Raw genomic sequence first — 72,089 nt, 5'->3', positions numbered from 1 at the left:
GTTAAAAACGAAGTCAGAAGTGGCGCACGGGCGTGGTAGGGAGGCCGTGTGGAGTTGCAGCGGCTAGGGTTAGGGTTTTTGAATGGGGAAGAAAGTGAATAGTGTAGGGTATTTATAGATTTTGGGCCACACGACTAGGGCACACGTCCGTGTCCCCCAATTTTAGCTCGTGTGATTCGCGAATTTGAAATTTGGGCACGTCTGACATTTAGTACACGCCCATATTTCTCGGGCGTGTAGGTTCACATGGCCGTGTCTAGCTTCTTTCGCTTCTCTCACGCCCGTGTGTGAAAGCCCCATGCCCATGTTAATTTAATAGGTTCGACCACGGTTCTTCCACACGGGCGTGTCGCACACCCGTGTTGTTTTGGCAAGCTCGACCATGGCCATATCCACAGCTGTGGCGTTTAATCGTAGCCCGTGTTGGGGAAATCTTTTGCCCTATTTTCACACGGCCTTAAGCACGCCCGTGTGCTTGGCTGTGTCTCTATGGAGACACTTGTATTCAAAATTTCTATTAGTAAGTTAGGAGTTAAATAGCAAAATTTAAAGAAATTAATATTGTTAGTGCTCGAATTTTCCTCCCGAAAAGTGCTTATTTATAGTCTAAGATCGACTTACCTCTCCAGTGAATGGTCATGGTGGTTTGAAGAGTTTATACTCCTCATTCCTGCTATCAATCGCATCAAAATAAGGTTTTAATCGGGTGTTGTTTACCTTAAAAGTGCCGAACTTGGGATGACTCACCTCCACCGTGCCGAATGGAAAAATATTGAGTCCCATAAGAGGGATTTCCTCATTCGATGTGGTAGTGACAATGTGGGGATCTGCGGCATCTAATAAGACCTTATCACCAACCTTAAGTTGATTTGGAGAGGTATCAGGCTTGTTTTGGTGTAGTTTCGGTTTGTCGGGTGTTCTTTGTTTGTGCGTCCTCCATTCATCGAGTTCCTCAATTTGTAATCTTCGATCTTCTTGAACAGGTCCTCTACTATTGCTTAAGAACGACTCATGTGCTTCCTTCAGACTCATTTTCTGTAAAGTAGGTTTCACCATATTGTTAGGTTTAGTATAATGGTTTAAATGATCAACTTCAATTCCTGATGTGTTGCCAGAATTGCGAGCTTGAAGGGTGATTGTTTCGTCTCCCACCCGGATTGTGAGTTCACCTGTGCCAACATTAATGATGGTTTTAGCAGTTGCTAAAAAGGGCCTTCCTATAATTAAGGGAGTGTTGCTATCCTCTTCTATGTATGGAACAATAAAGTTAATGGGAAATATAAATTTATCGATTTTAACTAGCACATCTTCAATAATACCTCTTGGGAATCTTATATTTTTATCTGCTAATTGAATGCTCATTCTAGTCTGTTTGGGTTTCTCGAGACCTAGTTGCTTAAACATTTTGTACGGCATGACATTGATACTAGTCCCTAGATCGGCTAATGCATTATTAACATCTAAACTACCAATTAAGCAAGGAATAGTAAAGCTCCCTAGGTCTTTTAGTTTGTTGGGTAGTTTATTTTGGAGAATGGTCGAGCAAATTGTGTTCAGCTCCACATGTGACATCTCGTCCAACTTCCACTTATTTGCTAAAAGCTCCTTTAAAAATTTCATTGCATTTGGCATCTGTGATAGAGCTTCAATAAACGGTAAGTTAATATGTAATTTTTTTAAGAGTTTAAGGAATTTACCAAATTGTTTATTTGAGCGGTCTTGCCTTGTCGCGTTGGGGTATGGCACACGAGGTTTGTATTCGACAGTCACTAGTTTGTTTGTATTTTGATCTACCTCACATTGACCTTTGCTTACCACAATTTCTTGCCTCGATTCTGGTTCAGGCTCAACGACTCCATCATCTTGAAAATTAATTGCGTTGAGTTGTTCCCTTGGGTTAGGTTCGGTATTGCTTGGAAAACTACCTTGTGGTCATTTGGAGATTAGTTTGGAAAGCTGGCCTATCTAAGTTTTGAACCCTTAGATCGACGCTTGTTGATTTTTAAGTGCTGTCTCGGTGTTCTAAAAATGGGTTTCTGACACTGATATAAAATTTGAGGGCATCCTTCAAGGTTTGGCTTCTTTTCCTATTGGTAGGGTGGTTGTTGGTAGCCCGGAAGATGTTGTGGTCTTTGATTTCCTTGACCACCCCACGAGAAATGGGGGTGGTTCCTCCAACCTACATTATAAGTGTTATTATATGGATTGTTTTGAGGTCGAGGATTATTACCCATGTAGTTTAATTGCTCGTTATCCATGATGTGGCCATAAGGTTGGTATTCCGAATGGTTTGTTCCACCTCCACTTGCTTTACACTGCATTACTGGGTGAACCTGTGAAGAATTAAGAAAACCATCAATCTATTTATTTAAGAGTTCTACCTAATTAGAGAGTATGGTGACCGAATCGACGTTACAAACGCTGGCTATTTTCGTTGGCTTTGTCCTCATGACTTGCCTCTGATAGTTTTCAGTGACATCTCCTCTATAAACTCATAGGCATCTTCCGGTGCTTTATTGTTGATGATTTTGCCAGTAGCTACGTCAACCATTTGCCGAGTCGAAGGATTTAGACCATTGTGAAATGTTTGTACTTGGAGCCAAAGCAGTAATGTGACACCCCGAACCCGAGACCATCGCCGGTGTCGGACACGAGGGGTTAGCAAGCCAAGTTCACTTGTTTTGCCCATCCATTTGACATTTCCAGTCAGGCTGGAAAACTGCGTCACCGTCGCCTTAAAAATCATATCTCGAGTTTCAAAACTCAGAAACTGGTTTCGTAAATTTTCCCTAAATTTAGACTCATATATCCATCCATGGATTTATTTCTAGAATTTTTGGTTGGCCCAATTGGTACAGTTTATTAGTTAAAGTCACCCATGTTACAGGGATCGACTGCTCTGACCTTTGCGTGGTATAACTTGAATATCTCTCTGTACAGGGCTTTAATGCTGGTGCCGTTTGTTTCTAATGAAACTAGACTCAAAATGGAATCTGTACATATAAGGTATGTCTCCTAATTATTTTGGATAATTTATAGTAAATTTTAAAGTTGCAACAGGGAGCCCAGAAACCATTCTGGCCCTGTCTCACAATAGCTTTAATATCTTTTAACATGTAACTCCTATGACCATTTCGTTTCTTCCATATGAAAATAGACTCATCAAGGTTCATTTAAATAGCTTATTCACTATTTAATTCCATTCCTACGAATTTTGGTGATTTTTCAATCTCATCTCACTGCTGCTGTCTGCAACAGTTACTGCAGAGACTATGCCAATTTCATGAATTTTTCCTTGGCCTTAATCATCCATCATACATGACACAAATTATGGCCACCTTATCAAAATTTGAGTTTCTAAGACTCGTGGCTATAGGTTCTAGTATCCCACTCGACGACCACATAGGCCATTTTCACATGGCTTAAAGTTTACAACCCACAATTCGACAAAATATAATAGCCTATACATGCCAAATGTTCTTCAACAACAAAAACAATACCACAAGATTTCAGCCGGTGTGATGACTTCAACGACGGTTCCGAGCACGCAACAATACGAGTCCAAGAGACCTAAAATGGGTGACAAGAAAACACCGAGTGAGTTTACAACTCAGTAAGTCATAAGCATTCATCAATCCACTGATAAAGTTACTACTACATGTACAACAAATGAGGCTAGGTACTCGTCCATATCGAATCTATACCATAATACCTCGGACCTTTCGGTCCAATCTCGTACCAATTCATACATCCACATTTCATATTCTACACAACAAGATAATCAAGCATTTTTACACATTAACTCATTTTCCAGCACAACCATACAATTTCAATCATCACATAGATTTAAGGCTTACCAAATTCAACCCCAAGCATGAACGTATTCTCTATTCGTCATGAGCTCGAGGTACTTACCCGATCCGCTGTCCATACTCAATTCAATGGAGACACACCGTCCATATATATAGCGACGCACACACAATTGCTTACTACTCGATTTCGCACACTTAGTGCCACGCAATTTAAGCCCGCACACATAGTGCCATACCCTCGAGCTCGCACACCCAGTGCCGTATTTTTCCAGCATGCACTTTTAGTGCCATATATTTCCAGCACGCACACTTAGTGCCATATATTTCCAGCACGCACACTTAGTGCCAATCTCGTCACCATACACACGTATTGCCCGCACACATAGTGCCGAAAGCAAACTTTCTACACATTCCACTATTTCTTTTACATTCAACAATTATCCTCATTCCATACACATACGATTTCATTTATACATATATATAGCATTCCTTTAAACACAATTGCATAGATTTTCCAATCATTTAAGCAATATCAAACATATGTGCTTAATGACTTACCTCGTGTTGGGTAAAATAGTTCCAAGTCGGCTACTCGATGACCTTCGTCTTTCCCTTGCTTGATTCTCCTTCTTTAACTCCTTGAGCTTAATCAATAAATCACTAGTTTAACCATCTTGCTAAACATTCATAATTCAACTACACATGCATATGTATGCTTGTATATTCGGCAACCATTCTTACTAATCGCCCATTTGGTCGATTATACACCTAACCGAATATGCACCAAAACTTGATTCAACATTACCTTCATACTCACTTTAATGGTCAATATATATATATATGTACAATGTCAACTAACATCTTTTAATCACCTAATTTCATCTCATGAACATTTAATCAAATTTTCCCAATCTAGCATATATTTTCACATCCATTTGTAACATCATGTACAAACACATATACACATATATCAAAACACAAATTTTTACCTATCATGCAACAAGCATAAATCGCACTTATGAGCATGCCATGGCGAATACATCCCACACCATCCCCTTTCAATTTTTGGTCATGGTTAAACAAAGAAAACTCCATGTCTTACTCAAGAATGCTAAAAGAAATTTCAAGAGTAGTCAATCCATCATTACATGTATCATCAACAAGCTTCACATTTAGCATGCAATGGCTTTAACACAATATCAACCTTGGCCAAATACCATTTCCATGGCATAACAAGGATTTGAACCATGGGCTAACATGAACATCAAGTTAGCAACTAAAACATGCATGAATCTCATGACACAACCTCAAACATACCTTAATCTTGATGCAAACTTAGCCAAATCTCCTTCTAGATCTCTTCCAAACCAAGCATGAAGCAAAATCCTCCTTCTTCCTTAGTTTTGGCTCAAAGAAAGGATGAACAAATTTTTTCTTTCCTTCTCTACAACTCACGGCAATGGGGGATTACCATACTCACACACATTTTTTTTTCATTTTTTATCACCCATACACCTTTGTTTATTATTTCACCCTAATGCACCAACAAAACATGTTTCATGACATGTTTAGCCCATCCTCCCTTGTCATGGCCGCCACCACCTATAAAAGGGGAATTTGACATGCAAGTCCATTATTTTGCATGCATGCTTTAATTAGTCATCACACATTTCCTATCATACTTTCAAAGTTCATTACTAAGTCCTTTCTTGTGGAATTCACCCTTATAACACTAAATAAATCATCATAAAATGTCATACATGAGCACACACATATTATAGGCATCAAAATAAATTTTTAATTATTTTTATGCCTCGGTTTTGTGGTCCCGAGACCACCTTCCGACTAGGGTCAATTTTGGGCTGTCACAACTCTCCCCACTTAAGAAATTTTCGTCCCGAAAATCTTACCGTAAATAGGTTTGGATATCGCTCTTTCATAGAGTTCTCGGTCTCCCAAGTAGCTTCTTCTATCCCGTGCTTGAGCCATAACACTTTTACTAGCGGAACCCGCTTGTTTCACAACTCTTTCACTTCTCGTGATAGGATACGAATCGGTTCTTCCTCATAACTCATATTAGCTTGAATTTCAAATTCTGATGGACTAATCACGTGCGATGGATCGGATCTATAGCGTCGAAGCATCGAAACGTGAAAGACATCGTGAACCTTTTCAAGTTCAGGGGGCAAAATCAAACGATATGCCACTAGATCGACTCGCTCGGATATCTCATATGGCCCAACGAACCTCGGGCTCAACTTGCCCTTACGGCCGAATCTGAGTATCTTTTTCCAAGGCGATACCTTGAGAAACACTTTATCACCCACGATACTCGATATCCTTACGCTTCAGTCCGCGTCGACTTTCGACGATCGGAGGCTATCTTGAGACTTTCACGGATTACTTTCACTTTCATTCAGCATCCCTAATCAAATCCACCCGAAAATCTTGCTTTCACCGAGCTCGGTCCAAAACAATGGTGTACGGCATTTACGACCGTACAAGGCCTCGTAGGGTGCCATCTTAATACTTGATTGAAAGTTTGTTGTTGTAAGCGAATTCAATCAACGGCAAATACCGTTCCCATAAACCACTAAACTCGAGGACGCAACATCTTAACATATCCTCAAGTATCTGAATTATCCGCTCGGATTGACCATCGGTTTGGAGGTGAAAGGTGGTGCTGAAATGCAACTTGGTACCCAAAGCTTCTTGCAACTTTTTCCAAAATCGCGAGGTAAATCTCGGATCTCTATCCGACACGATGGAAATAGGCACCCCGTGTAATCTCACAATCTGAGAAACGTACAATTCAGCTAATTTGTCAATTGAAAAATCCATACGTACGGGGACAAAGTGGGCCGACTTAGTCAATCGATCTACCACGACCCAAACCGCATCCTTCTTACTTGCTGACAATGGCAGTCCGGATACAAAGTCCATTGTGACTCGATCCCATTTCCACTCGGGTATCGTGATTGGCTGAAGTAATCCTGAAGGCACCTGATGTTCCGCTTTCACTTGTTGACATATTAAACATCTCAAAACAAAGTCGGAGATGTCTCGCTTCATACCATGCCACCAAAACCGACGTTTCAAATCATTGTACATCTTCGTACTCCCCGGGTGGATTGCCATTCGGCTACAATGGGCTTCATTCAGAATTATCGAAATGAGTTCCGAATTCTTTGGAACACACAGATGACTTTTGAACCTCAAACAATCGTCATCATCGATTTGAAACTCGAATCCTTGTTCGAACACACTCGGCCCGTTTTGCGTACCAACTCGTCGTCGACTTTCTCGAGCTTCTCGAATTTGATGTATCAATAGTGGTTTGGCTTTCAATTCAGCTACTAACACACTATCGGATCGAACAGACAAGTGCACGTTCATCGCTCGTAAGGCGAATAATGATTTACGACTCAAGGCATCCGCAACCACATTCGCCTTTCCCGGGTGATAGTCGATGACCAGCTCGTAATCCTTTAACAGCTCGAGCCAACGTCTTTGCCGCAGATTTAAGTCTCTTTGGATCATCAAATATTTGAGACTTTTGTGATCCGAGTATACATGGCACCTTTCACCAAATAAGTAATGTCGCCAAATCTTTAAGGCGAATACGATGGCGGCCAATTCGAGATCATGAGTCGGATAATTTTTCTCATGTGACTTTAATTGCCTCGACGCATAGGCCACAACTCGACCTTCTTGCATTAATACGCAACCTAACCCAAGTAGGGATGCGTCACTATAAATGACAAACTCTTTGCCCGATTCGGGTTGCACTAAAATTGGGGCTTCAGTCAAATAAGCTTTCAGTTGATCGAAACTTTTCTAACATTTCTCCGTCCATTCGAACTTAACATCCTTTTGGAGTAGCTTCGTCATTGGCGTGGCTATCGTCGAGAAACCTTTTACAAATCGTCGGTAATAACCGGCAAGCCCCAAAAAGCTCCTAACTTCGGTAACATTCCTTGGTGGTTTCCAATCGACTATGGCCAGAATTTTGTTCGGGTCCACCCGACACCGATCGCGGACACCACGTGCCCCAAAAGCTAACCTCTTTCAACCAAAATTCACATTTACTGAACTTTGCGTATAACTGCTTATCTCGTAAGATTTGCAACACTAGCCTCAGGTGTTCAGCATGTTCAGTTTCATCTCTCGAATAGACCAAAATGTCATCGATAAATACAACTACGAACCGATCCAAGTATGGCCTGAAAATTCTATTCATTAAATCCATAAACACCGCAAGGGCATTAGTGAGCCCAAACGGCATCACCAAGAATTCGTAGTGACCGTACCTCGTTCTAAAAGCGGTTTTGGGTATGTCCGATTCTCGGACCCTCAACTGATAGTACCCCGACCTCAATCTATCTTTGAAAACACTGAGGCTCCCTTTAATTGTTCAAACAAATCGTCAATTCGTGGCAATGGATATTTATTCTTTATCGTCACTTTATTGAGTTGATGATAGTCGATGCACAACCTCATGGTTCCGTCCTTCTTCTTCACAAACAATACAGGTGCGCCCCATGGAGAAAAACTCGGTCGAGCGAAACCTCTATCCGTTAATTCTTGCAATTGAACCTTCAATTCCTTTAATTCCGTTAATGCCATACGACACGGGGCTATTGAAATCGGCGTAGTACCGGTACAACCGATGCGAATTCCACTTCTCGAACCGTGGCAATCCGGTAACTCCTCGGAAAAACATCGAATACTCACAAACCACTGGTACCGATTCGAGTTTCCTTTCCGTCTCTTTACTTCCAAACACATACGCAAGCTATGTTTCACACCCTTTTCACATACCTCCGAGCGGTCATAGAAGATATTATCATTGGCGCTCCTTTTAAATCGAAGAGACTCGACTCGGACTACCTCATTATTTGCACTCCTCAAATCAATGGTTTTCCTTTTGCGATCCACCATTGCATCATGTACGGCCACCAATCCATACCAAGAATAACATCAATTCATGAAATGGTAGAAGCATCGATCGGTAGGAAAACAGATTCTCGAATTATTAGGGGCATCTCTTGCACACTTTATCAACAAGCACGTATTGACCCAAAGGGTTTGACACTCGAATTACGAACTCAGTAGACTCAACAGGTAGAGTCTTACTGGATGCTAAGGTTTCACATACATATGAGTGAGTAGAGCCGGGGTCAATCAATGCAATCACAATAGTATCAAAGAGAGTAAAAGTACCAGTGATAACGTCAGGGGAGGATGCCTCCTCTCGTGCGCGGATGGCATATGCTCTAGCAGGAGCACGGGTCTCGGATCGGACGGCCGTATTAGAGGCTCCTCTCTGATTACCAACCCTACCTCCAGAGATTCTCGGGGGCCTACCTCCAGCCGTCGTTCCACTAGGTCTTGCACCTTGCGTCTTATTCCTCTCATCTAGCTCCGTGCAATCTCTAATGAAGTGGTCCTTCGAACCGCATCCATAACAGGCCCTATTAACAGACTTACCCCAACATTCACCTAGGTGTCGTCTTCCACATTGGGGGCATTCAGGTCTCTCTTGATGACTATTGCCCACACTAGCTACTGAAGTAGCTCGGGGGTCCGTCAATGGTCGGGCTCTAGTGGAAATTCCCGCAGTCGTCCTCGACTTACTGGTGTCCTCCCTGAACCTCTTTACAGCCGAGAACGGAGCTTTACTCGTCGATCTTTTACGGTAATCTCTTGCTTCAAATTCAGCCTTCTTCTTCTCCTTCCCAAGTTCTTCCGCCTTGCAAGCTCGTTCGACTAGTGTCACGAACTCCTTTATCTCCAAAATTCCCACTAGTAACTTTAACTCTTTATTCAATCCTTCTTCAAATCTTTTGCACATCGCAACCTCATCAGCCACACACTCCCGAGCATACCGACTAAGTCTTACGAACTCATGTTCAGATTCGATATCTGATCATCCGGCCTTGCTTGAGTTCCAAGAATTCCTTACGCTTCTGATCGATGAACCGTTGACTAATGTATTTCTTTCAAAATTCGGATTGAAAGAAATCCCAAGTAACTCGTTCATTTGGGACTATGGAAATTAAAGTCCTCCACCAATAGTAAGTCGAGTCTCATAACAAGGATATAGCACACTTAAGACATTCATCGGTGTGCATAGCAGTTCATCTAACACTCTAATGGTGTTATCGAGCGAACTCGGCCTTTTCGGCATCATCAAGAACTATGGCCTTGAACTCCTCGGCCCCGCTTCCTAATCAAGTCCACAGGTGGTTTACTCAGCCTCACGGGATCAATAATCGGAGGCATTGCGGGCTCTTGGGTGGAGTATTTAAATTCGGGAATGGTTGGACAGCCGGGTTGGTTCGGGCATATTGCGCGACCCACTCATTCATCATAGTGAAGAAGGCTTGTTTCGCCTTCATTTTGATTATTCGCGGATGATGAGGCTCAACAGGCGGTGTCCCTTGCGGAGCAGCCGCTACACTTTCAACGTCATCCGCCAAGGGTCTCTCTACCGGGTTCCATTTACTAATCAAAACAAAAATTTCAACCGTCAGAAGTCATCACATTTTTAAGCACTAACAATTTGGCATGTATAGCTAGACTCACACGCGCTATGATAGTCCTAGAATCGACTAAACCATAGCTCTGATACCAATAAAATTGTGACACCCCGAACCCGAGACCATCGCCGGTGTCGGACACGAGGGGTTAGCAAGCCAAGTTCACTTGTTTTGCCCATCCATTTGACATTTCCAGTCAGGCTGGAAAACTGCGTCACCGTCGCCTTAAAAATCATATCTCGAGTTTCAAAACTCAGAAACTGGTTTCGTAAATTTTCCCTAAATTTAGACTCATATATCCATCCATGGATTTATTTCTAGAATTTTTGGTTGGCCCAATTGGTACAGTTTATTAGTTAAAGTCACCCATGTTACAGGGATCGACTGCTCTGACCTTTGCGTGGTATAACTTGAATATCTCTCTGTACAGGGCTTTAATGCTGGTGCCGTTTGTTTCTAATGAAACTAGACTCAAAATGGAATCTGTACATATAAGGTATGTCTCCTAATTATTTTTGGATAATTTATAGTAAATTTTTAAAGTTGCAACAGGGAGCCCAGAAACCATTCTGGCCCTGTCTCACAATAGCTTTAATATCTTTTAACATGTAACTCCTATGACCATTTCGTTTCTTCCATATGAAAATAGACTCATCAAGGTTCATTTAAATAGCTTATTCACTATTTAATTCCATTCCTACGAATTTTGGTGATTTTTCAATCTCATCTCACTGCTGCTGTCTGCAACAGTTACTGCAGTGAGACTATGCCAATTTCATGAATTTTTCCTTGGCCTTAATCATCCATCATACATGACACAAATTATGGCCACCTTATCAAAATTTGAGTTTCTAAGACTCGTGGCTATAGGTTCTAGTATCCCACTCGACGACCACATAGGCCATTTTCACATGGCTTAAAGTTTACAACCCACAATTCGACAAAATATAATAGCCTATACATGCCAAATGTTCTTCAACAACAAAAACAATACCACAAGATTTCAGCCGGTGTGATGACTTCAACGACGGTTCGAAGCACGCAACAATACGAGTCCAAGAGACCTAAAATGGGTGACAAGAAAACACCGAGTGAGTTTACAACTCAGTAAGTCATAAGCATTCATCAATCCACGATAAAGTTACTACTACATGTACAACAAATGAGGCTAGGTACTCGTCCATATCGAATCTATACCATAATACCTCGGACCTTTCGGTCCAATCTCGTACCAATTCATACATCCACATTTCATATTCTACACAACAAGATAATCGAAGCATTTTTACACATTAACTCATTTTCCAGCACAACCATACAATTTCAATCATCACATAGATTTAAGGCTTACCAAATTCAACCCCAAGCATGAACGTATTCTCTATTCGTCATGAGCTCGAGGTACTTACCGATCCGCTGTCCATACTCAATTCAATGGAGACACACCGTCCATATATATAGCGTACGCACACACAGTGCTTACTACTCGATTTCGCACACTTAGTGCCACGCAATTTAAGCCCGCACACATAGTGCCATACCCTTCGAGCTCGCACACCCAGTGCCGTATTTTTCCAGCATGCACTTTTAGTGCCATATATTTCCAGCACGCACACTTAGTGCCATATATTTCCAGCACGCACACTTAGTGCCAATCTCGTCACCATACACACGTATTGCCCGCACACATAGTGCCGAAAGCAAACTTTCTACACATTCCACTATTTCTTTTACATTCAACAATTATCCTCATTCCATACACATACGATTTCATTTATACATATATATAGCATTCCTTTAAACACAATTGCATAGATTTTCCAATCATTTAAGCAATATCAAACATATGTGCTTAATGACTTACCTCGTGTTGGGTAAAATAGTTCCAAGTCGGCTACTCGATGACCTTCGTCTTTCCCTTGCTTGATTCTCCTTCTTTAACTCCTTGAGCTTAATCAATAAATCACTAGTTTAACCATCTTGCTAAACATTCATAATTCAACTACACATGCATATGTATGCTTGTATATTCGGCAACCATTCTTACTAATCGCCCATTTGGTCGATTATACACCTAACCGAATATGCACCAAAACTTGATTCAACATTACCTTCATACTCACTTTAATGGCGAATATATATATATATGTACAATGTCAACTAACATCTTTTAATCACCTAATTTCATCTCATGAACATTTAATCAAATTTTCCCAATCTAGCATATATTTTCACATCCATTTGTAACATCATGTACAAACACATATACACATATATCAAAACACAAATTTTACCTATCATGCAACAAGCATAAATCGCACTTATGAGCATGCCATGGCGAATACATCCCACACCATCCCCTTTCAATTTTTGGTCATGGTTAAACAAAGAAAACTCCATGTCTTACTCAAGAATGCTAAAAGAAATTTCAAGAGTAGTCAATCCATCATTACATGTATCATCAACAAGCTTCACATTTAGCATGCAATGGCTTTAACACAATATCAACCTTGGCCAAATACCATTTCCATGGCATAACAAGGATTTGAACCATGGGCTAACATGAACATCAAGTTAGCAACTAAAACATGCATGAATCTCATGACACAACCTCAAACATACCTTAATCTTGATGCAAACTTAGCCAAATCTCCTTCTAGATCTCTTCCAAACCAAGCATGAAGCAAAAATCCTCCTTCTTCCTTAGTTTTGGCTCAAAGAAAGGATGAACAAATTTTTTCTTTCCTTCTCTACAACTCACGGCAATGGGGGATTACCATACTCACACACATTTTTTTTCATTTTTTATCACCCATACACCTTTGTTTATTATTTCACCCTAATGCACCAACAAAACATGTTTCATGACATGTTTAGCCCATCCTCCTTGTCATGGCCGCCACCACCTATAAAAGGGGAATTTGACATGCAAGTCCATTATTTTGCATGCATGCTTTAATTAGTCATCACACATTTCCCTATCATACTTTCAAAGTTCATTACTAAGTCCTTTCTTGTGGAATTCACCCTTATAACACTAAATAAATCATCATAAAATGTCATACATGAGCACACACATATTATAGGCATCAAAATAAATTTTTAATTATTTTTATGCCTCGGTTTTGTGGTCCCGAGACCACCTTCCGACTAGGGTCAATTTTGGGCTGTCACAAGTAACCTATGGTGAGGCACCTTGTCAGAAGGTCCTTGTATCTCTCCCATGCATCATAGAGTGTTTCTAAATCCATCCGCACAAAAGAAGAGATATCATTACATAATTTAGTTGTTTTAGCTGGCGGAAAATATTTTAGTAAAAATTTTTTGGTCATTTGTTTCCAAGTAGTAATTGACCCTCGTGGTAACGTGTTCAACCACTGTTTAGCTTTGTTCCTCAATGAAAAAGGAAACAACCGAAGACATATGGCATCATCAGAAATGCCATTAATTTTAAATGTATCGCATAGTTCTAAGAAGTTGGCTAAATGAGCTTTGGGATCCTTATCCTACAAACCATCAAACTAAACAAATTGTTGTATCATTTGAATAGTGTTAGGTTTTAATTCAAAAGTATTTGCAGCTACAGCAGGTCTAACTATGCTTGATTCAGTTCCTGTTAAAGAAGGTTTAGCATAATCATACATAGTGTGTGGAGCAGATTTTGATTAATCGCAATTGCGAGGAGGTAGGCGATTGCCTTGGTTTTCACCATCTCTTGATTGGGGTTGAGTATTGTCTTTTTTCTCGTTCTCCGTGTATCTTAAGCTGCGCCTTATTTCTCTTTGGTTTCTATGAACTGTACCATCGATTTCTTCGTCAAAAAGTAATGGTCCCGATGGTTTTCTTCTAGTCAAAAACTATAAAAACCTGCCAAGAGAAAGAAGTCAAAAACTATAAAAACCTGCCAAGAGAAAGAAAAAGTAAGTTAATAAATAATAATAATAAAATTAAATTAAATTGCAAGAAAAATAAGTGGCTAAAGTAATAAAAATTGAGTGTTACTAATATCTTAGTTCCCCGACAGCGGCGCCAAAAACTTGATCGCGTGGTTTCGTGATAGGTTTTAAATATTTATAATTACTCATTCTTAAACTAACTATTATCGCGATGTAGGCAAGTGTACCTATCGAACAGTAGTATAGTTTTAGCAAGACTGGATTTTCGAACCCAAAGGAACTAAAAGTACTAGTAATGACTGTCTTTTTATTATCTAGCCTAAGAATAAAGAGGTTTTTGTTTTAACTAACTAATTATCTAAACGAGAAATGCATAGAGAAAAGAATTAAGGAATTGCTTTTGGGAAAAATCGATTGACTTAAGACAATACCTAAGGAAAAATCAACCTAGACTTTACTTGTTATTCTGGCTCCGAATCGGACGATTTATTCATTCAAGTTGTTCCGCAGAGATCCCTAAGTTATGTTATTATCCCTATTCAAGACTAATAACGTCTAATCCCTAGATTGAATAACCCAGACTTTTCTCTAATTAACACTCTAGGGTTGCATTAACTCGATCTATGGATCCCCTTATTAGGTTTCACCCTAATTCGGCAAAATCTTGTCACCCTATGTCTAGGAGCCCAATCAACTCCGATTAATTATGAAAAATGTACTTTTAGACAGGGTTTATTCCTCCTCTGAATAAGAGCATGTCTTGAATCAGTATCTTGGGATATCAAAATAAGAATTAAGAATACATAATTAATAACAAGTTAAAATTTATCATAGGATTCAGAAAATAATAACAAGATTCGTCTTAGGTTTCATTCCCCTTAGGTATTTAGGGGTTTTAGTTCATAACTAAATAAGAAAATATCTTAGAAGAATAAAGAATACAAAACATAAAGAAAACCCAAAACTCCTGAAGGGAAATTGAGAAGAGATCTTCAGTCTTGATGATAAATCCAGCTTCTGAGAAGGATCAATCGGCTTCCTTGGAGTAATTCCTTGCTCCCCCTTCTCCGTCTCCCTTTTCTTCATTCTCTAGGGTGTATTTATAAGCTTTGTAATGCCCAAAAACCCTCAAAATTAGCCTTTTCCGAATTGGACTCAACTTGGGCTCGACAGGGACACGCCCGTGGCGCACGCCCGTGTTCGATTACTTCAAGCCATGTTCGAGCCTGCCAAATTGACACGGCTGTATGGTATGCCTGTGTGAGGAGGTCTAGGCCGTGTTGATTTCGTACTTTGGCCCATTTTCTCCATTTTTGGCCCGTTTCTCATTCCTTTCGCTGTTCTATGCTCTCATAAGTATAAAACATGAAATTAAAGCATTAGGAGCATCGAATTCAGCAATTCTAATGAGAAATCATCCATAAAATGCATTAAACATGGGGTAAAAATATGTATAATTTATGGTTTATCAAAGCTATTATTTTATGCAAATTCAATCAATGGCAAGTATCGCTCCCACGTACCTTCAAACTCAAGAATACAACATCTCAACATATCCTCGAGTATCTGAATAATTGCTCGGATTGAGCATTCGTCTGTGGGTGAAAAGCAGTACTGAAATGTAGCTTCATACCCAATGCATATTGCAGTTTCTTCCAAAATCGTTATGTGAATCTCGAATCTCTATATGAAACAATGGAAATAGGTACCCCGTGTAATCTCAAAACCTCAAAGATATATAACTCATTTAACTTATCAAGTGAGAAATCCATACGCACAGGAATGAGATGAGCCGATTTTGTCAACCTGTCAACTACAACCCATATTGTGTCTTTTCTACTCAGAGATAGGGTAAACCCGAAACAAAATCCATAGTTACTTTATCCCATTTCCACTTAGGAATCATAATAGTCTGTAATAAACTAGATGACATTTAATGTTCAATTTTGACTTGATGACAAATCAAACATTTAGAAATGAACTCTGAAATATCCCGTTTCATACCATGCCACCAATAAAGTTGTTTCAAATTATTATACATTTTTGTACTTCCCGGATGAACTGATAAACTACTATTATGTGCTTCATTCAAAATCTTCTGAATCAACTCTGAAATTCTTGGAACACATATTCGGCCTTTGAATCTTAAACAATCATCAGAATCAACTTGGAACTCTAAATTAGGGTTCGAATCACATTGAACTCTTTTAGCTAAATTTCATTATCAACTTTTTTATCTTTATAAATCTACTGTAAAAACAACGATCTCACTTTCAACTCAGCTACAATTGATCCGTCATCAGGTAGAGCCAACTGAGCATTCATTGCACATAAAACAAACAAATATTTTCAACTTAATGAATGTAACACCCTGATTTTAGGCCTAGAAGTAATGGGCCTTGAGTATGGGATCGGTTAGAAGGCTGCTTGAATAAAAGAAAGGTGTTTAAATATTTTATAATTGTGTGTTTAGTTTAATTGTTAAATTATTTAGGAAGGGTTGGTAGTGTGGAAAAAGTCCTCGGATCGATCCAGGGCTTTAGAAAAATTTTGCATTTTTTTCTAAAGGACCTTAAGCATCAGGTGGAAGGCTTATTAATAGGGCCTGGTAAAATCTGACACAAGGAAATGCTTGGCCTAGTGGCAAAAGGCATTGGTAGCAAGTAGGAAGTCCAGGGTTCGAGTCCTAGCCTTGGCAAAGAATTTTATTGCGCATAAGATAAGTAGGGAAGCTAGGTTTAGGCTTTATAAATATGTTAGGTGGGAATTCGACACAAGGATGCACTTGGCCCAGTGGCATGATGGCATTAGGAGTAAGGAGAGGTGCTGGGTTCAAGTCGCAGCATGAGAAAAAGTTGTGGGTTATTTTTTTTAGAAAACTTGGAGGTCGGTAGAAAGAGTTTATAATTAATTGAGGAGGGGAAACGACACAAAAGAGCTTGTGGCTTGGTGGAAAGGGACGAATAGCGCAGCCAAGAGATTAGGGGTTCAAATTTGAATGGTAGAAAATATTTTTAGAATAATCAGGTTGCGAGTTAATAGGCCTTAAAATGTAGTTAGGGATGGAATATGGCACAAGAGTACCTGCGGTGCAGTGGCGTGAAGCATGCTATGGTTATGAGAGGGAGCAGGTTCGAGTCCCAAGGCTGGCAAAGTTTAAATTTTTATTCTTTAAGAAAAATGAGGCTTAGGAATATAAGCCTTATAATTAATTGTGACCGAATGGTAGTGTAAGAAAGGATGCGGTGCAGTGGCCAGCAGCGTGTGGGGAGGTAGAGTAGCCTTGCGGTTTGGAGTTCAAGTGGAGGCGCGCGCAAAGGGAGAATTTAATTTTGCTACTCAAGTGTTGTATGGTGGAAGCAATTTGAATGCAATTCAAATTGGAATTTTTGGCTAAAATCAAGGGGATTAGGATGAGGATTAAAGGTAGATATGATGGTGATAAAATTGGAGAATTTGAAGCGAAATTATCTTGACGAGTAGATGTATTATTTATTTATTTATTTTTAGTATAAATATGTGTGTCGTATGGGCGAGTAAGGGCATTTGTTGTTTTTGTGTGCTTCAGTCGCATATCACCTCCTCTTTTCTTTAAGCCAAATTCTTGATCTTTTCTTCCTTATTTTAATGGAATCAATCTCTTCCCTCTTCAACTTAGCTGACTGTTTCTTTTTAATTTAAAAGCCGATTCATACACTTTGGGGATTTGATTTCTTATTGGCAAGCAATCTCGCAATCGGTAAGTGAGTTAGACCTTCTTCGGCTTTTGTTAAATATTTCTAAGTTCTTTCTTTTCTACACTCTTAAAAGCCTATTCTTCTTTAGTCTTTCAAAAACTTTCGTTAACTTACAGTTTCTCCATTTATTTCTCTTTTTCCCTCTCATTCAAGAGTGTGATCGCTAATGGAAAAAAAGGGTTCTAGCAGAGAGGTTGGGATAGAGGCTTCCAAGTTTAAGTGACATAAGGTGTCAGTCGTAGGGACTTTCTTCCTGGATGCAAAAGGGGGACTACGTCAGATTTCGAGTTACATAGGCAAATCGCAATCAATCAATCTACTCAAGGCAAGTATAGGTGGTTCTTCGGTAAGAAGTGGATTTATTTTGAATTAATGGAATGCGACTAATGGAATATAACATTGAATATAGGTTTGGGAGATTATGAATACTTAGTACTCCAGGTGATAAAGTGTGATCTTCTACCCTATGATAACTTGATATAAAGCTGAAGGTGTGTACACACACTACATACATAAGTAGATCGACAAAAGCTGAAATGCCGAAAAGCCGAAAGTTTGACTACGACAATATTGCGAGTGCGCGAACACTCATGAGATGGAAATCAATAGGTTGTCTAAGGCCCCATGAGCGATTCCACGGGCTTGGGCTGTGAATTGGCTAACCGGGCCAAACTAGGCTTAATGGCCCCGATGGGTTGTTGGGCCCATAATAGGTAAAAATTGATAATTGATGCTATATGATGAAAAATCATATGTAAGTATGACTATAAATGTGAATTGGGCCTGATGGGCCTAATGGGTGATATAAATGTGATTGGGCCTAGTGGGCCATATACAGGTATGTGAACTTGACTGGGAATTGTAAGGGGTTTTGGGCCTAGTATATGATGACTACATAAAACATAATTAATATATTGCGACGGTGGACAAGTCATAGCGCTAAGGTGTGGCAACGGGTATACGTATGTCTAGGATTGGATCTGGGGAGAGCTTGGTACTTAAGCGGTCTTAATGACTCACCTCCTCTTCTCTGGATCCTACCTGGTGCATAGTATTCGTTCATCTTAGCTCACGGGATTTTTTAACAGGCCAAGGTAAATGAAAACAGTAATAAAAGGAAAAATTATTGAAATGCCCCTAAGGATGAAAATGACCAAAATACCCCTAGGTGTTAAATGTAAGTTTTATGTATGTGACATGCATATCTGCTGCATACATATGATATTCTGCTTAGGTCATATTCCCGATACTAATAAAATGTAACATCCCTAACCCGTATTCTTTTCTGGAATAAGATTACGAGGCATTACCAATCAATCAAAACATAATTCATACATATACACATTCATAATCAAAATGCATTCATACCAAACACATTGTCCCTTATAAGGCTCTACGTGTAACATCCTAAATTAGGGCCTAGTCAGAATAGTAGTTTCGAGACCACAAATCCAAAGTAAGAAAGTTTTTTTTTTTATATTTGTATGGTCTGCAATTTCACGGAATTATTTCCTAAAAATCTTGCTCGAAAATTTTGACGTTTGGGCACTTAATTTAGTCAGAAGGACTAAATTGTAAAAAGTGCGAAAGCTGAGTTCTACATGTTAGAGGTGTCTAATTGTTATGAAATTTTAAATTTGAGGTCCTTAAATGGTAATTAGACCATTAGTTAATTTTTGGATAGAAATAGACATGAAATGGGTGAAATAGAATATTTTTAAGTTAGGGGCATTTTGGTAATCTAATAATTAAAAGAATTAAAAAGTGAAAATAATCCAAAATTTTCCATCTTCTTCTTGTCCAGCCAAATCTACCATGGAAGCCATGACAAGGGTTTGGTTCAAGCTTCCAAGCTCATTTGTAAGTGATCCCAAGCCCCGTTTTTAATGTTTACATTTTTAAAGTTCCAGTAACTCGATTTACCTATTTCTACCGTTATTTTGAGCTAGGGCTCATGTTTAAAATTTAACCATGACTGATATGCATTTGTTTTGATGTCTAATGGTAGAAAATGAATGTTGGGTGTTAAATAAACGACTTTTGCTAAGTGATTTTCGATGAAAATGCTTAAAAGGACCATTTTGTAAAAGTTATTTAAACTTTGTCATAAAAGCTAATTTAGTGGAAACTGGGAGCTACTATGGTTATGCAAATGATTGGACTAGGTCAAAATGCAAGGCAATTGAATAAAAATCATTTTACGAGCCTAGGGGCCAAAGTGTAAATAAGTGAAAGTTTTGGGGTAAAAATGAAAATTTGTAAAAGTATAATTTTTGGATCAATTTGAATAATTTGAATAATAAATGAGTACTTTTTGAAATGTTAGATCAAGAAAATTGAGATTCGGGCTTAAATCGGGAAAGTTTGAGATTATGGACTAAATTGGAATAGTTGGCTATAATTGCTTTTGAGATAAGTTCGTGTGATAATAATAATGCAATGTTATACTTGAATTGTAATGTTAAATTACTATTACATGAGTTGTACGAATTGCTACACGGTTGTACCAGACAAGGATTCGACAAGTAAGTTCGTGTAACTTGAATGTATACTTTTAATATTTAAAATGCATGCTCTTTGATGTTATGAAATTTTGATATTCATGGTATAATAATTCATGTTATATGAATGTAATGATGAAAAGAGGATTAAAAGTCCCAGTTGAATGAAAAGGATGTCCGATGGATTTTCCTAAAAAGAAATTGACGGTAATTTAGATCTGAACTCATTAGAGTAATTGTCGTTGCAGGGGATTTAGCCTAGACTGGTAATCCTAACATTACACTACGAGTTTATACTACCGGGGATTTAGCTTGGACTGGTAATCCCACCGTAAGGATTGAGGCTCGCGGGAATGCATTCGTTGAAAAGGTCACTAGCATGAATTGACGATAAATGATTTAGTACGCTATAAGTGTACTAAGGAATATCCATCGAGAATCCAAGGAATTATACGGATTAATATGAGAAATGGAATTGGAATGCTTGTAATGATGAGATTATCTATGACCATTATTATCATGTATTGTTATGTGACTAACTTGTATGATTGAGTATGCCATGAGAATTAACAATGTTTATATTAAGCTCTATTGTGTAATCGAGTATGGGATCCATGAAATGGTGAGTTCATGATTAGTTGAAAATGATCTTATGGAAGTGATCATTATATTACACTAAAATATTTTTGGACAGCAGCAGTCTTCCGACTTTGAAAATCCACCATAAATGGTGGAAATCGAATTAGAGAACGAACAATATGAAATTAAATCTTATTGAGTCTAGTTTCACATAAAGGAAACGGTGTAAGCAAAAGAATTTCATATTATGAGTTATTTGAATTTTTATGAGACAGGGTTAGAGTGATTCCGATCTCCCCTGTCTTAAATTTGTAAAATCACTAAAAAATTTTCAAAAATAATTATCGATTAGAATTCATATGACCAAATTATTAATGAGTCTATCTTTAATAGAAACAGACGGGAACATTATCTGAATACCGTACTAAGAGATAAATAAATTTTAGTAAGGAAAGGTCGAAGCTGTCAAGCAACAGAACATGGGTAAAGTTAAAGAATAAATTGTACTTATTGGCTAGACTAAATATTCTAAAAATTTTATGGTAAGAAGGTATTTGAGTCTAGTTTCAGGTAAAATTAGTTGCTCTTAATTTGAAATTCCGTAGCTCCAGATATAAATAATTTGGTAACTATGACTCGAGAAAATAACATGACCAGAATATAAGTAAAAGTGTAATTATGGTTGTATTACCTTGAGAAGCATGTTGGCATATTGCTTATTATTTTCATATGGACGTAGTAAGCTTTAAGCTTACTCCCTCCTCTCCATTTCTTTAGTGTTGTCAGGTCGGCTCGGTGTAACAGCCTGATTTTGGGCCTAGTCAGAATAATGGTTTTGGGATGACCAATCCAAGGTCAGAGAGAGTATTTTATTATTATTTTGGAGTTAAAACATGTTTATTATTGTGCATGAAAAATTTTGTGAATTAATTTTAGCATTTTAGAGCTTAATCGCGAAAAAAGGACTAAATCGCATAAAGTTCAAAAGTCTTGAATTGATATCTAAGGGTGTTAAATTGCCATGAAACTTAAATTACGGGTCTTTAAAGGGCAAATAGACCCTTGGATTTTAGCTTGGCAGACCATCAGACAAAGAAATTAAATGGTAAAAGTGTTAGGTATTTGATGACCTAATATGTGATAAAATAATACTCAAAAAGCTTAGACTTCATCTCTTTCCTCCATCCTTTCTTCTTGACCGAAAATATCAACCGTTAGAAGAGATTTTGAAGTTTGAAATTTTAGCCACTTAGTCTCTCTACAAGTAAGTGATTTTGAGGGCTTTTCTTCAATATTTTTATACTTTTGATGTCCTTGTATCTTGAGCTTTATAACAAGGAGACTATTTTGCAAAATGGTTGAAAGTCTAGGGTTTTTCCATGATAATAGACATGTTGTTTTCTAAAATTTTATGGAATAAAATAAATTATGGTTGTGAAATAAAGAAGTTTTGTGAAGAAATTTCTTATGAAAACCCTAGAAAGGACCATTTTGCATAAGTTGTAAAATAGGTGATAAATGTGTGAAATATTGAGAATTTTGGATTGCTTCTAGTATAAAAAGTAATCAGCTAGGCTTGATTAGTGAGAAAACATGTTAAAAATTGATTTTTAAACTTAGGGGTGAAATGGTCATTTTGTGAAAATCTAGGGGTAAAATGGTCGTTTTGCCCAATTATGAATTTTCGGGTGTCTATAGTAATATGCTGATGAGATGAATAAATTTCTATAATTTTTTATCAAAAATTACAAAATCTGGGCCTAGACCGGGGAAAAGCGAAGCAAGTTGACTAAGCCGAGCTAGTCGTTTATAGTTTGTAATCTTAGGTAAGTTGTATGTAAATAATACAACTACATTGTTATTATATGTATTGAATTGATATAGCATAAATTGGTTGTTTGTTAAAATGATCATGTATGTTGAATATTGAGATCGTAGAATTCCCGTTTGAACCTTAAGAAATAAATCAAATATTCATGCCATGACATTCGAGTTATTTGTGTGCTATTGTAAGACCATGTCTGGGACATGGCATCGGTATTGAGACAAGAGCTAGTGTAAGACCATGTTTGGGACTTGGCATCGGCATTGAGATAAGAGCTAGTGTAAGACATGTCTGGGACATGCGTCGGCTACGAGATGTGTCAATGTAAGACCATGTCTAGGACATAGCATCGGCACGGATATGTGAGAGCTAGTGTAAGACCATGTCTGAGACATGGTGTCAGCCTCGATTTCGATAGTCAATGTAAGACCATGTTTGGGATATGGCATCGACTAGATAAATGAGCCAATGTAAGACCATGTCCTGGACATGGTATCGACATCTTATCCCATGTTTGAGGCTTAATGAATATCTGATAACATTTCAAATGGTTCAACGGTGAGTGTTATAGTTTAAGTTAAACGAGAAAAGTATAACCATGTTGTGAGTGGTACAGGTACATATATGAAATAAATGTATGCTATGTGAATTGTATTGGATAGTGACGAGTAAGTTGTACTTATGCCTACTTTTGTATTAAGAACAATATGATGAATGGTAAAGTTGTTGTTATATTTATTTTCATGAAACTTACTAAGCTTTATGCTTTCCCGTTTCTTTCTATTTTCTTATAGTGTCACCCAATTAGCTCATGGATCAACGGTCGTCGGAGGTATCGATCACAATATCAATCGAAGCACTTGGTGTAGCTAAATCTTTTTATTTTGATTATGGTATGTATAGGACTCTTTGATTTTGTTTTGATTTTACATTGTTTTGGGCCAAATGTGTTGACTTGCTTTAACATTTGACTCATTTTGTACAAGGTCATGAAAAATGACTGATATTGAAGGTTATTATATGAATGCAAAGTAGTCTTTCATGAATTAGAAATTATTTGTATGGTTGAATACATGAATTGTATATAGACTTTAGCTATGGTTGTTTGGTGGTGAAATCATATTATTTTAGTCTTTGATATGTTGGTTAATGTTATGTTATGTTTCAAAGTGGCAAAGGGCTTGGTAGATAGCCCTATATTGTCCACACAGGTAGACACACGGGCGTGTGTCTAGACCGTTGTGACATACGGCTAGTCCCATGGGCGTGTTGTCCAGCGGTGTGTCCCCTGCACGTTAAAATTTCAAGTCAAAATGCATGGTAGTAAACACATGGGCAGAGACATAGCTATGTGTCTCAGCCGTGTGGAGGACACAGCCTCTGGCCATGGGCGTGTGCCTCAGCCGTGTGTCTTAAATTGGATGCTGGCATCAGAAAAAAATGTCAAGGTTTTTAGACACAAGCTAAGACATGGACGTGTCATGGCTGTGTGAAGGACACAGGCCATAGACAGGGGCATCTGTCAGGCTGTGTGAAAACCCTTGTAGGTTCGAATTTAAAATTTAATTCACAAGGGTGTGGGAAACGGGCGTGTCCCTAGATGCTTAGGCCGTGTGTGTCACACGGGCCATCAACAAGGCCATGTTGTAATGACCACAGGGCGTGCTGCCCTTCCATACGGTCGTGTGCCGTGTTTCAAGAATCATTTTTATTAAGTCAATTTAAGAACCTGAGTTAGTTTTGAGTGGTTTCCAATGAATGTTTGAGGCCTCATAGGCCCATATACAGAAGATTAAACAAAGTTAAAAAAAGTTTTAAATTAGATTAAGTCTTGCTGACTCAAAAATGATCGTGTGTATGTGTTAAAGTTTAGTAACGCCTCGTATGCTGTCCGGAGGTAAGGCACGGGTGTGAGGTGTTACATTTAGTGGTATCAGAACTATGGCTTAGTTGGTTCTAGAACTAACCTAGCGTGAGTAGTAGTCTAGCTATACATGGCATAACTGTATATTGATAGTGTGACGACTCCTGAAGAGATAATTTGTGTTTTTATTTATATAGTAAATGGATCCTAACGTAGCTATGGCGGATGATGTGGAGAGTAATGCGCTAGCTCTTGTCAAAGGGACCGCTCCAGTAGATAGTGGGCCCGTGACAATGTGTCAGGGCGGAAGGGCTAGAGAGGCTTACCTCCATATGATAGACGCGTGGTATGTAACAGTCCAGTTTAGACCCTAGTCAGAACAGTGGTTTCAAGACCACATATCCACATGAGAAAAATATTTAAATATTATTTTCCATGTTTATGATATTTTAATGAGCATGTGTGAAAGTCTCATATGAAAATTTGAATGTTTGTGTACTTAATTTTGAAAAAGGGACCTAATCGCGTAAAATATAAAAGTTGCCTACTATTTGCAAAAAGTGGTTATTTGATTTATCTTATTAAAAGAAAGGTCCTTATGATGCAATTTGACCATTGAACATATGAGTGGACACTAATGGCCTTGTGTTTATTGATTTATTAGTTTTATAACAAACGGCAAAATGGTAAACTAATTATAAAATGAATTATAACTAAAATAAAGTATGAAATTAAAGCCATTATGTGTGCATATAGCTGAAATTAGAAAAGGAAAAAGAGAGAAAACTCAATCTGGCGTTTGGGTTTGATTTTATTTGATTAAGGTATGGATTTTATTCGGTTTTTCATAATTTCTACGTTTTTGTAATCGTTGCTTTGTATACTATCAAGCCCATGTCTCAATTTTTGATTTTGATGATGATTTTTAAATGTGCCATGGATGAATTCATGAGCTTATTGTTGTTATTTGATGAAATATGAAAGTTTGATGTTGGGTTTATATGTTTTGTCTTTGGATTTTTGATGATTTTGAGTAAAATGGAGCAAATTGTGAAATTTGTAATTTGAGGGACTAAAATGTGAAAAAAATGAAATGTGTGGACTTTTATGAGAACTATGAATATTCGGCCAAGCATTAATATATGCAAATTATGTGTATTTTGTGATTTTGTGAATTAGGGACTAAAGTGTCAAATTGTGAAAATGTGAGGGCTAGTTTGCAAATTGCCCTAAATATGTATCTATGGATTGTTTTAAATGAATTTGTGGTTGAACAAGTTAAATTTGAATTTATATAGATCAAGAATTAAAGAAAATGAAATTAGATCGGGGAAAGTCAAAAGTTGTCAAGTAACCGATTTCATTCATCTGAATTCGTACGAGGTAAGTCAAATACAATAAACGTGTTTAAATTGAATTATTATTGTTCATATGATATTGAATTGTGATGAATGAATATTCAATCTCAATATGTGCTATTTGATAAAGTATCAACAAAGTTTCGACGTCTGAAAAGCCCATACGAACCTTAGGAATAGTTAGGATACATATGTCATGACATAGGATTCCGTTATGTGTTTTCGTGTAAGACCACATCTGGGACATTGGCATCAACTTCTATTTTATGTGTAAGATCATGTTTGGGGCATCGACATCATATCTGATTACGTGTAAGACCCTGCCTGGGACAGTGGCGTTGATGTTTGATTACATGTAAGACCACGCTTGGGACGTTGGCATTGTATATGTTCTCTGAACTATCCGCGTGTCCTTACGTTTCTGAACGGTTCAACAGGCATTCCAAGAAAAATGAATGAATAAGTGAAAATGTATTCAATTCAGGTATGTTCAAATTGAGTACTATATTTGAAAATGAAAGGTAAGTATACATACAAATGATGATCTATGATCCAAGTATATGAATATGAGGTTTCTGTTGGTATTTGGCTCCAAAGTATAAGTAATTTGATGATGTTTATATACTTTAAATGATAAGTTTATTTGTATATGGCTTACAAAGCTTTTGAAAGCTTACTTGTGTGTGTTTGCATTATTTTATAGATATAGAAGCTACTGTTAGCTCGGGGATCATCGAGGATCATCACCACACTATCGAAACTTATTTTGGTACTTTTAAAAATGTATATAGTGAAGTATGGCATGTATAGGCTAGAAGTGTTTAGATTATGTTTTGTGATGTATATACTTAGCCATGTGATATGGCTTGGTATGGATGTGATTATGATATGGTTTTGGTATATGAATTATAAGGCAATATGATATATTTGATGTGTTTATGTATGAATATAAAAAATGGTAAGATTGGTAAGCTTTTCGCATGTGTTAGATATGGTAATTGATAAATTTTGATCATGAAATTAAAACATATGTTAGTATGATTTTATTTTAGATTTGTTATGTTTTGGTTGATGAATTGAGATGGAAATTTGGTTGACAATGATATGTCATGAATGGCTTATGTTTTGATTGTGAATTGGTCATAAAATGTTGGGCAAATATGCTTGGTTTGGTGCTTGTAGGTTTGACCCAATTCTGGTGGCAAGTTGGCTATTCAAATGTCCTATTTTTGTCCATACGAGTAGGGACATAGGCGTGTGCCTTAGCCGTGTGTGACATACGGCTATGTTTCACGGTCGTGTGTCCCTTGGGGTACCCTACAATTGTAAGTCAGGCTCGAGCACGGCCAAGGCACATGGGTGTGTGGCTAGCCGTGTGGCCTAAGTCAGACTCTACTACGGCCAAGGCACACGGGCGTGTCTCGTGGCTGTGTGAGCAAGTTAGAATGTATACCCTGTTTTGACATAGCCTAGACACACGGGCGTGTCTAGTGCCGCGTAAGGCACACGGCCTGTTTACACGGGCGTGTGACCTGTACTTCTTTGAAAATGTTTAAGTTTTGGAAAAAAGTTTTGTATGTGTTCGGTTTAGTCCTGAATCCTTTCCAATGCATGTTTTAGGTCTCAATGACCTATATAAGGGACTCTATATTGATAATTGATCTTTAATGCTTCGATGCTTATGAAATGAACGTTAAATGTTCCAATTTTGTCCGGTAATGCCTTTAATCCTAGTTCAACGACGGATACGGATTAGGGGTGTTACATTTTATTGGTATCAGAGCTATGGTTTAGTCAGTTCTAAGTCTACCATGGCCTATATGAGTCTAGCTATACGTGCCATATTTATGAACTGCGATAGTGTGATGAATCCTGACATTGAAATGTGCTTTTATATAGCAAATGGATCCTGAACGAGCCATAGCGGACGATGTCGAAAGCAATGCGCTTACTCCCTCACAAGAGATGGCGCCATCTGATTCTAGACCAGCTACGAGTAGCCATGAGCGTGAGGCTGGACAAGCCTTCTATCATATGATGAATGATTGGTTTAGCCAATATATTAGAACCAATCCGGCTATTCAACAACCCCCACCCCCGGTCAATTCTCTGCAAGCTCCTACTATACCATCAGTGAATCTGGTTTAGTTAATTAAGCCTTCGTAGATAAGATTAGAAAGTATGGGGCCGAAGAGTTTTGAGCTACAACAACTTATGATGCTGAAAAAGCCGAGTTTTGGTTAGAGAACATGATAAGAGTGTTTGATGAATTGTCTTTGAATCCCGAGGAATGTATAAAATGTGCCATTTCACTTATGAGAGATACGGCGTACCATCACTTAGGATTTCTTCCAAGCCGAGTTTCGAAAGAAATAAATTAGTCAAAGATTCATCGACCAAAAACGTACAGAGTTTCTTGAGCTTAAACAAGGTCGTATGTTTGTCATAGAAAACGAGTGAGAATTTGTAAGATTGAGTCAGTATGCTCGTCAATGTGTATATACTGAAGCAATAATGTGCAAAATATTTGAAGATGGATTGAACGAGGATATCCGTTTGCTAGTTGGGATTCTTGAAATCAAAGAATTCATTGTGCTTGTTGAACGCATGTAAAGCGGAAGATCTCGGAAGAGAGAAAAGAAAAGCCGATTTTGAAGCTAGAGAATTGAGAAAAAGATCTCGAGTAAATCATTTCACTCTGTAAGAAACAAATTTAGATATGATAATAGCCGTTCAAAGGCTAATGTGGAACATTTGAATAGAGATCGTGCAAGATTGCATTCGATCTTCAAAGCTCCAGCTACATCTGTTGCCAGTATGGGAAATGCTAAATCCGATCGCCTTGAGTGCAAGCATTATGGTAAAAAGACATCCCAGTAATTCTAGACTGTATGATCAGGCTTGTTTTGGATGTGGATTGTGAGAATATTTTATCCGTGATTGCCCCGAATCTGTCGATCAAGAAATTGTACAAAATATGAGGCCAAGTGGCAATGTATCTCGGGGTAAACCTTCCAGAAATAAAAGAAATATAAGTGGTAGTCAGAGAGGGACAAAAGACACAGTTGTTAGATCCGAGGCTCGTGCACCTGCTAGAGCCTATGCTATCCGAGCTCAAGAGAAAGCTTTATTCACAGATGTGATTACAAGTACATTACTCTTTATGATGCTTCTGTGATTTCTTTGATAGACCCTGGATCAACACATTGGCATATCTACATGAACTTAGTGAACAGTAAGACTTTGCCTGTAGTGTCTATTGAATTTGTAATTAGAGTTTCGAACCCTTTAGGAAGATGTGTTTTGGTTGATAAATTCTGCAAGAATGTCCGTTAATGTTTCGAGACATTTGTTTTCCGGCTGATCTGATGCTGTTACCTTTTGATGAATTTGATATAATGTTGCGTATAGATTGGTTAACTTTGCATGATGTTGTTGTGAACTGCAAACGAAAAACTATTGATTTGAGATGCAAGAGTGATGAAATTTTCTGAATTGAATCTAGTGATTTGAATGGATTGTCTATTGTGATATCTTCGATGAAAGGTTTGAGTATTGTGAGAAAGGGTTGTGAAGCCTATTTTGCTTATGTAATTGATTCGAATGTGTCAGAAAAAAAAGTTGAATCAGTGCCTATTGTATGTGAGTTTCCTGATGTGTTTCCTGAAGAACTTCTGGGTTTACCTCTGATATGAGAAGTTTAATTCGGTATTGAATTAGTACCTGGAACTACTTTGATTTCGATAGTTCCTATAGAATGGCTCCGACCGAACTAAAAGAATTAAAGTCTCAGTTGCAAGAGTTAAAAGATAAAGGGTTTACTAGACCAAGTTTCTCACCCCGGGGTGCTCCGATTCTATTTGTGAAAAAGAAAGACGGTATGATGAGATTGTCTATCGATTATCGCCAGTTGAACAAAGTGACTATCAAGAATAAGTATCCTCCACCTTGTATTGATGATTTGTTTGATCAGTTGAAAGGAGCTGCTATGTTTTCGAAAATAGATTTGAGATCAAGCTATTATCAGTTGTGAGTGAAAGACTCAGACATTCCAAAAACTGCTTTCAAAACAAGGTATGGTCACTATGAATTTTTAGTTATGCCTTTTGAATTTACTTACGCACCTACTATCTTTATGGATTTGATGAATAGAATTTCCAGACCCTATTTAGATTGATTTTTTTTCGTATTCATTGAGGACATATTGATTTATTCACATGATGAGACCGAAAATGCTGAGCATCTGAATATAGTGTTACAGACTTTGTGAGATAAATAGTTGTACGCAAAGTTCAGTAAATGTGAATTTTGGTTGCGAGAGGTCGGTTTTATGGGTCATATTGTATCAACATTTGGTATCCGGGTTGATCCAAACAAAATTTCAACTATTCTAGATAGGAAACCTCCGAGGAATGTCTTTGAAGTCTGCAATTTATTGGGACTTGCTGATTTTTATAGACGATTCGTAAAAGGCTTTTCGATGATTGCGACTCTGTTGACGAAACTGCTTCAGAAAGATGTAAAGTTTGAATGGTCTGAAAAGTCTCTTAACAGTTTTAATCAGTTAAAAACTTTGCTGACCGAAGCTCTCTTATTGGTACAAATCAAATCGAGTAAAGAATTTGTGATTTACAGTGATGCTTTATTGATCAGTTTGGGATGTGTTTTGATGCAAGGAGGTAAAATTATTGCTTATGCTTCAAGACTGTTGAAGCTACACGAAAAGAATTATCCGACACATGATCTTGAGTTAGCCGCGATTGTGTTTGCTCTAAAAATTTGGCGCCACTATCTGTTTGGCGAGAAATGTCTTGTATATTCTAATCATAAAAGTTTGAAATATCAGATGACTCAAAAATATTTGAATCTAAGACAAAGAAGATGGTTAGAACTGCTAAAAGACTATGAATTTGTGATAGATTATCATCACGGCAAGGCAAATGTTGTTGCTGATACTTTGAGTCGAAAATCATTATTTGCTCTGTGTTCGATGAATGGTCATATGGTTCTATCCAATGATGGTTCAGTTTTAGCTGAATTGAAAGCAAGAACTTTGTTCTTACAATATATTATAGAAGCTCCGAAGATTGATAATGAAATTTTAGCAAAATGAGCTCAGTGTGATTTAGAATATGATTCAAAATTTAGAGTTAATAAAGATGATTGCTTGAGATTTTGAGATAGAATTTATGTCCTGAGAAATCCAGAATTAATTCAGATGATTTTGAGTGAAGCTCATAATAGCTGATTATCTGAGCATCCGGGTAGTACGAAAATGTATAATGATCTGAAACAGCATTACTGGTGGTCCGAAATGAAAAGAGACATCTCTGACTTTGTTTCTAAATGTTTGATCTGTCAGCAAGTTAAAGTTGAACATCAGGTGTCATCTGGTTTGTTACAACCAATTATGGTTCCAGAGTGGAAATAGGATCGGGTGACAATGGGCTTTGTTTGGATTTGCCCCTATCTCCGAGAAAGAAAGATGCTATATGAATTGCCATTGATCGATTGACAAAATCAGCTTATTTTATTTTGGTATGATTCGATTACTCACTTGATAAGTTAGCTGAGTTATACATTTCCGATATTGTGAGATTGCATGGTGAACCATTATCTATTGTGTTAGATAGAGATCCGAGATTCACATTGTGATTCTGCAAGAAGTTGTAATATGCTCTGGGTACTAAATTTCATTTCAGTACTGATTTTCATCGTCAAACGGACAGTCAATCCGAGTGGATTATTCAGATACTCGAGGATATGTTGAGATGTTGCATTCTTGAGTTTGAAGGCACGTGGGAATAGTATCTGCCTTTGATTGAATTGGCTTATTTTAACTATTTTCAATCGAGTATCAAAATGGCACCTTACGAAGCTTTATATGGTCACAAATGTCTTACACCTTTGTATTGGACTGAGGTCAGCGAAAATAAGATTCACGGAGTTGATTTGATAAAAGAAACTGAACAGAAAGTAAAAGTGATTCGAGATAGTTTGAAAGTAGCTTCCGATCTTTAGAAATCGTATGCGGATCTGAAATGAAAAGATATAGAGTTTTAGGTCAGAGATAAAGTATTTTTGAAAGTTTCATCGTGGAAGAAAATACTCAGATTCGGTTGTAAAGGCAAATTGAGTCCAAGATTTATCGGGCCGTATGAGATTACCGAGCGTATTGGGCCAGTAGCATATAAATTATTGTTGCCACCAGAGTTAGAAAAGATTCATGATGTGTTTCATGTATCGATGCTTCAACGATACAGATCTGATCCTTCGCGTGTGACTCCTCCGTCTGAGATTGAAATTCAGTCTGATATGATTTTCGGGGACGAAAATCCCTAAAGGGGGAAATTGTAATAGTCTGATTTAGACCCTAGTCGGAACAGTGGTTTCGAGACCACATATCTGCGTCAAAAAAATATTTTAATATTATTTTCTATATTTATGATATGTGAATGAGCATGTGTGAAAGTCTCGTATGAAAATTTGAATGTTTGTGTACTTAATTTTGAAAAAGAGACCTAATCGCGTAAAATATAAAAGTTGCCCATTGTTTGTTGAAAGTGCTTATTTGATTTGTCTTATTAAAAGAAAGGTCCTTATGAATCAATTTGACCATTAAACATATGAATGGACACTAATGGCCTTTTGTTTATTTATTTATTAGTTTTATAATAAAGGGCAAAATGGTAAACTAACTATAAAATGATTTATAACTAAAATAGAGTATGAAAATAAGCCATTATGTGTTCATGTAGCCGAAATGAGAAAAGGAAAATGAGAGAAAACTCAAGCTAGGGTTTGACTTTGATTTTCTTTGATTAAGGTATAGATTTTGTTCGGTTTTTGATAATTTCTATGTTTTTGTAATTGTTTCTTCGTATAGTATCAAGCCCATGTCTCAATTTCTGATTTTGATGATAAGTTTTAAATGTGCCATGGATGAATTCATGAGCTTATTGTTGTTATTTGGCGAAATATGAAAGTTTTATGTTGGGTTTATATGTTTTGTCTTTGGATTTTTGATGATTTTGAGTAAGATGGGCTAAATTGTGAAATTTGTAATTTGAGGGACTAAAATGTGAAAAAAATGAAATGTGTGGACTTGTATGAGAACTATGAATATTCGGCCTGTAACAGTCTGGTTTAGACCCTAGTCAGAATAATGGTTTCGAGACCACAAATTCGTGTCAAAGAAATGTTTAAATATTATTTTCTCTGTTTATGATGTGTGAATTAGCATGTGTGAAAGTCTCATATGAAAATTTCAATGTTTGTGTGTTTAATTTAATAAAAAGGACCTAATCGCGTAAAAGGTAAAAGCTGTGTGCTAGATGTTAAAAGTGTCTATTTGATTTGGCTTTATAAATGAGGGGTCCTTATGATTCAAATAGACCATTGGATTCATGAATGGACAAATATGGACAATTGTTAGTGGAATTTTAATGAAATAGGTAAGGTTAAAAATGGTATTTAGTAATTAAGTTATGTTAAATAAAACATATCATTAAATCATCCTTATTATCATAATTTTTTATTGAAAATTTGAGAAGTAGAAAGCTAAAGGCTAGGGTTTCATTCGGCTATGGTTAAAGCTTGATTAAGGTATGAGTTTTGTTCGATTTTTGATAATTTTTATTTTTTTGTGATCGTTGCTTAGTATACTATCAAACCCATGTCTTAATTTTTGTGTTTGTTGATGCTTTTGAGTTATGCCATTAATGAAACTATAAGCTTTGTGATGTTAGTTGATGAATTATGAAAGATATGTTTTGGGTTAACATGTGTTGTCTTTGAATTTTTGATGAAATTGAGCAATTTGGGCTAAATTGTAAAAATGTTATTTTGAGGGACTAAAATGTGAAATAAATGAAATGTATTGATTTGTATAGGAGCTATAAAAATTCAGCTAAGCTTGAGTATAAGCAATCTTTGTGTATTTTGTGATTTTGTGAATTAGGGACTAGAGTGTCGAAATGTGAAAATGTGAGGGCTAGTTTGCAAAATGCCCTAAATATGTACCTATGGATTGTTTTGAATAATTTAGTGAATAAAAGGGTTAATTTTGAATACTTATAGATCAAGAAAAGAGGAATTCAGACTTTGACCGAGGGAAGTCGAAGATTATAGAGTAGATGATCCGAGTCGACAATTTCGAGTACGAGATAAGTTCGTACATAAAACATGATGTTATAAGTATGTTTTCATGCTTTGTTTATACATAGATTGTATATACATTTTGTTTGGATGAATACGATGATAAATCAATGGTATTTGGCACTAAGTGTGCGATTTAACTAGCTTCAGCTATATGAGGCACTAAGTGTGCAATACCAAGATAGCTTCGGTTAATGGAGAAAGCACTGAGTGTGCGGAATTATTATACCTTTGGGTAATCTTTAAAGCACTAAGTGTGTGGATTTTTAAAGCATTGGTAAACTTCGAAAAGTCTTAAAATATCCGAACAAGAGGTGAGAATGAAAATGAATGAATAAGGGAATGTTCAGGTAAGTTTAATACCTATGTGGTAGATGGTATTATGCATATAAAATTTATTGAATTGGTGTAAACCTATATGTTGGGATGAAATTGATAGATGAGTTGAGAATTTATAAGTACTTATGTGTTGTTGTTTCATATTTTATATACTATTGATGATTTTGGTACGAACTTACTAAGCTTTTGAAAGTTTACTTTGTGTGTATGTTTGCATTGTTTTATAGATATCGAAGCTACTGTGAGCTTGGGGATTGTCAAGGATCATCACTACACTATTGACCGTCCTTTTGGTACTTTGAAAATGTATATATTAAAGTATGGCATGTATAGCCTAGAAGTTGTGGGATTATGTTTGGTGATGTATATATTTAGCAATGTGATATGGCTTGGTATGGTTGTGGATATGTCATGGTTTTGGTATAACATATGTGATGCAATATGATATATTTGATATGTTTTAGTTGGATAAAAGAAATGGTAAATGTTGGTAAGTTTTGGCGAGTTTTAGCATGAAATTGAATGATGTATAGAAAGAAATGTTTTGACAAGCTTTTGGGTTATGTTTGGTTTGGAATTTGGCTAAATTGGTTATGCATATATGCTTGTTTCTTTGCTTATAGGTTGACCCAAATTGGGGTGGCAAATTGGCTATTCAAATGACCTATTTTTGTCCACACGGGCAGAGACACTTGCGTGTGTCTTAGCTGTGTTCGACACACGGTCACGTTACATGGCCGTATGTCCCCTGGGGTACCCTACGAATTAAAGCCAGTATACCCTCTAGTTTTGGCATAGCCTAGACACACAGGCGTGTCTAATGGTCGTGTGTGGCACACGGGTTGGCACACGGGCGTGTGGTCAGCCGTGTGGCCAAGTCAGTAGCCTCCCTAATTTTCACACAGCTTGGCACATGGGCGTGTCTTGCAGCTGTGTGGACAAGTCAGTATGTATGCCCTGTTTCGCCACGGCTTAGACACACAGTCATGGCTAATGCTGTATGAGGCACACGGCCTATTCACACGGGCGTGTGACCTTCTAAAAGTTAAAAATTTTTATAAGTTCTGAAAAGTTCACATGTTATCGATTTAGTCCTAAATGCATCGATTAGACCTTGTATGCTCGGTCTAAGTTCATAATGAACATGAATGAATGGTATTTTATTGAATTGAGATTGTATTTGATATTTGGTTGTTTTGATCTAATTTACGAGTCCTGTAATGCCTGTTAACCTATTCTGGCGACGGATACAGGTTAGGGGTGTTACATTTATTGGTATCAGAGCTATGATTTAGCCGGTTATAAGACTACCATATCGTATATGAGTCTAGCTATACATGCCATATTTATGAACTGCGATAGTGTGATGAATCCTGACATTGAAATGTGCTTTTATAGAGTAAATGGATGCCGAAAGAGACGTAGCGGATGATGTCAATAGCAATGCGCCTGCTCCCGCACAAGGAACTACGCCTGTTCCTGTGTAATGGATGACTCCATCTGATTCTCGACCGGCTACGAGTAGCCGTTATGGTGAGGCTAGACAAGCCTTCTATCAGATAATGAATGATTGGTTCACCCAATATATTAGGACCAATCTGACTGTACAACAACCTCCAACCCCGGTTAATTCTCCTCAAACTCCTGTTATGCCACCTGTGAATCAGTTCAGTTAAGTAGACGACCAGTCGATAAGATTAGAAAATATGGGGTTCAAGAGTTCCAAGCTACAATGAGCGATGATGCTGAAAAAGTCAAGTTTTGGCTAGAGAACACGATAAGAATGTTTGACAAATTATCATTAAATCCTGAAGAATGTATAAAATGTGTTGTTTCCCTTCTGAGAGATACGGCGTACCATTTGTGGAAGACTTTGACATGATTTCTTCCAAGCTGAATTCTGGAAGAAATATGTCAGTTAGAGATTCATCGATCAGAAACGTAAAGAGTTTCTTGAGCTTAAACAAGGTCGTATGTCTGTCATAGAATACAAACGAGAATTCGTAAGATTAAGTCAATATGCTCATGAATGTGTATCACGGAAGCAATAATGTGCAAAAGATTTGAGGATGTCTTAAATGAAGATATTCGTCTGTTAGTCAGGATTCTGGAAATCAAAGAATTTGTTGTGCATGTTGAACGAGCATGTAAAGTTGAAGATCTCGGGAAAGAGAAAAGAAAAGCTAATTTTGAAGTTAGAGAGGTACGAAAGAGATCATTGGGCAAGTCATTTCAAAGCTCCAGCTACGTCTGTTTCCAGTGTTGGAAATGAAAAGAATGAAAAACCTGAGTGTGATCATTGTGGAAGATGACATTTTAGAGAATGTTGGGGAAAGAGTAATAACCGAGCTTGTTACAGTTGTGGTTCACGAAATCATTTTATAAAAGATTGTCCAGATTTAGGTAAAAAAGATAATGTTTAGAACCCGAGGTCGAGTGGTAATGCTGTTCGTGGTAGACCTCTCAGAAATATGGGAAATGTAAGCGGTAGTCAAAGAGGAACAAAAGATATAGCTGTTAGATCCAAGGCTCATGCACTTGCCAGAGCTTATGCTATCCGAGCTCGCGAAGAAGCTTCATCGTCAAACGTGATTACGGGTACATTTACTCTTTATGATACTTTTTTGATTACTTTGATAGATCCTGGATTGACACATTCGTATGTATGCATGAACTTAGTGAATAGTAAGACTTTACCTGTAGAGTTTATAGAATTTGTAATTAGAGTTTCGAACCCCCTAGGCAGATGTGTTTTGGTTGATAAAGTCTGCAAGAATTGTCCGTTAATGTTACGAGACACTTATTTTCTGGCTAATCTGATGTTGTTACCTTTTGATGAATTTGATATAATTCTGGGTATGAATTGATTAACATTGCATGATGCTGTTGTGAACTGCAAATGGAAAACTATTGATTTGAGATGCAAGAATGATGAAATAGTCAGAATTGAATCTAGTGATTTGAATGGATTGCCTGCTGTAATATTGCTAGAATGCTGGTGCCCCTAAGGCGTAGCAAAAAAATAAAATTTCGGCAATCAAACCATAGATCCATGTGCAAGGAACGAATTCGGAAAACTGAAATAATGAAAATAGTTTTGTGATGCGTGATATTTGTGACAGGTTTTAAATTTTTATAACAAATCATTCTTGAAACTAACTATTATCACGATGAAGGCAAGTGCACCTACCGAACAGTAGTATAGTTTTAGCAAGACCGGATTGTCAAACCCAAAGGAACTAAAAGTACTAGCAATGACTGTCTTTTTATTATCTAGTCTAAGAATAATGGGGTTTGTTTTAACTAACTAATTAACTAAACTAACAATTCACAAAAAATAGAATTAGGGAATTACTTTTGGAAAAACGATTGAATTAAGACAATACCTAAGGAAAAATCCACCTAGACTTCACTTGTTATATGACTCTAAATCGAACGATGTATTCATTTGACTTGATCTGTAGAAATCCCTAAGTTATATTATTATCCCTCTCGAGACTAACAACATCTACCCCTAGGTTGAATAATTGAAATCACTTTCTAATTAACTCTCTAGGGTTGCATTAACTCGATCTATGGATCCCTTTATTAGGTTTCACCCTAATCCGACAAAATCTTGTCGCCCTATCTCTAGGTGCGCAATCAACTCCTCTTAATTATGAAAAATGTACTCTTAGACTGGGTCTATTCCTCCTCTGAATAAGAGATTAACTTGAATCAATATCCTAGAATATCAAAACAAGAATTAAGAACACATAATTAAGAACAAGTCAAATATTTATCATACAATTCAGATAATAATAACAAGATATGTCTTACGTTTCATTCCCCTTAGGTATTTAGGGGTTTTAGTTCATAACTAACAAGGTAAACATCTCAAAAGAATAATGAATACAAAACATAAAGAAAAACCCAAAACTCCTGAAGCGAAATTAAGGAGAGATCTTTGTTCTTAATGATGAATCTGGCTTCTGAGATAGATCAATCGGCTTTCCTTGAGTAGCTCCCTGCTTCCCTCTCTGTGTGTCTCCTTTTTCCTCCTCCTCTAGGGTGTATTTATAGGCTTTAGAATGCCTAAGAACTCTCAAAATTGGCCTTTTTCGAATTGGACTCAACTTGGGCTCGGCAAGGACACGCCCGTGGGACACGCCCTTGTGTGCGATTACTTCAGGCCATGGTCAAGCCTATTAAATAAGCATGATCGTGTGGTCCACCCGTGTGAGTCGTGCTTCGATTCTATCAAATCGAGGTTACCTCGATTCAAAATCTCACGAAGTCTAACATCCTCACTAAAGATTCACTCAAATCACTCAAAGTGTTTAAGGACAATGAAAGTGCACTCATCAGTCAATATGAAAAGTTATTACCATAGGCTTGCATGAAAATCAAATCTCCACCACTATAAATTGATATGATACATCAATCAAAAGGTCTTTAGAGGGTTGTAACGAGGCTTGGTTAGGGGGTGTGGTCACAAGCTGAAAGAAAAAGTTAGAATTGAGATTGAATTGAAAAATTACTTAACTAGAAAAAAATTTTAATCATTACTTACGTACAACAGATGTTTTTCTTAGAATATGGAATTTAAGTACCTAAGCTCAAAAGCAAAAGATTACTACTAATATATATACACTTTTTTTTTAACAAAAATTCAAATAACATAGATCGAGTTAATGCAACCCTAGAGTGTTAATTAGAGAAAAGTCTCGATTATTCAATCTAGGGATTAGACATTATTAGTCTTGAATAGGGATAATAACATAACTTAGGGATCTCTACGAAACATGTTGAATGAATAAATCGTCTGATTCGGAGCCAGAATAACAAGTAAAGTCTAGGCGGACTTTTCCTTGGGTATTGTCTCAAGTCAATCGATTCTTCCCAAAAGCAATTCCCCAATTCTTTTCTCTGTACGTTATTAGTTTAGATAATTAGTTAAATAAATAAAAAAACCTCTTTATTCTTAGGCTAGATAATAAAAAGATAGTCATTCCGAGTACTTTTAGTTCCTTTGGGTTCGACAATCTGGTCTTGCTAAAACTATACTACTTTCGATAGGTACACTTGCCTACATCGCGATAATAGTTAGTTCAAGAACGAGTAATTATATATATTTAAATCATATGACGAAATCACGTGATCAAGTTTTTGGCGCCACTGTCGAGGAACTAAGTTATTAGGAACGCTCAATTTCTATTACTTTAGCCATTTATTTTTCTTGCAATTTAATTTTTTTATTATTATTTTTTATTAACCCACTCTTTCTTTCTCTTGGCAGGTTTTTATAGTTTATGACTAGAAGAAACCCATCGGGACCATTACTTTTTGACGAAGAAATCGATCGTATAGTTCGTAGGAACCAAAGAGAAATAAGGTGCAGCTTAAGATACACAGAGAACGAGCAAGAAGACGATACTCAACCCCCAACCGAAGAGATGGCTGAAAACCAAGGCAATCAGCTACCTCCTGCAATTGCGATTAATCAAAATCCTATTCTACGCACTATGTATGACTATACTAAACCTTCTTTAACAGGAACTGAGTCAAGTATAGTTAGACCTGCTATTGCTGCGAATAATTTCGAACTGAAACCTAACACAATTTAGATGATATAGCAGTTTGTTCAGTTCGATGGTTTGCAGGATGAGGATCCCTACACTCACTTGGCTAATTTTCTGGAGTTTTGCGACATTTTCAAAATTAGTGGCGTTTCTGATGATGCCATTTGCCTTCGGTTATTCCCTTTTTCACTGAGAAACAAAGCTAAACAGTGGTTGAACTCGTTACCATAAGGGTCTATCACTACTTGGGAACAAATGACTGAAAAAGTTTTAATAAAATATTTTCCACTGGCTAAAACAGCTAAATTACGTAATGATATTTCTTCTTTTATGCAGGTGGACTTAGAAACACTTTACGATGCATGGGAGAGATACAAGGATCTATTACGAAGGTGCCCTCACCATGGGTTACCTCTATGGCTGCAAGTTCAAACGTTCTACAATGGTGTGAATCCCTCGACAAGTTAGATGATTGACGCAGCTGCTGGAGGAACCATCAACAACAAAACACCTGAAGAGGCTTATGAATTTATTGTAGAAATGTCACTGAATAACTATCAGTGGCAAGTCACGAGGACTAAGCCAACAAAAATAGCAGCCGTTTATAACGTCGACTCAGTTACTATGCTGTCAAATCAGGTAGAACTTCTCAATAAAAAGATTGATGGTTTACTTGGTTCTATGCAGGGACATCCAGTAATGAGGTGTGACTCAAGTGGAGGAGGTGTGCATACAGAATATCAATCCTTCAATCATACAACCGAAGAGGAACAAGTGAACTATATGGGTAACAATAACTTTAGATTTCAAAATAACCCATACAGTAATACTTATAATACAGGTTGGAGGAACCACCCAAATTTCTCCTGGGGTAGTCAAGGGAATCAAAAGCCACAAAATCCTCAGGATTTTCAGCAGCCACCTTATCAACAAGAGAAGAAACTGAACCTTAGGAGATGCTTTCTAAATTTATCTCAGTATTAGAAACCCGTTTCCAAAATACCGAGATAGCACATAAAAATCAACAAACATCAATCCAAGGACTCGAAACTCAGATAGGCGAGCTATCCAAACTAATCTCTGAACGGCTACAAGGTAGCTTACCAAGTAATACTGAACATAACCCAAGGGAACACCTCAATGCAATTAGTACTCAAGATAAGGAAGGATTCATTGCGCCTGAGCCAGAATTGATGCAAGAAACTCTAGTGAGCAAAGGTAAAAGTGAGGTAAGTCATAAAAGAACGGTGAATGAAGAATATAAACCTCGTGTCCCATACCCTAACGTGACAAGGAAAGACCGCTCAGATGAACAATTCAGTAAATTCCTTAAACTTTTGAAAAAAATTACATATTAACTTACCGTTTATTGAAGCTCTGTCGTAGATGCCAAATGCAATGAAATTTTTAAAAGAGCTTTTAGTAAATAAGCAGAAGTTGGACGAAGCGTCGTATGTGGAGCTAAACGTAGTCTGCTCAGCTATTCTACAGAATAAGCTACCCGACAAATTAAATGATCCAGAGAGTTTTACAATCCCTTGCTTAATTGGTAGTTTAGATATAAATCATGCATTAATTGATTTAGGGGCTAGTATTAGCGTCGTGCCTTACAAAATGTTTAAGCAACTAAGTATTGGGAAACCTAAACAAACTAGGATGAGCATTCAATTGGTAGATAAAACTATAAGATTACCTAGGGATTAAAGATGTACTAGTGAAAGTAGATAAGTTCATATTTCCCGTTGATTTCGTTGTTCTAGACATAGAGGAGGATAATAACACCCCTTTGATTTTTGGGAGGCCCTTTTTAGGAACTGCTAAAACAATTATTGATGTTGGCACAGGTGAGCTTACACTTCGCGTGGGAGACGAAACGATCGCCCTTCAAGCTCATAATTCTGGCATCACATCAAACATTGAAGGTAATGGTCCACACCATTCTACTAAACCTAACAATATGGTGCAACCTACGTTGCAGAAAATGAGTTTGAAGGAAGTACAGGAGTCATTCTCAAGCAATAATAGAGGAACTGTTCATGAAGATCGAAGACTATAAATCGAGGAATTCGATGAATGGGGGATGCACAAACCAAGAACACCCGACAAACAGAAACTACGCCAAAACAAGCTCGATACCTCTCCAAATCAACTTAAGGTTGGTGATAAGGTCTTATTAGATGCCGCAGATCCGCACATTGTCACTAGTTCACCAAATGAGGAAATCCCTTTTACGGTACTCAGTATTTTTCCATTCGGTAAGGTAGAGGTGAGTCATCCCAAGTTCGACACTTTTAAAGTAAACAACACTGATTAAAACCTTATTTTGATGAGATTGATAGCAGGAATGAGAAGTATGAACTCCTTGAACCACCATGACCATTCAGCGAATAGGTAAGTCGAGCTTAGACTACAAATAAGCGCTTCTCGGGAGGCAACTCAAGCACTAACAATATTAATTTCATTAAATTTTGGTATTTAACTCCTAACCTACTGATAGATATCTTAAATACAAGTGTTTCCACAAAGACATGGCCAAGCACACGGGCGTGCTTAAGGCCGTTCGAAAACAGGGCAAAAGATTTCCCCAACACGGGCTACAATAAAACGCCACGGCCGTGTGACACGGCCGTGGTCGAGCCTGCCAAAACAACACGGGCGTACGATACGTCCGTGTGGAAGAACCGTGGACGAACATGTTAAAATAGCACGGGCGTGTGACACACCCGCAACTCGAGCACTAACATTATTAATTTCATTAAATTTTGGTATTTAACTCCTAACCTACTGATAGATATCTTAAATACAGGTGTTTCCACAAAGACATGGCCAAGCACACGGGCGTGCTTAAGGCCGTTTGAAAACAGGGCAAAAGATTTCCCCAACACGGGCTACAATAAAATGCCATGGCCGTATGACATGGCCGTGGTCGAGCTTGCCAAATTAACATGAGCGTGGGGCTTGAACACAAGGGTGTGGAAGAAGCAAACAAAGCTAGACACGGCCGTGCAACACGACCGTGTTCACCAACACGCCCGAGGCGTACGGGCATGTGTCGAATTTCAGACACACCAAAATAGGAAAAACGCGAAACACACGGGCTGAAATTGGGGCACACGGGCGTGTCCCATGGCTGTATGTCCCAAAATCTATAAATAGGCTGCACTATTCATTATATTACCCACTAAAAAACCCTAACCCTAGCTACTGCAAGTCCACACGACCCCCCTGCCACGCCCGTGTGCCACCTTCAGCTTCGTTTTTAACGCTCCATCTCTCTCCCTTACCGTTTGTTCACTCTTTTCACCTCTATTCTACTTATTTTTTAATGCTTATTCTTAAAATAATTGTTATTTTTATCATACTATGTTCATTTTGTTCATTATTTTCTACATTATTAGATTATTTATCATGCGCTTTATGTTAATGTAGGTTGTTAGGAAAGCTTCATTCCTTTGTCATTCATATGCCATTATTATGCCTATCCTCATGCCTTAGAATGTCACAAAATTATGCTATCAAAAAGAATTTTGTTGGTTGAGTTTGGTTCATATTTTGGATGGAATTAGTAGTTTAAATTCATGGCTTTCCAAATTCATATATTTACTATTATTCTGCTTCACCAATTATAGGTATATGATGTCTTCTTCACGAGGAAAGAAATCCACTATCCCGCTTCAAAGAAAAGGAAGGAAGCGTCATCTTCCTCGGGTCCTACCGCAGAAATTTGGCACCCTTTCCTCCAATTCCCCAACGGGCCCCAAGAAGAACTGTTTCAAATACTACGGGCCCAAACTTTAGTAGCGGGCCGCTACATCGACTGGGCTGCCATAAAATAAGTTCAGATGGCTGACGCGATTCGGGCTCTCTTAACCATCGACCCTTAAGAGTTGTTCTTTGAGATTATCGAGCCGACATACCCCGAGCTCACGATGGAACTCTACTCAACGTTCCATCTCGAGATCATAATGACGAGGTACGATGATACCGACACGATCCAGTTTCGCCTAAACAGATTAATTTGCTAGCTAAGTGTCCTAGAGTTTGGTGCTGCACTAGGCCTATATACGGAGGAGTTCAGGGAGGAAAATGAACTACATGCTCTCAGTTGCCACATACATTTCTCTCCCTCGAAGTGCTGGCACACTTTGGCCTCCAGCACAGCCTCGTACAATCCTAGCCGCTCCAAGGCAACAGTTCTCCCACCATCCCTGAGGTACTTACACGCTATTTTAGCTCACATGATTACAGGGAGGCGAGAGAGCATTGGCGCCGTCAACACCCACAACGTCTACTTCTTATGGTGCATGTCGCAAGGGTACGTCATCAACCTTGCCTATTTCATCGCCCTTACGATTCAACACTAGACGGAGCGGCATCGGAAGGGGGTCATCTCCATTGGCCCCTACGTGACTAGGCTGGCGCGACACTTTGGGCTCCTCAACGCTGCAGCCCAAGAATCATCCCTCACCCTTATCGGGTAGATGTCTACACAAGGTATCTCGAGCATACTTAGCACGAGGATGATCGAGAGGCACCGACGAACCTACCCCCCTAGTATCGTCTCACCTAATCTACCAAGGAGGAGGCCCACAAGGACATTCCTGATGATGTCCCCCCACAGCACGAGGACCCACCAACTCAGCCACCACCACCCTCTCGTCCAATTCATGTGGCGGCTTCATATGCTGACATCTCTAAGCGCCTCACCCGATTTGAGTAGCAGTGTTTTCAACTATTTGACAACATTGATGCTACCCTACAGTAGATTTGTCAGTACCTCTACATCACATTGCCAGTCCCACCTCGCGAACCATCTAGCAATGAAGATGTTTAGAAATATTTATTTATTATTTTATGTTTTTAATTTTTATTGAAACTACTTTTTATTTTTGTTAGATTTTAGAAATTTTATTTTTTTAATTAATTATTAAGTTCGGTTATTTCTTATTGAGTAATTATTCTTCCTAATATCCCTTAAAAAGTTCCTGATTTTATCACAGTTATATAGAGCTCTTAAGCTCATAATTACATAGGAACTAAAACTCTAATGGGAAAGGTTCTCCATGACTGCCATGTCCTGCTCGACCATGACCATAGCTACCACTAGATACAATATTCTTTTGGTGTAGGACATATGGACTAATGAACCTTTACGACTGCCAGAGTATCCTCTTCCACTCTCAAACCGATTACTCTCCAAAACTCTTGTTCGAGGAATTCATCATACAGGAAGTTTCACTTCTCTTCCTATCTTATTTTTATTTTATAATACATATCTTTGTACATTGAAGGCAATATACATCTTAAGTGTGGGGGGTATTTATTTCATTATCAGAAAAAAAACCCTGAATGATTGCCTTATTCTCTTAAAAAGCTTTCATATCATATTTAGGATAAATTTTAATTAATTTATGATTTTGAGTGATATATCTTTAATTAAAACATAGGGATTGACGCATTGATTGTTTAAACTTTAAGACATTAGAGAATCAAGCATGATAAGTTGATTTTTAAGAATTTAAAATCTTAGGCTGTTTCCCCAAAGTTTAGGTATTACTTTGAATTGGAATTCACAAGTTTTTAACATCAAAAAGCCATAAATTTTGTGAGATTTTTGAGCCTTTTGAGCATCCTGTAATTCTTTCATGCTCACTATTATTATTGATTTGAGTGCACTTAGGATTTGATTTGATATATCAAAATGATTAAGGCACTTAGGATTAACCCACTCATGCCATGAAAAGCCTACCTCCACGATTAACCCTTAGTAAACCCATTTGAGCCTAACAAGCCATTCCTTGTATTAACCTCAATATTAACCCTTAACCCATTATTGTTGAAATCCCTTAAATTAATTTGATCCCTATTTTTGTCGAGATTTGAGTTGAAGAAATTGCTTAGCTATGTCTTGTTTGTAATAAGTTAGTCTTTAAATATTTAACTTGTTCTTAAAAAAAAAAAAACCTATGTATACATATCTGTAATTCCATTGTTTGAAATAAGCTATGTTGTACGCAAGTGAAGATTAACTCTTTTCTAGTTAGGCAATTTTTCAATTCAATCTCGATTCTAACCTTTTCTTTCAGCTTGTGACCACACCCCTCTAACCAAGCCTTTTGATTGATGTATCATCTTAAATTATAGTGGTGGAGATTTGATTTTCATGCAAGCCTATGGTAATGACTTTTCATTATTGACTAATGAGTGCTTCATTTATTGTCCTTAAACACCTCGAGTGATTTGAGTGAATCTTTAGTGAGGATGTGAAACTCTGTGATATTCCGAATCAACGGTAATTACTTAAATAAGGAGAGACACCAATGTTTGCATGATTAAACACTCAACTCAGAATGTTTGAGGCTTTGATGTTCTTTTAGTTGAATCCTCAATGTATGATTACTTATGAATTAATTTTAGATAATATCGATAGAAATTATAAGTTGAGAAGAATTTATTTTGATTATGAGTTGAGAATTTTGCTTGAGGACAAGCAAATGCTTAAGTGTGGGGGTATTTGATAAATCGCAAATTATACATATTTTTACCCCATGCTTAATGCATTTTATGGATGATTTCTCATTAGAATTGGTGAATTTGATGCTCCTAATGCTTTAATTTCATGTTTTATACTTAGGAGAGCATAGGAGAGCGAAAGGAACGAGAAACGGGCCAAAAACAGAGAAAATGGGCCAAAGTACAAACTCAACACGGCCTAGACCTCCTCACACAGGCGGACCACATGGCCGTGTCAATCTGGCAGAATCGAAGCATGACTCACAAAGTTGTAGCACACTCCTATGCCATTTTAACAGGCTCGAACACGGCCTAAAGTAATCACACACGGGCGTGTCACACGGACGTGTCCCTGCCGAGCCCAAGTTGATTCCAATTTGGAAAAGGCCACTTTTGAGGGCTCATAGGCATTCCAAAGCCTATAAATACACCCTAGAGGAGGAAGAAAAGAGAGACAGAGAAGGGGGAGCAAGGAATTACTCCAAGAAAGCTGATTGATCCATCTCGGAAGCGGGATTCCTCATCAAGATTGAAGATCTCTCAATTTCCCTTCAGGAGTTTTGGGTTGTCTTTATGTTTTGTATTCTTTACTCTTCTAAGATGTTTTCTTATTTAGTTATGAACTAAAACCCCTAAATACCTAAGGGGAATGAAACCTAAGACGAATCTTTGTATTATTTTCTGAATCGTATGATAAATATTTAACTTGTTCTTAATCATGTGTTCTTAGTTCTTGTTTTGATATCCCAGGATACTGATTCAAGACATGCTCTTATTTAGAGGAGGAATAGACCCTGTCTAAGAGTACTTTTGTCATAATTAAGCGGAGTTGATTGTGCGCCTAGAAATAGGGTGAAAATATTTTGCCAGATTAGGGTGAAACCTAATAAGAGGATCCATAGATCGAGGTAATACAACCCTAGAGTTTTAATTAGAGAAAAGTCTCGGTTATTCAATCTAGGGATTAGACGTTATTAGTTTTGAATAGGGATAATAACATAACTTAGGGTTCTCTACGGAACAAGTTCAATGAATAAATCATCTGATTCAAAGCTAGAATAACAAGTAAAGTCTAGGTGGATTTTTCCTTAGGTATTGTCTTAAGTCAATCGATTCTTCCCAAAAGCAATTCCCCATTTATTTTCTCTGTGCGTTCTTAGTTTAGATAATTAGTTAATTAAAACAAAACCTCTTTATTCTTAGGCTAGATAATAAAAAGACAGTCATTACTAGTACTTTTAGTTCCTTTGGGTTTGACAATCTGGTCTTGCTAAAACTATACTATTGTTCGATAGGTACACTTGCCTACATCGCGATAATAGTTAGTTCAGTAATGAGTAATTATAAATATTTAAAACCTATCACGAAATTAGGCGATCAGTGGTCATTCAGAAATCAACTTAGCAAGCTGTCCAATCTGAGTCTCGAGCCCTTGGATTGATGCTTGTTGATTCGTAAGTGCTGTCTCGGTATTTTGAAAACAGGTTTCTGACACTGATATAAACTTTGAGAGCATCTCTTCAAGGTTCAGCTTCTTTTCCTATTGGTAAGATGGTTGTTGAAAACCCAAAGGATGTTGTGGCCTTTGATTTCCTTGACTGCCTCACGAGAAATTGGGATGGTTCCTCCAACCTATATTATAAGTGTAACGCCCCGTACCCGAGACCATTGCCGGAGTCGAACACGAGGTGTTAATAGACTTAATTCATTACTTAAACAGCTCATACAATTCATTTTAAAATTTCCAGACAAGCTGGCTAACTGCATCACAGTTGCTTTAAAAATCATATCTCGAGTTCCGAAACTCGAAATACAATTCCGTAAATTTTTGCTGAAACTAAAATCATATATCTATCTACTAATTTTTTTCTAGAATTTTTGGCCAGGCCAATTAGTACAGTTTATTAGTTAAAGTCTCCCCTGTTTCAGGGTTTGACTACTCTGACCTCTGTGTATTAGGAATCAGATATCTCCCTGTACAGAGCTTTAATGACTATGAAGTTTGTCTCTAATAAAACTAGACTCAATAAAGAATCTGTACATATAAAGCATGACTTCTAATTATATTTTTAAAATTTATGGTGAATTTCCAAAGGCAGAACAGGGGATCCAGAAATCGCTCTGGCCCTGTTTCACAAAAATTTAAACATCTCATAAAATATAACTCATATACCTGTTTTGTTCCATCCATATGAAAATAGACTCATAATTCTTCAATTCCATATATTATTCATCATCTAATTGTATCTCTACTATTTTTAGTGATTTTTCAAACTCACGTCACTGGTGCTGTCTGAATCTATTTTATGGTAAATTTTACCTATTTCATGGTTTCCATGGATTAGCTAGCAATTTAGCATACATAACACCAAATATGATCATGATTAGCCATTCCAATGGCTAATCATTACCAAGCATTTCCATACCACTCAATAACCATATCATAAGACCATATCATAAGACCATACTCAAAATATACAAGCCATTATGCCAAGATGGTATACGGATAGTGTGAGCGAGCCTCCGACCGTTCCCGATTTCCGAGCTGGCTTGTCAAAACTACAAGGAATGAAAAGGAGGGAGTAAGCATAAATGATTAGTAAGTTCACATGCAAATAGCAAGTAACATAACTATATAAGCAAACATAAAACATCATTTGCATAATCATCACCGAGACATTCATATCACATTTTCTAAATATCATTCATCATCTTACGATCTTACCGTTGTTGTATCTATTTCCAACCCGAGGGTTAAGAACATACCTGTCTAAATTGTCCATTTCACAACACTTACCAATACGTCCCTTTCATCTCGAGTATTCCTCCGCTTGAGTAGAATTTTACCGTTGAACACATCGAATATAATTGGATACATGGAAAGTTTGCACATAAGTGCCACATATGTAGCCAAGCTACTATGTAACCCACCCATAAGCGAACTCGGACTCAACTCAACAAGCTCGGGTGTTCGCATCCATAAGTGAACTCGGACTCAACTCAACGAGTTCGGATGCCTAGTTACATCTCTCGAACTCGGACTCAACTCAACGAGTTCAGACATTTGCATCCATAAGTGAACTCGGACTCAACTCAACGAGTTCGGATGCTCAACCATCCTAGTGACATGTCACTTGTATCCTAATCCATTCCTAAGGTTCAACAGGACCTTTTTCCCAATCATGTGTCTCAACCATCTTCTATGGAATCGTCTCGATACTCGGTAGTATTTCACATTTTCCAAGTATATCACATAATTTGACATATTATCAAACAATTGTCACAAGTATGATATTTCATAATAATTATCATATCATTTAAATAACATTAAAACATTTAAAATAATAACTATGTTACCAACATTTACATATGAACTTACCTCGTATGCGAAAATGGCTACTTTTACCATTTCGTCCACAACTTGGTATTTTCCACATTTTAGCCCGAATTTTAGTTTTCCTTGCTCTATCATTTAAAATATAGTCTAATTAGGACTCACATTATTCAAATTGACCCAAAATCATATTTTGGAAAAATTACAATTTTGCCCCTAAACTTTTGCATATTTACACTTTTTCCCCAAAGCTCGTAAATTAAACTTCAGCCAATTTTCTTATGTTTTATGATATGCTGATCATTTTTCCCTTCTATGGCAACATCAAATTCTCACTCTAACATGTACTTATGACTATTAGGTATTTTTACCGATTAAGCCCTTTTGCTCGTTTTCACTTAAAACCGAGTAGCACAAGTTGTCTAACATAATTTAAAACCTCATATTCTATCATAAAACACCAAAATACACAAATTTCACCTATGGGTATTTTTCCAAATATAAACCCTAGGTTAAATTATTGCTAGCATAAGCTTAATCGAGCTCTGGGACACCAAAACGTAAAGAACTTGAAAAGCGGGGCCAGAATGGACTTACAATCGAGCTTGGAAGCTTGAAAACCCTATCCATGGTTTCTCCTTGCTATATTCGGCCATGGGGTTGAAGATGAGCAAAATTGGCTTTTAATTTTGTATTTTAATTCATTTTACCCTAAATGACCAAAATGCCCTTACTACTAAACTTTCCAAAATTCCATCCATGTCCAATTTTTGTCCATAGACTTAGAAATTGGTAAAATTACTCTTTAAGGACCTCTAATTAATAATCTAATTCAATTTTATGCAAAATACTTCTAGAACACAAGTTTTGCAATTTATTCAATTTAGTCCCAAATTTCAAATTAAGCACTTTATGCATAAAATTTCTTCACGAAATTTTCACAAAATCATGCAATCATATCATAGACCTTAAAATAATCATAAAATAATTATTTCTATCTTGGATTTTGTGGTCACGAAACCACTATTCCGACTAGGCCCAAAATCAGGATATTACAATAAGTGTTACTATATGGGTTATTTTGGGATCTAGAGTTATTGTTACCCATATATTGGACTTGTTACTCCTCGATGCTAGGGTTGAAGGGTTGATATTCTGTGCACGCTCTTATTCCATTCGAATCGCACCTCATCACTGGATGTACCTGAGTTGAACTACACAAACCATCAATCTTTTTATTTAAGAGTTCTACTTGGTTGGATAGCATAGTAACCGCGTCGAGGTTGAAAACACCGGCTACTTTCATCGGCTTTGTTCTCATAACTTGCCATTGATAGTTATTCAGTGACATCTCCTCAATAAATTTGTAAGCCACCTCAGGTGTTTTATTATTGATAGTTCCTCCAGCAACTACATCAATCATCTGCAAAGTCCTGGTATCCCATGGTGAGGGCACCTTCTCAAAAGGTCCTTGTATCTCACCCATGCATCGTAAAGTGTTTCTAAATCCATCTGCAGAAAAGAAGAGATATCATTACGTAATTTGGTTGTTTTAGCCGGTGGAAAATATTTTAATAAAAAAATTTCGGTCATTTGTTCCCAAGTAGTGATTGACCCTCGTGGTAACGAGTTCAACCACTATTTAGCCTTATTCCTTAACAAAAAGGGAAACAACCGAAGACGTATAGCATCATCAGAAACACCATTCATTTTAAATGTATCGCATTGTTCCAAAAAGTTTGCTAAGTGAGCGTTGGGATCTTCGTCTTGTAAACCATCAAACTTAACAAATTGCTGTATCATTTGAATTGTGTTAGGTTTCAGTTCAAAATTATTTATAGCTACAGTAGGTCTAACTATGCTCGATTCAGTTCCTGTTAAAGAAGGTTTAACATAACCATACATAGTGCGTGTAGCAGGATTTTGATTAACAACAATCGCAGAAGGTAGCAGATTTTCTTGGTTTTCAGCCATCTCTTTGGTTGGGGTTTGAATATCGTCCTCTTACTCGTTCTCTGTGTATCTTAAGCTTCGCCTTATTTCTCTTTGGTTTCTGCTAACTGTGCGATCGATCTTACTATCAAAAAGCAATGGTCCTGACGGGTTTCTTCCAGTCATAAACTATAAGAACCTGACAAAAAAAGGGAAAAAGAAGAATTAGTAATAAAAATTAGAAAAAAATTTAAATTGCAGTAAAAGTAAATGGCTAAAGTAATAAAAATCGAGTGTTCCTAATATTTTAGTTCCCCGGTAACGGTGCCAAAAACTTGATGTGTGATATTCGTAACAGGTTTTAAATATTTATAATGAATCGTTCTTGAAACTAACTATTATCACGATGAAGGCAAGTGTACCTATTGAACAGTAGTATAGTTTTAGCAAGACCGGATTATCGAACCCAAAGGAACTAAAAGTACTAGTAATGATTGTCTTTTTATTATCTAGCCTAAGAATAATAGGGTTTGTTTTAACTAACTAATTAACTAAACTAAGAATTCACAGAAAATAGAATTGGGGAATTACTTTTAGAAAAACGATTGAATTAAGACAATACCTAAGGAAAAATCCACCTAAACTTCACTTGTTATTTGACTCTAAATCGGACGATTTATTCATTTGACTTGATCCGTAGAAATTATTAAGTTATATTATCCCTCTCGAGACTAACAACGTTAACCCTAGGTTGAATAATTGAAATCTATTTCTAATTAACTACCTAGGGTTGCATTAACTCGATTTATGGATCCCCTTATTAGGTTTCACCCTAATCCGGCAAAATCTTGTCACCCTATCTCTAGGTGTGCAATCAACTCCTCTTAATTATGAAAAATGTACTCTTAGACTGGGTCTATTCCTCCTCTGAATAAGAGCTTAACTTGAATCAATATCCTGGAATATCAAAACAAGAATTAAGAACACATAGTTAAAAACAAGTCAAATATTTATCATACAATTCAGATAATAATAACAAGATCTGTCTTAAGTTTCATTCCCCTTAGGTATTTAGGGGTTTTAGTTCATAACTAAAAAGGTAAGCATTTCAGAAGAATAATGAATACAAAACATAAAGAAAAACCCAAAACTCCTGAAGGGAAATTGAGGGGAGATCTTCAGTATTGAAGATGAATCTGGCTTCTGAGATGGATCAATCGACTTCCCTTGAGCAGTTCCATGCTTCCCTCTCAGTGTGTCTCTTTTTTCCTCCTCCTCTAGGGTGTATTTATAGTCTTTAGAATGCCTAAGAACCCTCAAAATTGGTCTTTTCTGAATTGGACTCAACTTGGGCTCGGCAGGGACATGTCCGTGTGCGATTACTTCAAGCTGTAGTCAAGCCTGTTAAATAGGCGCGACTGTGTGGTCCACCCGTGTGAGTCGTGCTTCGATTTTGCCAAATTGACACGGTCGTGTGGTCTGCTCGTGTGAGGAAGTCTAGCCCGTGTTGATTTCATACGTTGGTCCATTTTCTCTGTTTTTGGCCCGTTTCTCGTTCCTTTCGCTGTCCTATGCTTGCCTAAGTATAAAACATGAAATTAAGGTATTAGGAGCATCGAATTCACCAATTTTAAGGAAAAATCATCCATAAAATGTGTTAAGCATGGGATAAAAATATGTATAAATTACGGTTTATCATTTCGAAATTACCGAAACTTCAATCTGGGTTGACAGCGACGCCTCGGTAACCAGAATCCCGAACCACTATCGAACCAAGTCACAACTTTTTAGATGCCAACCTCTACGTACTCCACCTAGTTGACAATGAACGGAAGAAGCCCCCAAAACGGTTTTAGATATTTCTTTATTTTGACGGCTGCTAGACCACTCAAAAATAAAAAAAAACTAGGTTTTCTTTTTAGGGTTATTATCTATATATATAACTCCCCTTTTAAATTTGGTATATTTATATCGAATATTTTAAAAATATAATAATGTTTTAATAAAAATTATAATTACATTAATTATAACAAAGATTTCGATAAACTATATTTATTTAAATTTATATGAACCAACTTCATATATTAATAGAATTATGTTCTCATTATGTGTGCAACATTCTTGTACATATAATATGTTTGATATTTGATTGCCCAATTAAATTAATTCTATAATTAATTTAATTCATGTGACAACCAAAAACAATACGAACTATGTTTTATTCCAATCATCTCAACCATATGGTGTGATCTTATAGGCTCTTGTAACGTTAGCAGAATACTAGAACGATACTAATGTTACATACAATGAGTGGCATCTAGCAATGCATCATTGCTACCTAAGTTACAAGAACTCATGACTCGACATAACATTTTGTGATTTATCTTTCATGCATTAATCCTTAAGTCTTTTATCTTTGGAATGAATACAAGTCATGGAATAGTCACACTTACATAGTCCATCTCTTGTTTCTTGATATCTTGAGTAGACTATGATATACAAATAAGTATGACATCTCATATAAACTTATTTGAGCATGGCCATGCATTTCTAGTCTCACTCAATCAAGTCGCCTAAGATATTACTCCCATTATGTAAGAGGGACCTATTCTATATTGATCAACCATATCCCTCTACATAGATTGTGGTATATCCAACATCAGCCTTTATAGAATAACCAGTTATGGTGTACATTTGACTATATCAAAATATACAACTCACGATGTTGGGATAATGATGATCTCAAGTCTGAGGATCATATACATATTAATCACTATGAGTAATGTTGTGACAATTACATAATAATCCAAGAAACATACTCATATCGGGTCAGTGCAATATGTTGTTTTCTAACACACATATTCATGCATTGATTTTGACACTCCATATCAATGACAACTCTTTATGATCAATCAACTACATGTTAGTCACAATGCATTATTATTGTCCTAGTCAACAATAATACTTGATTAAGGATCTTTTAAGAACAATCATATTATTCTCAAGATATTATTATAAAATAGTTTATTTATACACACAGAAAGAAAAATTGAAATAATAATGGAAACACCTTATATTATAACATGATAAATCAAGGATGTTATTACAACCATCTCATGATTGATCTTTGTGCATACTCTTACAAATATCTTCGATGAAAGATTTGAGTTTGTGAGATAGGGTTGTGAAGCTTATTTTGCATATGTGATTGATTCGAAAATGTCAGAAAAGAAAGTTGAATCTGTGCCTGTTGTCTGTGAGTTCCCTGATGTAACATCTCGAAATAGAGCCTAGTCAGAACAGTGGTTTCGAGACCACAAATCCGATGTTGAAATATTTATTTTATGGTTATAAAGAGTCCTAGAATATGAGAATATACATGTGCTAAAGTTTCATGAAGAAATTCTATGAGTAAGGTGTCCAATTGGAAACTAAGGACCAGATTGAATAAATTGTAAAACTTGGATTCTAGAAGCAATTTGTATGAAATTGCTTTAGATTATTAATTACAAGGTCTTGAAGAGAAATTTGCCCAATTTCTATGTTTTTGGACAAAAATGGGCTTGTATGAATGAAATTTTAAGGAAAGGGCTTAAAGGCATTTTGGTTATTTAGCTAATTAATGAAATAAAATGGGAAAAATAAGCCAAAAATCAGCCATTCTTCTACCTTGTCCAACCGAAATTCTCAAGCTCTCCATAGCTAGGGCTTTCAACATTTTCAAGCTCAATAGTAAGTGCTCCCAAGCCCCGTTTTTAATGTTTTTCGTATTTTTGAAATCCCGGTAACTTACTCTCTCTATTTCTACCTATATTTCATGCTAGGGTTCATGTTTGGAAATTTACCCATGCATGAGTTAGTTGTATTTTGATTGTTTATGGAGGAATATGAAAGTTTAAAAGATGGTAAACAACTTTTACTAAGTGATTTTTCATGGAAATGGCTTTAGGTACCATTTGTACAAAATGGGTAGAAAGATGAGAAATAATGGAAAAATGTGGGTTGCCATAAGAGAAAAGAACATTCAAGTAGGCTTGGGTAAGGTAGAAATTGCATGCATTTCATTATACGAGCCTAGGGACTAAATTGTAAAAATTTGAAAGGTTAGGGGCAAAATGGTCCTTTGGACTGGGGGTGAAATTTAGACTCAAATAGTATAATGTGAGGTGTTAATGATTCATTTTATTTATTGTTATAGACCCCGAGAAACAAATTTCGGAGGTCGATTGAGGAAAACGAAAGGTTTCAGATTAACCGAAACATGATAACAGAACGAGTACCAGGTAAGTTCAAATAATTAAAAGTAAACTCATAATATGCATAATTTCATGATTTATTAATGTATGATATTTGCATTTGATAATGGCATGAAAATCCATGAAACGCATCCTTAATAATGACATGTTGATAAATGTACCGGTTGAGGTTAAAAAGAGAAATTCGATGGATAAACCATTATTTACATGTGACTTGAGATCCTGCATGTGTTGAAGAAAGGATTTAGCTCGGAAGGGTAATCCGTTGATCTCATTATAGAAAGGATCCATCTCGGACGGGTGTTCCTTGAGTGATCTAGCCTCCCGAAGAATATGTGTGCATTGTGGATTTAGCCTGGACGGGTAATTCGATTAGGGTTTGAATTTAGCCTGGACGGGTAATTCGATTAGGGTTTGAATTTAGCCTGGACTGGTAATTCAGATCCGAGCTCATTAAGGGTGGTTGTCCCTATAAGGGATTTATCCTGGACTGGTAATCCCGACATCACCTTATGAGTTTATATTACGAGGGATTTAGCTTGGACTGGTTATCCCGCCGTAAAATGTGAGGTTCATGGGAGTGCATAATGAAATGATCGCTCTTATGACTTGACGGTAAATGGATAATCCATCGAGATTTCTGAGAAACTTAATGGGATAATATGAGATATGTATAAAGGGAAATGTTGAATGATGAGCTTATCTAAGATTAATTACATGGTGCATTGTTATGTGACTAACTTGTTGATTTAATGCATGTGATAGGGAAACCATTCCATTCTTGTTGGTTTTATTGCCTAATATGGTTGTATGCTAATTAATAGATAAGTTTACTTTCCAGTTATTCAGGCGTACTAAGCATGTAAATGCTTACCCCTCTCTTTTCCTTATCTTACAGAGCTCGTGGACTCGTAAAGATTGGAAGACAGTTGGAGAGTGAACACACTATGAAATAGTCTAGCTTTGGTATATAGACACTTTATTTTGTTCAATGGCATGTATAGGGTTTTTGTTTATTTTTTTATGTGTCATTTGATTTGCTAAAATGAAGGCATGTAAAAGTGTACATATTCACTTGTATATGGCCATGGAAATTGGCTCATGTTGGTGTAGGTTATGACCTACCAAATTGTGCATGTTATGTTCCAATGTTCTTGTGATGATTAAATATGGTGTATTATAATTAGTCATATGTAGCATGAGCAAATCACATGGGGTGGTTAGGCCACAATTTTGGCAATGAGTTAAGATAATGAGGCAATCTTAATTGAGTCACAAGACATGGAAATCCTTAAGATAAAGGGGACAACCTAGGATTTATAAAAACTGATGAGACGATGAGATGAGGTTTACATGCAATGATGTATATTAAGGTCATTTAAGAGTATAATTAGACCATGTTAAGTGTTATTGAAAATTATAAGTGGATATGGTTATTAGAGGGTGACCTAAGGCCGTGTCCTTTACATGGCTAAGACACACGACTAAGACACACGGCTACATCTCTGCACATGTGTTTACTACCATGCATTCTGACTTGAAATTTTTACCTGCAGGGGACACACGACCAGACAACACACCCATAGGACTGGTCGTGTGTTACATATGGTCTAGACACATGCCCGTGTGTCTACCCGTGTGGACAATATAGGGCTATCTACCAAGCCTTTTGCCACCCTGAAACACAACATAGCATTAGCCAACATATCAAAGACTAAATTAGTATGATTTCACCACCAAACAACCATAGCTAAAGTCTATATACAATTCATGTATTCAACTATACAAACAATTTCCAATTCATGAAAGACTACTTTGCATTCATATAATAACCTTCTATATCAATCATTTTCCATGGCCTTATACAAAATGAGTCAAATATTAAAGCAAGCCAACACATTTGGCCCAAAACAATGTGACATCAAAACAAAATCAAAGAGTCCTATACATGCCATAATCAAAATAAAGAGATCTAACTATACCAAGTGCTTCGATTGATAGTGTGATCGATACCTCTGATAACCGTTGATCCACGAGCTAATTAGGCGGCACTATAAGAAAATGGAAAGAAATAGGGTAAGCATAAAGCTTAGTAAGTTGCATGAAAATAAATATAACAACAACTTTACCATTCATCATCATGTTCTTAATACAAAAGTAGGCATAAGCACAACTTACTCATCACTATCCAATACAATTCACATAGCATATATTAAGCTCACATCTCATACATTTCAAATAGGCACCTGTACCTCTCACAACATGGTTATACTGTTCTCGTTTAAATTAAACTATAACACTCACCATTGAACCATTTGGAATGTTATCGGATATTCATTAAGCCTCAAACATGGGATAAGATGCCGATGCCATGTCCCAGAAATGGTTTTACACTGACTATCGAAATTGAGCCCGACACCATGTTCCAGACATGGTCATACACTAGCTCTCACATATTTGTGCCGATGCCATGTCCCAGACATGGTCTTACACTGACACATCTCGTAGCCAATACATGTCCCAGACATGTCCTACACTGGCTCTCGTCTCAATACCGATGCCATGTCCCAGACATTGTCTTACACTAGCACACAAATAACCCGGATGTCATGGCATGAATATCTGATTTATTTCCTAAGGTTCAAACGGGAATTCTACGATCTCAATATTCAACATACATGATCATTTCACAGACAGGCAATTTATGCTATATCAATTCAACACATATAATAACAATGTAGTTGTATTATTTACATACAACTTACCTCGGATTACAAACTATAGACGACTAGCTCGGCTTAGTCAACTTGCTTCGCTTTTCCCCAGTCTAGGCCCAAATTTTGTTATTCTTGATCTAAAATGATAGAAATCCGTTCATTTCATCAGCATATTAGACTGGACACCCAAAAATTCATAATTGGTCAAAATGATCATTTTGTCCCTAGATTTTCACAAAATGACCATTTTACCCCTAGGTCCAAAAATTGATTTTTATCATATTTTCTCACTAATCATGCCTAGATGATTACTTTTTATACTAGAAGCAGTCCAAAATTCTCAATATTTCACACATTTATCACCTATTTTACAACTTATGCAAATTAGTCTTTTTTAGGATTTTCATAAGAAATCTCTTCACAAAAGTTGTTTATTTCAAAACCATGATTCATTTTATTTAATAAAATTTTAGAAAACAACATGTCTACTATCATGGCAAAACCCTAGACTTTCCACCATTTTGCAAAATAGCCCCCTTGTTAGAAAGCTCAAGATACAAGGACCTTAAAAGTACAAAAATATTCAAGAAAAGCCCACAAAATCACTTACTTGTAGAGAGACTAAGTGGCTGAAATTTCAAACTTCAAAAGCTCCTCTAATGGATGATATTTTCGGTCAAGAAGAAAGGATGGAGGAAAAAGATGAAGGCTAAGCTTTTTGAGTATTATTTTATCAAATATTAGGTCATAAAATACCTAACACTTTCACTATTTAATTTCTTTGTCTCATGGCCGGCCAAGCTAAAATCCAAGGGTCTATTTGCCCTTTAACGGGCCATCAACATGACCATGTTATAATGAGCACAAGAGCGTGTTGCCCTTCCACATGGGCATGTGCCCTGTTTTAATAATCATTCTATTAAGTCAGTTTAAGGACCTGAGTTAGTTCCGAGTGGTTTCTAATGAATGTTTGAGGCCACGTAGGCCCATATACAAAAGATTAAACAAAGTTCGAAAAAGTTTTGCAATAGATTAAGTCTTGTTGACTCAGAAATGATCGTGTGCATGTGTTAAAGTTTAGTAATGCCTCGTATGTCGTCCCGGGGTAGGGCATGGGTGTCGGGTGTTACACTCAGGGTTGGAAATCGTCGAAGGTAACATCATGCTGTCAAGTCATCATTTTGAAAGTGTCGACTTATATATATGTTAAGCATTTACAAGTGAGTGGCATGTATAAAGACTTAGTTTTTATGTTAAATGTTATCATGAGTAGCCAAATGTGTTGGCTTATGTTGATTCATTGTATATAGCCATGGGATGTGGCTTATAATGATTGTGGCTTGTAAGCCTAGTTATACATGATAAGTTCTAATGCTTGTGATGCAATGATGTGTTTATGCTTGTGGGACATGCATGATTGGTGTTAAGACATGTGTGTTGATAAATGCTTCATGACTAATCAAAATGGTTATAGCCATGAAGTAATTGTATGGTATGGAAACAAGACGATGATGATTGAACATGAATTCTTAATGTTTAAATAAGGTCATTTGACAAGGTGAATGAATATGGATTATTGTGTCTAGATTTGACACTATAAGAGTATGTGAAACTTGTGAACAATAGCATGTTAAAGTTATGAATACACCTTAGTGAAGTATGCTAAATCATTAAAATGATGCCATGATGTATAAATTTTATGTGCGTAAAGATTTGAGGGATTAATGGTAACAAAAGCCTTAGAAAATAGCCTAACTGTTAGCCACATGAGAAGAGACACGGCCATGTGACTCAGCCATGTGGATGACACGGCCTAGCACACGGGTGTGTGGCTTGGCATGTTGTTAAATTTTGTTTGCTAATGTCATAGGCAGAGATTTACACGGCCGGAGGACATGGCCATGTCCCTGTGCCCACACGGGCATGTGACTCTATTTGTTGGAAAATCTTCTTAAGTTTTCCCGAACCCTTTTAAAGTACCCAATCTAGTCCCTAACCACTCTCAAAGTACGTTTAGGGCCTCGTAGGCTCGTTTATGGGACATCTTGCATATGTATGGATGTTTTTAAAATGAATAAAATTTTATGGCTCGGATTTGTATGTGTGTTTACAATTATGTCCGGTAATGCCCTGTACCCTGTTCCGGCCTTTGGTATGGGTAAGGGGTGTTACACTACGAGACTTTAAAACATGCTTAGAAGTGGTTTGGGACTAAACTAATAACATATACAAACTTTGAGAAACTTATAAAATTTTCAAACTTTTCAGGGTCACACGCTCGTGTGAACAAGCCGTGTGTCTCACACGGCTACCAAACACGCCCGTATCACAACCCGTGTGAAAACAGGGCGTGCCTACTGACTTGCACCACACGTCCGAGGACACGCCCATGTGCCAGGACATGTGAAATCTAAAGGGGTTACTGACTTTAAATCGAAGGATACCCCGGAGGACACACAACTGTGTAACATGACCATGTGTTGCACACGGCTGAGACACATGCCACTATCTCTGCCCGTGTGGACAATAAGTTATTTGCAAAGCCAATTTACCCCTTTTCCCATGCACACCTAGCCATCAAAATGATACCATTTCAATGCATATATAAGCAATCAAAAACATTCCAATTCATATTCATATTATACCATCTATTCACAACCATTACAACCACTCAATTCCACAACCAAAACATACCATTTCAATAAGCCAAAATCATCAAACTTACATAACTTTAAACTGTATTTACCTTTCACTTATCACCTATTTCATACCATTCCTCAAGTATTTATACCTAACCAAATCAACATCCATTTAGCTATATTCACAACTATGACAAACATACCAAATCAAGCCAACATATAAGGCATTATATACATTACATATATCAGTTATCAAACACATGATTCAGGCTAACTTTGAAGGCTATACACACCAACAATTTACAAGCTAAATCTCATGACTAAAATTATGACTCAAAAACATACTGAAATGACACTAGCCTATACAAACCATATACCAAATATACAAATCTCCAAAAGTACCAACGAGATGATCAGTAGTGCGATGATGTATTCTTGAAGATCCCTGAGTCCGAGCTAGCTTCGATAATCTATAAAATAGGAAAAAATACACACAAAGTAAGCTTTAAAAGCTTAGTAAGCCATAACATCATTCTCATAAACTAAGAAAATTATAACTAAACACATTTAGTTAGACAAACCTTTCTCAAAGTACATCTATTCCAATTCACATGTAATTTCATCAAATACTTCCTCTTTTCAATTCTCGTATGAGTCTCGTACGTACCCGAATAAGTGTTTTGATTAGAGTTCGTTTCGACTTATTTTTTAGCCTATTAACTGAAGCTTCTTTTTGAAATAGGTTGGAGTGCTCGTAGGCTAGCTGCACTTTCTCACAAACAAGTGTGTAACACTACCCAAATCATAAATTGGCAAAAGCTAAAAAAAATGACCATTGACACTACACGGGCATACGCTCGCTCGCGTTGTAATCCGAACGCATAAACTTGGCCATTTGATTGTAGAGGCCACCATGTGCGATTTCATGGGCTTAGGCCGTTTTTGGGCCATGTTGGGCCAAAATGGGCCATGTGGGCCCCACGGGTCTATGGGCCCACACGGATGTGCGGAGAATATTGGTCCAGGCTGTGTAGTTCATATGGCCCAGGGCATTTTGGGCTTTATGGGCCACTCGGGCGTGTGGGCCCATATGGGCCTGTTTTATGGGTCGTAGGCCCATTTTTACTGTTTGACTGTTAAGGTTGAACGAGTTTCCTGAGACGAATGTGGAGCAACTGTTGGGTCGATAAGTTTACCTTAACCCTCAAATTGGTAAATGACTGGTATGCCCTTATGAGATGTGTGACTGTAATCGAGCATGCCATTGCATATATATATTGCATACTTGTATGATATCATGATATATTGCATGGGGATGGGTTTATGATAATTGTTGGAAGTGTACTGTACTGGCAGCTCCGCTGCATATACTATTTAGTGCCGTAACCGGTGCTATTTTAGAGTGTAGGGATGGGTGGGCTAATTTTATCCCCACATGTAGTGTAGCGCTAGACGGAGTGGAATGTAGTAGCTGGTTGGGTAGGATTTCTGATTGGATATCTGTATTGTTACTATTACTGAAATGGGCTAAGGCCCATACTGATACTGTTACTGTATTGGGCTGAGGCCCTAACTGAAATTGAACTGTTACTAATATGGGCTTAGGCCCAGACTGAATTTGCCTACTGTATGACTAACTATTTGTTACATAGAGATTACACACTGAGTTTCATAAACTCACCCTACTGCTTATCTGCGCAGGTAATCCCTAGGAGGATCAGTGCTGCGAAGGACTCGAAGGTGGCCACACAACCGCAGTTGCTTACACATTCGACTTTTTGTTTAAAAGCAATTTAATTTGGGTATTTTGATTTAATAAGGCCTCTGTGGATTTTAACTGAAATTTGGGTTTTTATTTTCTTTGGCTTAAAACTGCTAGAGATAAGAAAACTCAAGGTTTCAAAAGAAACAATATTTTTAAAAAGTAAACTCAAATACGTAACTGTTTTAAAAAGCTTCCGCTATTAAATGATATCTTTGGAAAAATAACGATTTTAGGGTAAATACTTTTTGGTTAGCGATGTAAGTTTTGAAATGAATGACAAAACTCAGAAACACACAAAGAGGGTAAATATATAGTAAGAGTTTTCATCGATATAACACTTTACGACAAACACCCAATGTAACATCGCCAAATTCGGCCATAACGTCCAGGCCGGGTTTGGGGTGTTATATTTAGTTGTATCAGAGCTAAGTTGTAAAACTCAGCTGTGGATTTGGGTTCTTTTAAAACTTCGAATTTCTAAAAAAATTGTTTCAAATTATTTGAAGTATTTTGAAATGTTTTACTGAATGTGTGGTACGCCGAGTCTCCGTACCGATCTTGTAAGTTCTATTTGAAAACTGTATTTTGATTTTAACTGAAACTACCATAGGTAGGATTACTAAGACTACTGTAGGTAGCATACCATACTACAAACTCTTTAGTAGTGTATACTGAAACTGTAGCAAAACCGGTAGACACTGTTAGACACTGCGTTTTGCGGAAATAAAACTCTATACTTATGATACTGTTTCCTATAAAACATCCACTAATAAATAACTAGAACTGTAAATTGATATGCATAAAACTGTTAATTTAGATAAACCGTAAATAGACAATGAGCACCAGAGGTACTCACCGAAGGGGTACAAGAGGCCGTGGCGGAGGCCATATAGGTGCTCGAGTTGGGTCTTCGTCATCTGGCAATATGCCTAATCTGGATGCGAGGATTGGATTGACAAACTGTCCCAGTCTATCTATAGACTATACTGGAAACACTCAAGATTAAATGTGGTAGTGTTTTGGAGCTAGAGTGCGCAACGGGAACGTAGTGGTGTAGTCTATGTTAGGTGACTAATCTGATACTTGGAAATTTCGGGGACGAAATTTCTTTAAGGAGGGGTGAATTGTAATGCCCCGAATTTTGGGCCTAGAAATATTAGGTCTTGAGCATGGGAATAGTTAAGAGGCTGCCCATAAATGTTTAATTGTGCAAGAAAGTGACACAAATGCATGTCTGCTTCAGTGGTTAAGTGTCCTTGGAAGTGTCTGAGAAGTCTTGGGTTCAAGCCTTCGCTTGCGCAAAAGTTTTGTTTTTATGTTAATAAATATTGTTTCTAGGCAGTAGGCTTCTAAATAAATGTGGGTATAACATGACAGAATGGGCCTACTGGTCTAGGGGATAAGTGGCGTGTTACTAATGTCTGAGGTCTGAAGTTCAAGTCCTAGTTTGCGCAATTAGGTTTTATTTTGCTACCTTTGCCGTATGGGTAGTAGAGTTTGACCAAAATACTGCAGAGTTGCAGTGGAATTTGAATTGGATGGTTGAGAGAGTGGGGGAGAGATTTCAAAAGTGGATTAAGGGTTTGGTGGATAATTTGAGTGATTTTTGGAGGAAAACTAGGGGTGTTGGGGTTGTGGACGAGTGGTAGCCGAATAGGTATTTTTATCACTCAGGAATTTAGCCTTGAGGTTGGTAACTATTCTCTCCATTTTGGGTTTTCCCAAACTTTTGGTTCTTTTCACTTTTTGTTTCTAAAGCCGAGAATTGCTATATATTTTTCGAGTACCTTTCGATTCTGGTTGCTTTCGTTTTTGCTCTCTTCTCCAGCCCTCTTGCCCAACGATTTTCTTTCCCTTCATTCCCTTTCCCAATATGATTTCTTCTCTTTGGCCTAATACAAATTGCCTTCTTCTTTTCCAAATCCATTCAGTCTTTGTGGTCAATTCTTTTCTTCCTCTCCCCTTTTTAATCGGATTCTTATTGATCAATTTTCCCTCTTTCTCTGGTTTTCTTAATTGGTTGGCTTAGCTGAATACCCTTTTTCCCTTTCCACTCTATTCCTTTGGTTCTTTTCTAGTGTCCCTCCTTGCATTGTTAAAACCGAAGACTCTCCCCCTCATTTCTTTCTGTCGATTCTCTATTTTTTGTGTGAGCCAAATATTCCATATCAAAAGTGTGGTTGTGTTAGCCCTAGCTTTTGTCGAGTCGTGATCTTTCGGCTTGTGTTGGGGGTATGGGCCAATTTGCTTCTTCTCTTGACTTGGTACATTCGGTAAGTTATTATACTTTTGGTTCAATGGCATACGAGTATGGTTTAGTTAGCAAATGGCGATTGGGATGCAGGTAGTCTTTAAAGATTCCAAGCGATCTCTTGCAACGATTTTATTACGTGATTGATCTGAGCAAGTTATAGGTAATGCGTGATTGATCTAAGCAAGTGATAGGTAATCTCATGAATAAGTGTTTTGATTAGAGTTTGCTTCGACTCGTCTGTTAGCTTATTAACTGAAGCTTCTATTTGAAATAGGTTGGAGTGCTCGTGGGCTAGTTGCACTTTTTCGCAACTAGCTATGCAACACTACCCAAATAATAAATCGACAAAAGCTGGAAAAAGTGACCATTCACACTACACGGGCGTGAGCTCACTCGTGCGGTAATCCAAATGCATAAACATGGGTGTTTGATCGTAGAGGCCACCATGAGCGATTTCATGGGCTTAGGCCATTTTTGGGCCATGTTGGGCCGAAATAAGCCGTGTGGGCCCTACAGGTTTATAGGCCCCACACGATTAAACCACACGGACGTGCAGAGAATATTGGGCTTGGCTGTGTAGTTCGCACAGCCAAGGGCATTTTTGGGATTTGTAGGCCATATGGGTGTGTGGGCTTACATGGGCCCGTATTATAGGTCATGGGCTCATTTTCACAGTTTGACTGTTAAGGTTGCACAGGCCGCCCGAGAGGCCCGTGGACCTTTTGTTAGGTCGAGAAGTTTACCTAAACCCCTAAATTGATAAATGACTATTATGCCCTATGTGCTAAAATGACGATTATGCCCTTATGAGATGTATGATTGTAATCGAGCATGCCATTGCATACATATATGATATTGTGATATGTTCCATGGGGATGGGTTTATGATGATTGGAAGAAGTGTACTATACAGGCAGCTTCGTTGCATATACTGTTTAGTGCCACAGCTGGTGCTATTTTGAAGTGTAGGGATAGGTGGGTTGATTTTATCCCCACATGGAGTGTAGGGCTAGACGGAGTGGAGTGTAGCGACTGGTTGGGTAGGATCTCTGAATGCATATCTATATTGTTACTATTACTGAAATGGGCTAAGGCCTACACTGATACTATTACTGTATTGGGCTGAGGCCCTAACTGAAACTGAACTGTTACTGATATGGGCTTAGGACCAGACTAAATTTGCCTACAGTATGACTGACTGTTTGTTACTTAGGGATTACACACTGAGTTTCATAAACTGACTCTACTGCTTATCTACGCAGGTAATCCCTAGGAGGATTGGTGCTGTGAGGGAATCGAAGGTGGCCACACAACCGCAGTTGCTTATACATTCGACTTTTTGTTTAAAAGCAATTTAATTTGGGTATTTTGATGTAATAAGGCCTCTATGGATTTTAACTTAAATTTGGGTTTTTATTTTCTTTGGCTTAAAACTGCTAGAGATAAGAAAACTCGAGTTTTTAAAAGAAACAATGTTTTTACAAAGTAAATGCAAATACACAATTGTTTTAAAAATCTGCCACTATAAAATGATAATTTTGGAAATAAATAACGATTTTAAAGTAAATACTTTTTGTTTAGTGACCAAGTTTTGAAATGAATGACATAACTCAGAAACTCACAAAGAGGTGAAATGTATAGTAAGAGTTTTCATCGATATAACATTTACGAAAAACACCTAATGTGACATCGCTAGATTCGGCCATAACGTCTAGGCCGGGCTTGGGGTGTTACATTTAGTGATATAAAAGCCAAGTTGCAAAACTCGACTGTGGACTTGGGTTCCTTTAAAACTTGGAATTTCTAAAAGAACTATTTCAAATGATTTGATGTATTTTGAAATGTTTTACTAAATGTGTGGTACATTGAGTCTCCACGCCGGTCCTGTTAGTTCTCTGTGAAAACTGTATTTTGATTTTAACTGAACCTGCCATAGGTAGGATTACTTGTAAAACCCCATACCTATAGCCCATGCTGGAGCGGAATACGAGGCATTACCTAACTCGATCTCATGCACCCAAATGTCTACAAGTCACCAAGACTCGATCCAATCTAAAACTTTTTCAGTTTCTACTTTAAACTTCTTCTTATGAGCCTATGAGCCCCAAATCGACCATTGAAAACTATTCGAGATCAGCCCGGGTCCTTAAACTATCTATAGAAAATTTGACATTGAAACAAGGCACACACCCGTGTAGAAGGGAAACACGCCCATGTGGCCATTTCAACATGGTCGTGTTGATGGCCCGTGTCACTCACACGGTCTAAGCAATACGGGGACACGCCCGTGTCCTCCACTCGTTTGGAAATAATTCTAAATGCACATATACAGAGATTTCACATGGCCTAGAACACACCCGTGTGCTTGGCCCGTGTCCTTCACACAACCATGACACGTCTGTGTCCTAGCCCCTGTGAAAAGACATAGACATTCTGTTTCTGACGTCAACATCCTTAAAATGTCACACGACCAAGGCACACTTCCGTGTGCTAGGCCGTGTCCATCACACAGCTGAGACACATGACCGTGTCTCTGCCCATGTGTTTACTATCATGCATACTGACTTGAAATTTTTACGTGTAGGAGACATATGGCCGAACCACACGCCCATAATGCAAACTGTGTGTCACACAAAGCATAGACATACACCCGTGTGTCTACCTGTGCGGACAATATAAGGCTATTTACCAAGCTTCTTTGCCACCCTTACTTACAGAACCTACACATTAGCAACCAAAGCCAATACAAGCTTATCTCATGCAACCAAATCAGCCACAATAAACAGCATTCCATGTGTGCATTCTACTCATCTATGAAGATAACACCTTGTATATAAATCAAAATGAATATTAACCATGATTCAAGGCTTATTACAAAATGAGAGATTTTCCCCAAGCCAACACATTTGGCCAAATTGATAATGACACAAAACACAAGTCTAGGTCCCTATACACGCCATATTCAAAAATATAAATCAAACTATACCGAAAGCTTCGATTGATAGTGTGATTGATATCTTTGTCTTCCGTTGATCCTTGAACTTAGTAGGTTGCACATAAATAAATATACAACAGAACTTTATCATCCATCAACAAATATCATAATACACAAGTGGCTTACGCCAAACTTACTTGTCAATATTAAATACACCTCACATAGCATATATTGAGCTCACATTTCATACATAACATATAACTACCTATACTACTCACAACACGGTTATACTTTCCTTGTTAACTTGAAATCATACATTCACCGTTAGACCATTTTGAACATTATCGGATACTCATTTACCCTCAAACATGGATGCAGGTGCCGATGCCATGTCCTAGACATGGTCTTACACAAGCTCTAGCATATCTATGCCGATGCCACGTCCCAGACATGGTCTTACACTGACACATGTCGTAGCCGATGCATGTCCCAGACATGTCTTACACTGACTGGTATCTCGAGGCCGAAACATGTCCCAGATATGTCTTACACTAGCACTCGTCTTAATGCCGATGCCATGTCCTAGACATGGTCTTATTCTGGCCCTCCTAATGTGGCCGATGCATGTCCCAGATATGTCTTACACTAGCTCATATAAGTGACCCAAACGTCATGGCATGAATATCCGATTTATTTCCTAGGTTCAACAGGGAACTCTATTGTCTCTATTGCCATCATGCTTTCTCAATTCCAAAATCAAGCAATTCATGCTATAATAAATTCAAGTACAACTCAACATATACATTAACATTGTAGTTGTATTATTTACATAAAACTTACCTCGAATTACAAAATGTGGCGACTAGTCGATTTAATCGATTTGCATGGCTTTCCTCCAGCTTAAGTTTGGATTTGGTGATTTTTGATCTATAATCGTAAAATGTACTTATTTAGTCACTAAATAAAATTAAGCAATCAAAAATTCATATCTTTGGTAAAATGACCATTTTGCTCCTAGACTTTGACAAAATGACCATTTTGCCCCTAGGCGACAAAATCGATTTTTATCGAATTTCTTCATATCTTAAGCCTAGCTAAACCCTTTCTACCCTTATAGCAACTCCAAATTCCCACTATTTCACATACTTAACATCTATTTTACAACTTATACAATATAGTCCTTTTAGGTGTTTTCATGCTAACACCTTTCACTACAGTTGTTCATAACACACCCAAGACTTATTTTATTCCATAAAAACTCAGCAAACATTACAAACCCTTTCATGGTAAAACCCTACAATCTTGATCATTTTCCCAAATAGTACCCTCATTTGAAAGCCCATGCTTCAAGGGTCTCAAAAGTACAAAATTATTCAAGAAAAGCCATTAAAATCACTTACTTGTGAAGACTTAATGTAACACCCCAAACCTGGCCTAGACGTTAAGGCTGAATCTGGCATGTCACATCAAAGTGTCATTCAAAAATTGAGTTTTCGTTAAAAGTTCGTTACTAAAATTAAATCTTTTCTTGTCAAAAATGTTTACTTACTGTCTGGCATTGATACTTTATGTTATTTTAAATCGCGAAGCTTCTAAAGTTTGAAATATAAAAATGTCTATTTTTAAGTGTTTTTTTTAAATTAGTTTTTAAATTTGAAAATTCGTGTTTAGCAGTTTTAAATAAGGAAATCAAAAGCCCAATTGAAAATTTAATCCCTCAATTGCCTTATTACATAATCCAAAACCCAATATGAAATTTAAAATAAATAAAGTCAAGTTACAGATCCACTGCAATCGTGTGGCCACCTCCGAGTCCCTCGCGACTCCAAACCGTCTAAGGCTGAGGGTTACCTACACAGTTAATAAACGAGGTGAGTTTATGAAAACTCAGTGTGTAATCCTCTCCTAAATTATAACGGTTAGTAAGCAGTATGTAATTAAGAATCGATGCAGGCGAGCCCATTACGAAGAATGTGAACAATGTTTGTGGGCCTAAGCCTAGTACAATTTCACTTGGGTCTCAGCCCTCATCAGAATCAATTGGGCCTAGCCCATTCTCAAAATCAGTAATAGTTGGGCCTAGCCCATTAATAGAATCAAGTGGGCCTAAGCCCAATACAAAATCAATATCAGATGCAGATAGATATTTAGCCCAGTGCAACCAATACACCACCCGTACCAACCAACACACCATGTGGAGATAAAATCAACCCATCCAGCCAACATACTAAGCTTAGCACCGGTTGCGGCACTAAGTCAACAGAACGGCTCAATACCGTAGATAGAATGGCTAAAGGCCGTAAATATAGTAGCAACGCTGCTAGTTAACAAAAAGGCTACAGTCCGTACACTTCCTCTGTCCATAATAACCCAACCCCATGCACTATGTCATGTCATAAATAATACGTGTATGCAAATTCATACTCATACAATCATATATGTAAATCATAAGCACATCAGTCATACGGAGCATAAGGGCATAACGGTCATTTACCCTACTGGGGCATTACGGTCATTTTACACTACAAGGGTATTTTGGTAATTTTACCAATATTGGGGTCTCAGCTCAGATAACAACCTCTCCAAAGGTCTACAGTCACCTCAGCGGCATAAAGAACCTAAATGATCATAACAGTGTAAATGGGTCTAAGGCCATTACTCGACCCAAATGGGCCCACACACTTGTGTGGCCCAATTAGCCAAAATTCAATTATGGCTATGTGACCTACATCGCGCAGTCCAATGTTCATCACTTACTATAAATTTAATCCCTGTGGGGCCCATGAGCCTATTGGGCCCACACGACCCATTGAGGCCTTTAACAGCCTATGCCATGCACATTAAATGACAAGCCCAACTACTTCCCACCTATCAGTTAGATTTACACAAGCGAGCCCACGGGGCCCATCGGGTCCATTCGACCCATCAGGCCCAGAATAGCCCCAGTACACGAGAACGCTCGTGGTGGCCTCAAATGCCGAAGTTTCAATTTTTCAGCTTTTGTCGATTTCCAACAAAAAAGGGCGTGAATACACACCTGTTTATGAAAATACGTCGAAGTTCACGATCACCAACTTTGGCACATCTTGCATTAAGTCTTAATCACTTCCCCCCTCACCAAGCTAGCTTCTCACCAATGCTCATGTTAGCTTCCCGATGTGAGATTACTTTCAACCATTAGGAAAATTTCTTATTTTTCTTTTTTTTTTATGACCACTTCAATCACAGAGTTCCAGTCCAACTCCACCTCCTACACAACTCAAACAGCAAAATAAATATTCCATTGTGCATCCCAGGACTTAAACCTCAGACCTCACAATTACACAACACGCCACCTTGCCACTCCACCACAGGCTCTTTCTGTGTCACAAAATATCCCCAATTAATTATAAGGTCTATAGGCCAAAGTCCAAGCTCCTTTAAAAGAAAAAACAAAATAAATTGCAATAGCCAAGACTTGAGCACAGGTTCCCTTGCAACCTTAATGACACCACAACTACTAGACCACATGCTTCCTTCTGTCATTTACTTAACATAATAATATAAAAGGCCATCATTCAAGCATCTAGGGTTT

At 37.5% G+C, this 72,089-nt stretch overlaps 3 non-coding genes across 3 annotated transcripts; 2 read left to right on the top strand and 1 right to left on the bottom strand.

Moving 5' to 3' along the window:
• Window positions 1-13,532: 13,532 nt before the first annotated feature.
• Window positions 13,533-13,638, top strand: LOC128287190 (small nucleolar RNA R71). Its single transcript, XR_008277886.1, has one exon. It is a non-coding gene; the product is annotated as a small nucleolar RNA R71 (small nucleolar RNA).
• Window positions 13,639-40,474: 26,836 nt separating this feature from the next.
• On the bottom strand, window positions 40,475-40,581 carry LOC128287109 (small nucleolar RNA R71). The gene has a single exon (XR_008277809.1). It is a non-coding gene; the product is annotated as a small nucleolar RNA R71 (small nucleolar RNA).
• Window positions 40,582-51,456: 10,875 nt separating this feature from the next.
• Window positions 51,457-51,563, top strand: LOC128287025 (small nucleolar RNA R71). Its single transcript, XR_008277725.1, has one exon. It is a non-coding gene; the product is annotated as a small nucleolar RNA R71 (small nucleolar RNA).
• The last annotated feature ends 20,526 nt before the right edge of the window (window positions 51,564-72,089 follow it).

This window comes from Gossypium arboreum, chromosome 13, assembly GCF_025698485.1.
Source record: "Gossypium arboreum isolate Shixiya-1 chromosome 13, ASM2569848v2, whole genome shotgun sequence".
Lineage (NCBI taxonomy): Eukaryota > Viridiplantae > Streptophyta > Magnoliopsida > Malvales > Malvaceae > Gossypium > Gossypium arboreum.
Note: the sequence above shows the minus strand (reverse complement) of the source record. Positions and strands in the feature narration are given on the sequence as shown.